We start from the raw sequence: 72089 nt of genomic DNA, 5'->3' as shown, positions 1-72089 counted from the left end.
TGTACTATTTCAGCTAACTTTTACCTTTATCTACAATACTTTCAGCAAAAAGTTTACAGTTTCAACAAATAAGCGAATTTTAAATAGACCCTTAGTCTATCGTGAAAAAATATTAAGTGTGTGTTGGACTCCAAATTAAAAAGCCAACTTATTTTATTATTCAACTTATTTTTACTACTATTCATGGCCTCACTTCACTTTTTGGTATTATTCATAAGTTATACTGTACTATTTCAGTTAACTTTTACCTTTTTTTACAGTACTTTTAGTAAAAATTTTATAATTTCAACAAAATAAACGCATTCTAAACAAACCCTAAGTCTCACACTCACACAATATATTTAAAGGCCAGTTGATCAATGGTCATATATTCTAATGAAATACTTTTTTTTCTTAAAAAGAGGAGGTATAAAGTTTGATTTATGATAGTTTATGAGATAAAGGAAGTCAAATTCTTCAATGGTTCCCATAGTTTTTATAAATAATAAAACAATTTATTTTTAAAAACCGTTAATGGTTTGTTAAATAAAATTGATACTTTGGAATTTGTTGGATTTATCTATTTAACGAGGGACCTAGAACCTTCTGATGAACCTTTTGTGTACCTAACCCAACTATTTTTTTTTAATAAATAGTATACTAATTTATGGCAATACCGGAGCCAATATACCATTAGCTTTCTTTGCCTGTAAAATGGCATGAAGAGTAGTGGAGATGGATATGACACCTAGACGAGAACAAAGTTTCTCTCCAAACTGATAATGAACCTTTTGTGAACCTAATTCAACTATTTTTAAAAAAAAAATAAATAGTATACTAATTTATGGCAATACTAGAGCCAATACCATTAGCTTTCTTTGCCTGTAAAATGGCATGAAGAGTAGTGGAGATGGATATGGCACCTAGACGAGAACAAAGTTTCTCTACAAACTCCTTATATATTTTTATATTGAGTGTGAATTTTGAAAATTTAATCGTTAGATTGCATGTTCTTATTATATTCTTCATGCATGCAAAATTTCAAGAAGATCAAAGATCAATTGCTATCTCATTAAACAAATGTTAAAATTTCAAATTTTTATGATCTAAAATTGTGTATAAAAAATAAGTTTATCGATCGAATAGTAAATAATATCCAATTTGAACGAAATTTGATATGCATGTTAAGAACATAAGGAACATGAAATTCAACTGTTAGATTTTCAAAATTCACATAAAAAAAAGATATATGAGAAGTTTGAAAAGTTTCTCTCCTACCTAGTTTGGAGAGAAACTTTGTTCCCTACACGATTACAAAAAGGAGTCCAAGTAGCAAGAGAACCAGTTAAACAGTGTGAAGGTCTAATCAATGCGAAAAAGAAACATATGAAAAAGATTTAGTAGCTACATTAATGTCCTCAATGATGTTTGATATCGACCAATGAGTTGCATGACATAATTTTGGATGGGGTGAGTAACATTAATGTCCTCAAAGCTGAGTTATGTGACTGAGTTTTGTAATCAAACAAAAGTTTTTAAGTTTTTGAGTGATAGTGGGGTCTGGGTTATGAGTTATGGGTTTTGAGTTTGAGTGATGAGTTTTGAGTATTGAGTTTTGAAAATTGAGTGATGACTAATCCAAACGAGCCCTAAGTCACTTTCAAAAATGATGTAGTCCAAACCAGCAGATATAATCCACTAGTAAACAACAAGAAGAACCGCTTTAGCTTCTGTCCAAAGAGGTTCACCTTTTACTTCATTCCCTGTCCAAGCACTTGTGATCTTATGATTCTTATCCAAATGGTTTCGACAAATAGGTTCAAGATACACATTATTTCGACAGGTAGCATCTCAAGCATGTTGGTATTCAGCCAAAAAAAGAAACTTGTTGGTGAAAAAGAAAATTTTTGGTTATTACACTTGAGAGCTTTGGGTATAAGGAAGATGGAAGAGAAACTCTGAAGCAATTTGTTTCTGTGCTTAACTAGTTTGTTTCTAAAAACCCGAGTACCCAAATGATTAAACCAGTTTGGGTATGAGCGGTGAGCCTAAGAAATTTGTACATCTTTCAACCTTCATATGAAGCCCACAACTTAGTCTTTGGACCCTACTCAATTTGAATATAACTGAGTTGGAGATATTACTTTGGGCTATTGACTAGTGTACAAATTCAGCAAAAAAGAAGAAGAAAAGTCTAGTGTGCAAGCTGAATTGTGGACACTGAGCTATGGGCTCACAAAGGCCCAGTCTTTATATAACCAACTTGGATATAGACATTAATTGATTAGTGGGTGGACCTTTCACTCAGGGAAAGGAAAGAACAACCCCACCAAACCCAAAAAACAGAACAAAACAAAAAAAGAACAATAAGAACGAAATAACATAATTATAAATTGGATGATTCATATTTGTTGTCAAAAAAACCTTCAGCTATGGTCGAACAAAGCATGTGGTGTTGTGATGACCCATATTGGGGGACAGAAAGGACTTGTGAAAAGTCTACACTGTTACTGTACTCCCATGTGTGGTCTAGGATTTTGGGGACTTAAGTTTGAATTTCAGCTCAAATGGCATCAATGAAGAATTCTATGGTATATTCCACTTGATTTTTAGCTAACACTTTGTTGGGTGCTGTAAGTTTTATCATTCTTTCTGTACTGGCCTCCATTCAATGTGCTGTTGCTTTAGGCCTCTAACAAAGCTAGGTCGCCTTTTGATCATTTTGTAATTTACGGTGCAGAATGATGATGGGATGAACCTTTGCTTTCGGAAATGACTACTTCTCGTTATTGCTATTCATAATGGAAAATTGAAATCAATGAATTATGCTATTCATAATGGAAAATTGGCATCAATGAAGTATACTATGGCATATTCCAAGGACCCTTGCATCAATCAGAAATGAGAGACTACCCAAAATTGAAATAGGTTTTGCCAAAAATAATAAATGAAATAACAAGATTTTTTTATCGTTGAAAAACAAACCATTTGTTTTATTGAGTTAACGGAAACTTCATAGTACAAGATGGGCAACATTATTAAGGATGTCCTCTAACCATATTTGTGAATCAGGAGAATATTTAACTAACTTAGCCAAATTATCAACCACTGCATTTCTCTTGCGTTTTATGTGAGAGAACAAATAGCAAGAAAATTAATTGTCAACTATTCAAGCAATTTTATGAGTGCGAAAAATGGCATAGAAATTATAAATGGTTTAAATTTGTTTATAGATGATTTTGCAATCACATGCGATTACGGGTTGTAACAAATTTAATAAACAAATTGATTCTTAAAGTTTTAATTTAGTCATATTAGAGCATCCATAGCAGATGTGTCAAATGCCAAATATTTGGCACATTTGACACACCAAACACAAAAAACTCCCTTTATCAAATGTGGTAAATGTGTCAAATTTTTGCAACATGTTACAGTACCCTCATAATTTGGCACGGTACGGAAAAACAATGGCAAAATATGTATTGTTATTTTATTCCCGTTTTCTCTCTCCTCATCATAGATATCTCTCTCTCCGTCTTCTCATCTCTGTCTTCTTTATTCGTCTTCCACAGCACGCCTATCACCAAAGGCCGCCACTCGACGCCGCCGACCATCTATCTTCTCTATTCCGCTTCGGGTTCTATTTTTTTTTTCCTGTTTTCTTTTTTCCGTTCACATTTTTTGGCTGTGGTTTGATGGGTGGGTTGGGCGATGGGTGGGTTCAGATGGGCAGATCGATGGTGGGTGGGTTCGGGTTGTGGGTTATGGCGGTAGGTGGGTTGAGTTTCATGGGTTATGGGTTATGGCGGTGGGTGGGTTGAGATGGTGATGGACGGATCAGTGGTGGTGGGTGGGTCGGCTGGTGATGGGCGAATTGGTGATGGCGTGGTGGTGGTGTTGATCTCTGTTCTGATTTGTTTTTGTTTTTGTTTTTTTGTTTTGGTGGTTGTGATTTGATGGTGGATTCAACAATAGTTGTGGGTTGATTTTGGTGGTTGTGTGTGTGTGTGTGTTTTTTTTTTCCTGGTAATTGTGGCTGCAACTGTTTTTCTGGTTGTTGTTGTAGTTGCTGTTGTTGGTGTTGTTGATGATGATGACAGGAGAGGAATTTAATATATTATTTAATGTGTTGTATATATTATTTTAATGTATAGGATTGAAGTATAAAACATCTGATAAATAGGATGTTGAAAATGATGTGATAAAATAATAAAGTAGGCTTTTGGTGTGTCAAAATGACATTTTTTTTTGCAATATCTACTACGAATGCTCTTAGTAAAGTTCACTGAAGGAAAAATGAGTTATGTGCATTACACATTTACACATAACCGAACACAAAATGTTCCTATCACTGGCTGGCAAACTTTGTCCTTCACTGAATCACAAGACAAAAATGTTGCCCTTATATAACAATTGGTAACAGCATTAAATACTTCATCATTATGGTGTCCATGCAAGAGCAAGACACATGCCCTTCGTAATATTGGAAGTGATTAGGAGAAGCATTTGGCATTGTTTAATTTGTGAGAAATCAAAAGCAGCGGAAGAAATTGACATACCCATGTCATTATTGTTCAAGTAATTTGCAAAGAATATTGACAGTTAAACGAAGAATTATAAGAAATTCTTATAGTTTAATCACCTTCTCCTTAGTAACGCTTTAATAAAGAACACATATTTTTTTCAATGCTTGACTATAGACCCCTTCATTTAAGATTAGTTCTTTATTTATACTCCTCCCACTAAGGAGTATGTCGGTTCTCCAAAAGAGGTCTATTTTACCAAATAATCTTATGTGACTTTTCATAGGACATGTAAAATTATATAATTATCAAATAAATAAAATTATATAAAATAAATCTAAATATATAATAATTAAATCATTCAAATAAATGCTATATGGACCACTTTAAGTCTCCTAATATTAATGGAGAAAATTTTACATAATTACAAACGTAGCGATAGACAAAGACAAAGATGGTATTTCTGTGTAACACATATATTCTCAAAGTCTTCTCCGTTGAGATAGTGAGAATAAAATGGACAAGAAAAGAATGGTCCACAATTTTTGAAATTATTTCCAAAATTTAGCCAAGCAAAGCAATTTGTTTGAGCACCAAAAGATACACGTGCACGAGCCAACGGAAAGTTCACTAGTTTTTGAACATATAATGTGATGGACCAAAATGTTGATTATTTTAAAAGCAACAATAGAATTCTAACTTAGGTGTCTGTTTAGTGATAGTTGTTTTTTATCATCAGGTCAAGACACTAATTAATTTTTCAATTGATTTTTTGTGCAAATGCGGTTCGAATTCCAAATTTCTTAACCCACGAAATACTAATTTCTTGTTAAACTATATAAGACTAATATGAGTTTGAACTTTCTTCAAAGACTAGTAATCATTTTTTCTTGGACCTCTTTTCCAACCACCAGAATATTTTTTAGACTTTAAACGTACGGAAAAGTCATTGAGTTTTCTCTAACATGCGTTACTTCCCACTTTTGACTTTTGCCAAAGGCCCAAAAATGAAAAACCATAGGAATTGTCCTAGGATTATGACATCTTCGTGGACCCAAATTCATGTTCTTTACATCCAAAAAGTTAGCGTTCCTTGAATTTTTGTTGATAAATGTCGCATAAAAAGTAATAAACAGAAGGAAGAAAATTTAGTGATCGGAGTATTTCAACATTGACAACTGACTTGTGACCTATACCAGCAACGACCTCCCCTTTCTTTTCACAAAATTCTTTTCGGAATATAAATTCTTTGTTCTATTATGAATATTCCATTTTATGAAATCTACCATATATTATTATTTTTCCTGTCAAGTAAAAAAAATTCAGATTCATGACATAATATACATTTAAAAAACTATATATTTAATATAAGAGAGAAATGAGAAGTGCTATGTTCCCAACATTTTCTCAACAAATCATAAGTAGTAAGTTGTTATTGGTTCTAATTTGAATCCACAACTTTTGCTTATCTGTAACAACCACTAACAACATGCCATTTAAAATTTGTTGTGAAAATATTGTGAATATAGTATTTCTCGAGAAGGAGAGATAAGAGTTAAGAGACTTTTTTTTCTAAAAATAATTTTTTGAATACAAGAGTTGGGAGAATCGATTGTGGCTATCTTCTATTTTGTTGCTAATACGATTGTGGCTATCTTATCTAAACATGACCATACTAACTTATTTATAGGGATGGAACTAGCATTTTAGTTTTGGGAGTCGAATGAAAAAACATTCTTTTAGAATTCATGAATGAAAAATATACTAAAATAATACTTGTATCCATTTAAAATTTAATGTTAAGATATAAATAAAACTATAACAATGAAAAAATATAAATAAAAGAAAAGGCATAAAATAATTTTGTCTTGATACATTTTAAATTCATAATTTATTAAATGGCATTCAAAATTCTTTGAAGTCCCCAAAATAATCAATGATTGATCTTATACTAAATTCGCAAGTCCCTTCTTCATTTTTATTGCGAAACCAAGTCTAGACAAATTTATAACTATAAATGTTTTTTCCTTCAGTTGTAGTAAAAAAATATGTTTCAAAAAAAAAGAAGAACTTATAAAGAAGTTTTAGTTTTTTTTTTGGGGGGGGGGGAACAAGTTGGTATGTTGTTAATCTTTTAATTCTTATTATCCACTTGGCACAATCAAAAAAGGAATAATAATAATAATAATAATTGTAAGGACGAAATTCGTGCCTAGGCCCAACAAGAAGAATGGTATAGGCCCAAAGAGCCTAAAACAATAAATTTATAGAGTGTAGGTCAAAAATCTTGATTCTAATAAGCTTCAGCGGTAACAGCAAGGGCCCAAGATTTCAAAAAAAATAAAGATAAACAAGTTTATGAGATGAAACCTATCCTCGGACTCAAGCCGAGGACCCAATGCCTCTATTTCTCTTCCCTTAAAGATTAATTAACAATATTCAGTTTTCTGTCTTTTTTTCCTCCTCTGCTTCTCCGGGGCCTCCTTCTTTCTTATACCCCTCTTCCCCTTCATTCTTGCTCCCCATGTGTAGATTCCTAATGCCCTCCTTGATACTTGTCCCATCAACTTCTTCTTGAAATTCTTAAGTAATAGCTGTAAGGCAAAAAATCACTATTCAGGTATTATTTTCTCATAAATGCGGTCAGAGACTTAGGTATAGAGCATTTAATGCGGTAGTAGCAGTTTTCTCTGAGATATTTTCTCAATCGCCCTTGCTCTCTGTGCCTTTTACATAACATATCTTTATTCCCAAGACCTTCCAAAATATCATTCTTGTTAACATGTCTTACCACCTGACTCCCATATCGCCTGGCCGAGGATGTATCCCTCCTCAGATAGCTTCCACTAGCCTCTTTTGCCATGATTAACTCTTGGGTCTCCAAATCTAACATCCTTATCATTACTAATTTGTTCTCGGACGGATAATGATCCTCGGACAAAGCCCATGGACCGAAAGTACCTTCTGGGCCTTTTATCCTCACAATAGCCTCTCAAAACTTCATTTTTCTCTCCCATCTGAGGAGAAACTTGGAGTTTTGACCCAATGTTACAACTTTTACACACTTCTGAAATTTTCATACATGAGAACGTCGTTTCCCACTTTTGAGACTGTTTTTGACGCTTTGAAACCCACGATGCCCCCATTAAATGCTATATGCAACGCCCTGTCTTCCACGTTCAACGGTGAGGTGTAAATCTAACGGTCAAAATTTCTCATTGAATTTTGAGCGGGATAACTCCCACTCAGCCTCGTCGCTCATATAAAATGGCTGGGAGGTCGCAATTCTTCCATTACTTCAAAAATCGGTTAGCCCTTAAGAATCCCTTATTTTCCTAATTCTCAATAAGCTCCTGAAGAGTCACCTATTCTTTTTCCAGTAAGTTTTCACGCTTCCAAGTTCTTTTTTTCTCTGCCATTCTTCTCGGCCCCATCAATTTTACCCCTTTTCTCCAAATCTTCATTTTTATTTCGTCCAAATGGGTAGATTCAAAGGTTTAGTAGACACTCCCGTCGGTATGGAGGGCTTTCGAGCCAAATACCATATTCTCCAAGGAGTGGGTTTGAGGTACTGTGCCCCAAACCAGATATATACCGATAGGAAAGAAGGGGAAGTTGCCATTCCCATAATCGCATTCATAGAAGGGGGAATGACACTTTCTATGGGGAACGTAACTCAAGACTACCTGTTAAACTATAGGTTATGTCCTTACCAATGTGCGCCAAATGTATTTAGAATTTTAGGTTGTGTCGACGCTCTCAATGAGCAGATGGGTTTGAGACTCACATGGCACGACGTTGTCCATATGTATGAGTGTCACTATCTCGAGGACTCAGGTTACTACCTCAAGTCTAGGTCTAGTGTTGTTAGACTCATATCGTGTCTTCCCAAGTCTAACAAAGGCATGAAAGACGATTACCTCATCGCCACTGGGGAGTGGAACAAAGACCTTTACTGCCCAGTTGAGGAGGGCAAACCAGGTGTGATTTCGTAGGATTAGGCTCTTTAGTGTGGGATTTAGCCATATTAACCTTATCATTCGTCTATTGTTTTATGTTCATTTCCTTTTGCTACTGGATTTTACTGTTCTGACCACGATCTGCTCCTTGGATATTTTTGCAGATAAACGACACGTGTCACCCTACTTAAGCTTAACAAACGTCCAAGACCTTAACAGAGTTTTAAGATTCGAGGTGTTTATGAGCGAGGACAGAAAGCTCAGGGCAGTTCATCTCATCCTGGTTTCGAGCCACTATCAACTACCTTCCAGGACGTAGGTAACGCCATAATAGCAGGCGACTGTAGGTGCCGAAGGATAGATGTCTCCAAATCAGGATTTCTTACCCAACAAGACTTGCCTAACGAATTTCCTGTCATTCTTTACGTACGCCCAATAGCAACAATTCCCCCTCTTGTACACCCTGAAGCAGCGGTTTCTCGAGAAGAGTCTACATCCTCACGCTTGTCCCTCAAGGAGGAAATAGACCGATTCCAACTTGAAGAAGTAGAGAAAATGCCAGAAGGCCCCATTGTTTACCTCTCCGACGAAGAAAGCGAATTAGACAAAAACTCAGATATCAGAGATTTTGTAGTTGCACGTGTGGATAGCAGCACCGAGGAAGAGGAAGAATGAATGTCTTTACAAACAACAAGAAAAGGTTTGAAGGCCATTCTTGTAGATAGAGGCAAGGGGCAAGCCACAAAAGGTGCTTCAGGGTCTTAAACCCTTGCCAGCCTCCCACTTCATCCTCATCCTCCTCCTGAAGGTAGTTTGCTACCTGTACCCAACCTCAAAAAGAAAAGACCAGATGAGGGTGAAGAAGGAGAGCTGGCTCGACAGAAAGGGACAAAAATACAGAAAACAGCTAAAGGCCAAACGCGAGCTTCTTCGGTGGAAAGTAAAGAGAGCCATGAAGTGGCCAAGGTGCGTCAGACCCAGTCCAATTGGGCATCTCGGCTGGAGTTGGATAGGGCCGCTATTCCCCGAAATTCCACCATAAGAGAATTTCAAAAAGGGCACGCCCATTACCTGGCTGAGGCCTTGGAACAGCCTATTCTTCTGCCTAAGGATATGGCTGGCCTAAGGAAAATGAGGCAGCAAGAGCTCTTCCTGTCCCTAAAAAGGGACTTAGCCTTGGTAAGATCAATCGCAATAGTCAATAACTCTTAACTTGAATATATTATTTATTATTATTATTATTATTATTCTTCTTGTTATGACGCACTGTTTATTAATCCTGTGTAGGCTATCCAAGAGGTATTCTTTGTCGAGGAATGGGTAAACGATGCTCGGAACAAGGCTAAGGCTGAGTTTAACCTCAGGTTCGAGACTGAAAAAGCCATGGGTTCGGCCGAGCAAGAGAAAAAGGAGCTTGCTGAAAAATTGGTAGAAGAAGGGAAGGGAAGAAGAAATGCTGAGGCTGGGCTTAAAACTGCTGAGACTCAGGCAGATGAGCAACATAAATAGCTCCATCATAAAGGGATAGAGCTAGCCACAGCCCAGCAGGAAATTCTGAACTTGAAGACTAAGGTAGCCCAGGCTAAGGAAGCGGCTCACACCATCAAAGAGATCGTAGAGGTCGCATCGCAGGCTTCTTATAACCGTGGGATAGAGGAAACAGATATTCGCCTGGCCGAGGAGCTGGCTGAGGTATGCAGGGATTATTGCCAACTGGTATGGGGGGAGGCCCTTAACGTGGCTGGAGTCCCTGCTACCTCAGAGTGGAGGAAGGCCGAAAACGTATGGTATCCCCAAGATATACGTGCGATTCCAGCCATCCCTCTACCTCCCACAGCCCCCAATCCACTCCTTTTGTGCAGCCCTTCATCTCCCAAGGCCCTCTTCCTCCTCCTAAATTATCCACAAGGCTCGGCCAAGCTGGTGATAAGGGTGAGAAGGTTGCCAAGGTCTGAGTGGGGATGTTGATCAGGGTGGTCCTCAGCCAGGAAAGAAGGATAAAGGGAAAGAAGTTGTAACTTTATCTGAAGCTAAGGTCCCAAATGCTCCCTTCCAGATCACAGAAGCAGCTCCTAGAACAAAAGAGGTTGATGCCAAATCTAGAGGAGCTGAAGACAAGACTAAGGAGACGACGGCCAAATCCAAAGAAGACCTTCCGCCAAAGACCATGGCATAGCCTAGGACTCTCTTCCTTTCTTGCTTAGTTTATGTTAGCCCATTTTGTTATATATTTGTTTTGTAGTTCTCTTTATGTTTTCATCCATAATGTAATTGTCCACCCATATGATGACTAGATCAAGACTCTTATCTTTTATTCCGTGGAAATTTCCATTTATTTGAGATGTTTACAATTAGCTAGTAATACTTTTTCTAAACTTTTAGTTTTAAAGCTATTCCTATACACAATGTTAATGACTAAATAGTAATGACTGAACAGTAATGACTAAATAGTAATGTCTAAATAGTAATTATGGCATTTTGAGTAGTGAGCTAAGGAAATGAACCAGTTTTTACAAGTATATTAACGAGCCTTTTATAATGATTAATACATTGTTTAAAGGATAAATCCTTGTTTTCATATGGTGATTAATACATTGAGATTACATTCTTTAAAGGATTAACAAGCATTGGCTAATAAACAAATATCAAAATATGACCATCCTCTCAAGGCATGTGGTTTAAGGATCCATTTAATACTTTGACAAATAATGAAAGATATCAATTTTTCCAAGGCATGTGGTCCAAGGAGTCAGGCATTACCAATGTTCTGTTTGATTCTTAAAGAAACAATGGAAGATATCAATTTTCCCAAGGCATGTGGTTCGAGGATCCAGATATAGCCAAGGTTCTGTTTGATGCTTAGAGAAACAATGGAAGATATCAATTTTCCCAAGGTATGTGATCTGAGGATCTAGGCATAGCCAAGGTTCTGTTTGATTCTTAGATAAATAATTGAGGATATCAATTTTCCAAGGTATGTGGTCTGAGGATCTAGGCATAGCCAAGGTTTTGTTTGATTCTTAGAGAAACAATGAAAGATATCAATTTTTCCAATATATGTGGTCCAAGGATCTAGGCATAACCAATGTTCTGTTTGATTCTTAGAGAAACAATAAAGGTAGCACATAAAATAATAAGCTATATGGAATTGGAAAATACTTCATTAATAATAATACTTTCGCAGGTTATTCACATTCTAGGGACGTGGTATAACCTTTTCATCTAGGTCTTCCAAATAATAAGCCCCTATTCCAGCTACTGAAGTGATACGGTACGGCCCTTCCCAATTTGGTCTCAATTTTTCCCACGTTGGATTTTTTGCAGTACCTAAAACCTTCCTTAACACCAAATCTCCTGGCGCCAGTGATCTTAGCTTCATGTTCGAGTCATAACCCTGTTTAAGCTTGTGCTGATAGTATGCTAACTAAATCATCGCATTTTCCCTTTGTTCCTTAACTAAGTCCAAACTCTTTTCTAGCAATCCATCATTGTTGCTCGGACTAAAAGAGCTAGTCCTTAGTGTTGGGAAACCTGTCTCAAGAGGAATTACCGCCTCGGCCCTATAGGTCATTGAAAAAGGAGTTTTCCCTGTGGACCTACGAGGTGTAGTCCTGTATGTCCAAAGGACATGTGGCAACTCTTCCACCCATCTTCCCTTAGCATCATCCAACCTCTTCTTAAGCCCATTGACTATTACCTTGTTAACAGCCTCGGCTTGTCCATTCCCTTGCGGATAAGCCGGAGTAGAATATCTATTTGTAATACCCAGATCGCAGCAATATCTTCTGAAGTTCTTACTATCAAATTGAACACCATTATCCGAGATAAGGGTATGAGGAATTCCGAACCGGGTAACTATGTTTTTCTAAATAAACATTCTCACGTCTAGATCCCTAATGTTTGATAATGGCTCGGCTTCAACCCATTTAGTGAAGTAGTCCGCGTCGACCAGCAAAAATCTCTTATTCCCTGCTGCCTTGGGGAAGGGTCCTACAATATCCAAACCCCACTGAGTGAAAGACCAAGGACTAGATAAAGGATTGAGGACTCTCTCTGGTTAATGAATGTTCGGAGCAAACCTATGGCATTGATCACATTTCTTCACGTATTCTAGCACCTCCTTCTACATATTAGGCCACCAATATATTTGAGTAAGAGCTCTATGGGACAAGGATCTTCCCCCTATATGACTTCCACAAATCCCTTCATGCAATTCTTCTAAAAGCAGCTCCATCGCTTCTAGGTGTACACACAGTAGGTATGGGCCAGAAAAAGAGCGCTTGTATAACTTCTGATCCTCGGACAGCCAAAACCAAGGAGCCTTCCTTCGTACTTTGTCGGCATCAGATTTTTCCCCAAGTAAAATATTCTCTTTAAGATACAGCACCACAAGGTCCATCCAACTAGGTCCCACTTTGATCTGGTGAACACGAACTACGCTTACACTTATCTTAGTTGGCGTACACAAATCTTCAACTAGAATAACCCGAGGTAAACTGTGTGCCGAGGATGTTGCCAAGGTGGCTAGAGAGTCGGCATGAGTATTCCTGTTTCTAGAGATTTGCACTAAAGTGAAAGATTCAAAATTTGATTGCAAACGTCTAACCTGACTCAGATATTCCTGCATTCTCGAGTGTCTAGCTTCTAACTCCCCTTCCACTTGGCCTACAACCAATCTTGAGTCCGAGAACACCTGCACGTTCTTCCCTTCCATTTTCTGAACCATATTCATCCCTATTAGCAGAGCTTCATACTCGGCTTCATTATTCGTGGCTGAAAAACCCATCCTCAAAGACTTTTCAATAACGATCTTATCTGGAGATATTATAACCAGCCTTACTCCAGATCTTTGATTTGCTGCACCATCTACGTACACCTTCCACGATAAAGATTCCTTCAGGGAGATCATGCCAACTGATTTTTCATCCATGTTCGATCTTTTCGTATGCTTTTCTAATGAGGGCTCAGCAAACTCGGTTGCCAAGTCAGCAAGAACCTAACCTTTCACAGAGGTATATGGCATGTACTTTATATCAAAAGCCCCTAGAATTGTTCCCCACTTGGCATTCCTTCCCTTATAATCAGCGCTCCGAAGTAAAGACCTAAGCGGGATTTGGGTTAGGACCACCACTGTATGAGATTGGAAGTAATGAGGAAGCTTTCGCGTGGCGTGCACCATTGCCAAAATGACTTTTTCCAACGGTAAGTAGCGAATCTCAGCTTCGTGCAATGATTTACTTACATAGTAGACCGGCCTCTAAACACCATTGTCGACCATTATCAACACCAAGTTGACAGCATGGGAAACCACAGCGATATAAGCAAACAGTACCTCATCTACCTTAAGTGCATTCTTCAGTCCATTCAAATCCTTTCTACTAATTCAGCAGTTGGAAAAAAGGCCTACATCTGTCCGCGGATCGAGAAATAAATCGATTTAAAGCAGCCATCATATTTGTCAACCGCTGAACTTCCTTAGGATTACAAGGTCGCTGCAAGCTGTTAATAGCCTTAACTTGATCAGGGTTAACTTCGATTCCATGATGTGTAACCATGAAACTCAGAAATTTACCAGACCCCACGCCAAAAGAGCACTTGGAAGCATTTAGGCGCAACTTATACTTCCTTAGTGTCTCAAAGACGTTTTCAAGATTCCCCACATGCTCAGACACCAATTTACTCTTTACCACCATGTCATCCACATAAACTTCAATGTTCTTTCCTAGCTGAGACTTGAACATCCTAGTCATCATCCTTTGATAAGCAGCCCCAGCATTCTTCAAACCAAAAGGCATTACCTTATAATGATAGTTTCCAGTAGGAGTAACGAAGGCTGTTTTCTCTTGATCATCCAAAGCCAAAGGTATTTTGTGATAACCTTGAAAAGCATCTAAGAAACTCGTCCGAGGATGCCCAGCTGTGGCATCCACCAATTGATCAATGTGAGGCATAGGGAAAGGATCCTTAGGACATGCCTTATTTAAGTTAGTAAAGTCTACGCAGACCCACCATTTGCCATTCTTCTTCTTAACTACCACAGTATTGGCCAACCAATCAAGATAGAATATCTCCTTGATAGCTCCTGCTTTTTTGAGCTTAATTACTTCTTCTTTGACAGCATTAGAATGTTCTTTAGATGATCGCCGAGGCGGCTGCTTCGTTGGTACCACAACGGGGTTGACATTCAAATGATGACAGATAAAACTCGGATCAACCCTCGAGGCCTCATAAGCATTCCAAGCAAAGACATCAAGGTTACCCTTAAGCAACTTCACCAATTCCTCATTCTCCTGAGGAGGCAGTTGGGCATCTATCTGAAAATACTTTTCTTTATCATCACTTATAGCAACTTGCTCTAAGGCTTCACACTCTGCTTCCACCGATAGATCCCCTAATAACCCCGACTCCTTTGATTACTACAAATCATGATTATCTGGTGCCGATGACCCAATTCTAGACTGATGTCTAACTGCAGTCACCACACACTGCCTCGCCGTAGATTGGCTTCCAATAAGCTCTTCAACCCAGTCCCTGGATGAATATTTCACCTTCAAATGCAAAGTGGAAGGGACAATCCCCATGGCATGAAGCCAGGGTCTTGCCACAATGGCTGTGTATGGAGAATATTCGTCCATCACTATGAAGTTGACTTCTACAACTTCTGACCCTGTTTGTAGTGGCAACCTGACTTGTCCCATTGGTATACCCATCTTCCCATCGAAACCTACCAGAGGTGAATCATTACTAGTCAAATCTTCTGGTTTTAATCCTAAGCCTTTATACAAGTCGGGATACATAATTTCCGCCCCACCACCCTGATCCACCATAACACGCCTCATGTCATACCCCCTATCCTGAGTGTGACCACCAGAGCATCATCATGTGGATGTATAGTACCAAACTTATCCTTCTCCGAGAAACTCAATGCCAATTATAGTGCAACCTTTGCTCTCTTCGGCCCATGATTAGAGTCCTCGGATAGTGGTCGAGCCACAGTCATTACCCAGGAGGGACACGAATCTGCCCTTCTAGGGGTTGCAAAGATGACATTAATGATGCCCAATGAAGGCCTTGAAGAGGTGTTTTCTTGAGTACCTGAACCTGTGTGACTGACTTGCCCATTGGGCTTATATAGGAACTGCTGCAACCTTCCCTTCTTAACCAATTGCTCCAAATGACACCACAAGTTTTTGTAATTCTCGGTGGTATGTCCATGCTTCTGGTGGTACTGACAATGAATGTTCTGATTACGTCTTGTGGGGTCTCCATTCATCTTGTTAGGCCATTTGAAGTATGGTTCATTCTTAATTTTCTCCAAAATTTGATGAATTGGCTCTCGAAATACCGTGTTAACGGTCTGTGGCACAATACTAGCCCCACTCTGCCTGGTGAAGTCTCGCCGAGGACGATTATCAGTGTATTTATCAAACCTAAAGTCCCTCCTATCCTGAGAGACCACCTTCGCCTTTCCTTTACCTAACTGTGGGGCCTCCTCAACTCGTTTATACTTATCAATCCGGTCCATAAGCTAGCACACATTACTAACTGGTTTTCCTGTTAATGACTTCCTCAACCCATACTTAGTTGGTAAGCTGATCTTGAAAGTTCTAATGGCCACATCGTTGAAATCCCCATCAATCTTATTGAACATCTCCCAATAAATATCTATGTATGTCTTTAAGGTTTCACCCTCTCGCATGGCCATGGACAACAAAGAATCCAAAGGCCGAGGGACCCTACTACACGTAATGAAGCGAGATCCAAACGCCCGAATAAATTCTTTAAAGGAAGTAATGGACCCTGATCCTAGGCCATCAAACCACCTCATTGCAACAGGCCCTAAGCTGGAGGGGAAAACCTTGCACATCAATGCTTCGTTCTTAGAGTGCACAGTCATCCTCTGGTTGAAATGTCTTACGTGTTCCACAGGGTCAGTTTGACCATTATACATGGTGATTGTTGGCTGAGCGAAACGCCGAGGAAGTTCCCCATTCAATATTCCTTGTGAAGGGAGACTTAGAAATTTGATTCAGTGCCCTACTCATAGCATCAGTTCCTAGATCCCTAGTGGACGAATTCTTAATCCTGCGATCATGGGGACCACTATTTTCATGCGAGTAAGACTCACTAGGGGGAGTTCTCGACCTTCGCCTATAGCTATCCCCCTCATTTTTATGGCCCTAGCCCTTTCTTCATGGGAGACTCTGCTTCCACCTAGTGACTGACTCCGGCTCGTATGGGTGGTATGTGCACTTCCCTCGTGGTCTCCACCTTGTTCAATACTGTGAACATCATCTTGACGCTGAGGCCCCCTAGACTCTACTTGATGTGGACCTAAATTTGCCATAAACAGACTTCAGACTCACTAAAACTCCTAGATTTTCCACAGACAGCACCAATTGTAAGGAAGAAATTCGTGCCTAGGCCGAACAAGAAGAAGGGTATAGGCCCAAATAGCCCAAAACAATAAATTTATAGAGTGTGGGTTAGAAATCTTGATTCTAATGAGCTACAACGGTAACAGCAAGGGCCCAAGATTACAAAACAATAAAGATGAACAAGTTTATGAGATGAAACTTATTCTCGGACTTAAGCCGAGGACCCAATGCCTCTATTTCTCTTCCCTTAAAGATTAATTAACAATATTCAGTTTTCTGTCTTTTTTCCCTCCTTTGCTTCTCTGGGGCCTCCTTCTTTCTTATACCCCTTTTCCCCTTCATTCTTGCTCCCCCACGTGTAGATTCCTAATGCCCTCCTTGATACTTGTCCCATCAACCTCTTCTTGAAATTCTTAAGTAATAGCTGTAAGGCAGAAAATCACTGTTCATGTATCACTTTCTCATAAATGCGGCCAAAGACTTAGGTATAGAGCATTCAATGCGATAGTAGCAGCTTTCTCTGAGATATTTTCTCAACCGCTCTTGCTCTCTGTGCCTTTTATATAACATATCTTCATTCCCAAGACCTTCCAAAATATCATTCTTGTTAACATGTCTTACCACCTGACTCGCATCTCGACTGGCCGAGGATGTATCCCTCCTCAAATAGCTTTTACTAGCCTCTTCTGCCACGATTAACTCTTAGGTCTCCAAATCTGACATCCTTATCATTACTAATCCGTTCTCAAACGGATAATGATCCTTGGACAAAGCCCATGGACAGAAAGTATCTTCTGGGCCTTTTATCCTCACAATAATAATAATAACTAGTCGCTAACCCGTGCGATGCACGAGAAAACTATTAAATATGATTTTTAAAAAATATTTTTATTAATTTGTTTTTGCTATTGACAATGTTTTCTATTGTAATAGTTTGAAAATTTATTATAGGACAAAGTTTAACATGACTACATATTTTGAAAATCTAATCGTTGATTGGAAGTTCTTTATGTTCTTAACACACATGTCAAATTTTATACTAATTGGATGTTATTTACTATTAAATCCATAAACTTATTTTTTATGCGTAATTTTAAACTATAAAAAAACTTGAAATCTAAACATTTAATTGATGATATAGTTGTTGATCTTTGATTTTCTGGAAATTTAGCCATTATTCATATTTTTGTACTTTTTGTTGATTCATGTGCACTAAGAAGGTATTTTTGTTATCCTTAAATTTTCATCAATAAAGTTCCATTACTTACCACAAAAAAAACAAAAACAAAAAACTCAAAGTTTATGAGCATATTCTAACATAAAAAGCAAACCAAAAATTACCCTTTAAGTTGTGGAAACTCATTTACCACAAACCAAAGCATTATACTTTTTCATCAAAAAGTCAACCTTTTATAATACTATATTAAAGATTCTCAAAGCATTTTCCCAAAAATGCCAATTTGATATAAGTCTAGCAAATAAAAAATTTGGATATCCTATTGCAAGTCTATCAAATAAAAAATTTGGATATTCTATTGCACTTCTACCAACCTTACCTAATATTGTAACTTCAAATCTCTGCATAAAGGTTTAATTTATGCCTTTTGATTTCTCAAGAATCTATAAATGCATTCATGTACCAACAATCACTATCACATATGCTTTGACACCAAATAGTTTTGATTAATTTGATTTCACTTCTCTACAAATTCAAACTTATATTCACCAAAGACCACAAAATATTTATATGAAAATCAGCAGTTATACTACTTTACACACATCATAACACTATAACTCTGAATTTTCGAAACTATTTTTTGTCAATAAAACGCGAGCAAAACCTTAGAAACCCAAAAATGCACAACCTACTAAATGAAACAAAATTGTTCCTGAATCAAATATAATATTCTTTTGTTTCTCACCTATTTTGAGCTCCAAAGTATAGACATCACAAATATTTTCTTTTAATGTGTGCTAAAATAAGAATTATAATGCAATAGTAACTGACATAGTATATTTCTCTAAATATTTAATCACTATTCAATAAATCATATTAATTTTTTTTTTTTAAAGCTCACTACAACAATATAGAAACATGCAGGGGAAATCTAAGAAAAAGGTTTATTTGATAAATAGTAGAAAAAAGTTTATTGATAATAAACGTGTCTTACAAGGTATTGCTAAGAATGGGAGGAAGTTCCCTTTGCCACATCTGTTTTGAGTAGAGTATGTATATGTTGCCATCTGTTTTGCTCCTTTGTTTTTGTTAAATTGATACAGCATGCCACCTCACATCTTAGAACTTGGAAATTACTTCTCTTGTCTCCTCCATTAGGTGTCCATAGGAAGTAAGCATGGGCGGAAGGAGAGAGTGGACACTTATGCATTAGGTTTAGGGTATGTGGAAGTATAATTCAGATTTTGTCGAATAGGGGAAAAAGAAAGAAATCCACGTTGGAGACGGGAGAATCCGGCTACAAAGTCCCCTTATGAATTTTATTTAGATGTTATAGAATTTTAGTTGAAGTAAAATTTTCGAGCTCTTAAACGTATATATCTAATAGAGTTTTACTTAAACTAAAAGAATAATAAATATATAATATATAAAACCTACAATAAAAAGAAAAAGAAAATAGTGCTGACATGGAAATTTGTGAGAGCTTCAAAGGTTTCGGTTTTATATATATATATATATATATATATATATATATATATATATATATAAATAATAGATAATAATAATAATAATGTACATTAGGTCTACTACCATCCCATAAAAATTTGAAGAGAAAAAAAAACACATATATGAACAATAATCTAACTTAGAATAAAAATAAAAAGTAATTTTCTTGAAGACCTTTCTCTTATTCATGATTTTTCCTTAATTCTCTACTAATTAAGATTTTTTTTCTTTTGTGGATTTTAGATGCATAAAACACCAAGAACATAGAAAATAAATTTTCAAAAATTTTTTATGTTAAAAAAAATTAATTAGAGGAAAACCACAAGTTATAGTCTAACGACCATTTATTGTCTTTGTTTTTTTAGACCTTATTTTGGAGTAATTGAATTTAGGAAGAAAATAGAGGGTTAAGGCCATGGCCCCTTGGTTCTAATGTCGGTTCATTTTCCTACTCCTTTACCTGTTGAAGAATCAATGAGGTTCAAATTAACAAGAGTTTTGTCAAGCAAGTTGCGTCATAGCTTAACCTTAGTCATACTCATAAAATTAGTAGTTTTAGGCCATTGGAGGTGGTAGAAGGATTAAGCTTAATTGAGGTAATGTGATTTAATCAAAAACTAATTATAAGAGAGTCCATATATTCATATTTTTTTACACAAATTCTTAAAATGATGTAAATGGTAAATTTATGTGAAGATGATTGTCTATAATTTATTAGATCAACAATTGGAAAAAAAAAATGGTACCATAACAAAATTGATCCAATAAAGGAAGAAAAGCATAGACAAAAATAGTTTTATTCCACAAAGTGAAGTGGACTTTTGCTGAACAAGAATTCCAGTCTTACACTTGCTCAAAAAAAAGAATTCCAGTCTTACACGTTTTGCTCTTGTGACATTTCTTTTTGGGCAACGTGTTGTGTTGTCACTTAATCTTTGTCCCCCCCGCGCCGAAAATAGTGCAAATATTCAATGTTCTCATGGCCTGTGTGGGTGGAACATGTTTCTTGCGCCAAATTTTTCATGATTATGTAGCCTTGTGTTGTGATGTGAAGTGATCTTACTGATTTGATCCTTTCATATAAGCAATACTATTTTAACCATAATTTGTCTTTTTCAGATCAAGGTGTGATAATAAATTATGTAGTTTGCCATTGCTTCAAACTAAATCAACTCTTTTAGATTAAATGATTCTCAAAAAAGGAAAAAAAAAAACTATTTTAGATTAATTTGAATTGGGTTAATAAATATGTTAAGGACACAAGTTGATGTGAATTATTATGAAATAATTTTATATATATATATATATATATATGCATGCACAGACATATTTAAATTGTGTACAAAACTACAAATATCAAGAAAAATACATGTAAGGTCGCAATTTGTACCTAAACCCAAGATTAAGATTGGGATAGGTCCAAAAAGCATAATACAATGAATTTGTAAAGAGTTGGCTTTAAACCTAGGTTTCAGTGATTCTACATAACAACGATGATGAGCTAAATTACAACATTATACGCATGAAGTAGTTTATATAACAGTAATCGTTCTCGGACTCAAGTCGAGAATACTAGATCTTATATTTCACTTTTCTCAAGTACTGATTACAACTATTGATCTTTAGTTCTACAGTGTTGTCTTCTCTTCTCTTTTTTCCAATCTCCTCTTTTTTCCGGGACCTCTCTCCTTTTTATACTCCCTCCTATTTTCCATTATTGCTTTTCACGTGTAGCTCTGGGTAGTTCCCCTGGATACTTGTCTTATCCGCACCTTCCTGTGGTTTTTAGGTAACAGTTGCAAGACCGACGATCACTGTTCAGATATTACTTCCTCATTAATGCGACCAGAGACTTAGGTACAGAGCATTCAATGCGGTGGTAGCAGCTTTCTTCAAGATATTTCCTATCCGTTCTTCCTCACTGTTCCCTTGTGAAACATATCTTCATCTACAAGACCTTCCAATATATCATTCTAGTCAACATGACGTTCCATCTGATTTTCACTTCACCTAGCCGAGGAGATACCCCTTCTCGGACTACTTCTACAAACCCATTACACAATAATCTGCTCATGGGCTCTTAAGCTTAACAGCCTTTCTACCATCAATCTGTCATTGGACAGGTAAGTATCCTCGGATCAAGCCCATGACCCAAAAATACGCTTTATGCCTTTTATCCTCACCATAACCCCTCAAAACTTCATTTTTCTCTCCCATTCGAGGAGAAAATTGGAGTTTTGACCCAATGCCACAACTTTTGCATGCTTCTCAAATTTCCACACGTGAGAACGTCACCTCTCACCTTTGAAACGGCTCCTGACGCTTTGAAACCCACGATTCCTCCATTAAATGCTACAGGTGGCACCTTGTCCTCCACGTCTAATGATGAGATGCAAATCTGACAGTCAGGATTTTCCCTTAAATTTTGAGCGGGATAATTCCTACTCAGTGCCGCACCTCATATAAAATGCCTGGAGGGTTGCAATTATTCCATTACTTCGAAAATCAATTAGCCCTTAAGAATTACCTATTTTCCAAACTCCTAAGAAGCTCCTGAAGAGTCACGTATTCTTTTTCCAGTAAGTTTTCACGATCCCAAGCTCTTTTCTTCTTGGCCGTTCTTCTCTGAACCATTAATTTTACCTCTTTTTTTCTAAATCATCATTTTTATTTCGTCCAAATGGGTAGATTCAAAAGTTTAGTAGATACTCTCGCCGGTATGAAGGGCTTTTGAGCTAAATACCACATTCCCCAGAGAGTGGGTTTGAGGTACTGTGCCCCAGACGCGATATACAACGATAGGAAAGAAGGGGAAGTTGTCATTTCCATAATCGCGTTTTTAGAAGGAGGAATGGCACTTCTTATGGGGAACGTAACCCGTGACTACCTGTATAATCATAGATTATGCCCAGACCAATGTACACCTAACATGTTTAGAATCTTAGGTTGTGTCGACGCTCTCAACAAGTAAATGGGTTTGAGACTCACATGGCACGACGTTGTCCATATGTATGAGTGTCACTCACTTAAGGACACGAGGTATTACCTCAAGTCTAGTTCTAACATCGTTAGACTCATATTATGCCTTCCTAAATCTAACAAAGGCATGAAGGACGACTACCTAATCGCCTCCAGGGAGTGGTACATCGGTCTTCATTGTCTAGTCAAGGAGGGAACACTAGGTGTGATTCCATAGAATTTAGGTCCCCTGGCATGGGGTTTAGTTCTTCTAATTTTATCATTCAAATTTACATTGCACTTTAATTTCTCCTTGGTTGGTGGCTGTTATTGGTCTAACCATGTTTGGCTTCTCGGATGTCTTTGCAGATAAGCAACACGTATCACCTCGTTTGAGCCTATCCAACATCGAGGACCTCAACAAAGTTCTAAGATCTGAGAGGGCAGCATATCTCATCCTGGGATACGAACCTCTATCGACTACCTTCCAAGAAATCGATAACGCAATTATCGCAGGTGACTGGAGACGTAAAAGAATAGACATCTCAAAAACGGGATTCCTTCCTTCACGAGATCTACCCGACGACCCTTTTGTCATCCTCTACGTACACCCAATAACAACAGTCCCCCCACCTGTACAACCTGAAGCAGCAACCTTCCGAGAAGAGTCCACATCTTCACACTTGTCCCTCGAGGAGGAAATAGACCAATTCCGACTTGAGGGAGTAGAGAAAACTTCAAAGGGACATATTCTTAACCTCCCGGACAAAGAAAACAAATCCGACGAGAGCTCTGGTATGAGAGGTTTCGTAGTTGCGTGTGTGGATAGCAGCGTCGAGGAAGAGGAAGAAGACATGTCTCTACAAAAAGGGAAAAGCTTGAAGACTCTACTTGCTGAAAGGGCTAAGTAGGCCACCACGAAGAGCGCTTTGAGATCTCAGCCTCCTGCCAATCTTCCACCCCCTCCTCCTCCTCCTCCAGGCACCCTTCTTCCAATGCCCAACCTCAAAAAGAAAAGAATAGATGAGGTTGAGGAAGGGGAGTTGGCATAGCAGAAAAAACAAAAACAACAAAAGACGGCAAAATGGCCAAACACGAGCCTGTTCCGTGGAGAGCAAAGAGAGCCATGATGTGGCCAAGGTGCGACAAAATCTGTCTAATTAGGCTCCCCGGCTAGAGTTGGATGGAGCTGCTATTCCCTGAAATTCTACCATAAGGGAATTTTAAAAAGGGCACGCCCATTATCTGGCGAAGGCCTTAGAGCAGCCTATACTTCTGCCTAAGGACATGGTCACCTTAAGAAAAATAAGGTAGCAAGAGCTCTTCCTGTCCCTAAAAAGGGACTTAGCTTTAGTAAGAGTAATTATTAGCGTCAACATCTCCTCTTACGTTGTTTTGTTATCATTCGTTTTCTATTAGTATTATTTTGTTATGATGCACTAGATCATTACTTTTATGCAGACTATCCAGGAGGTATTTGTTGCCGAGGAATGGGTAAACAACACTCGAAACGAGGCCAAAGCTGAGGCCAACCTCAGGGCCGAGATTGAAAAATTCCTTGGTTTGGCCGAGCAAGAGAAAAAAGAGCTTATTGACAAGCTGGCAGAAGAGGGGAAAGGAAGGAGGAGCGTTGAGGCTGGACTTAAGACTGCCGAGACTCAGCCAGAGGAGCAATGCAAACAGCTCCAGAACAAAGGAATAGAGCTAGCCACTGCCCAACAAGAAATTCTGGGCTTGAAGGGTGAGTTAGCTTAGGCCAAGGAAGTGGCTCGCACCATCAAGGAGATCGTGGATGCCGCATCATTATCTGGCTACAATCATGAGGTCAAAGAAACAGAGATTTGGCTGGCTGAAGAGCTCGTTGAAGTATGTAGGGACTACTGCCAGTAGGTATGGGCGGAAGCCCTCAATGTCGCAAGAGTCCCTGCTACCTCTGAGTGGAGGAAGGCCGAAAACGTATGGTATCCCCCAGATATCCGTGCGATTGAAGTCATCCCTCCTCTTCCAACTGCCCCTGAGACAGTGCTCCCTACACAACCTTCCACCATCCAAGGCTTTCTTCCGCCTCCTAAAGCATCTACAGGTCTTGACCAAGCTGTGGATCAAGGTGAGAAGACTGATAAGGGTTTGAGTAGGAAGGTTAGCCAGGGTGATCCTCGGCCAGGGGAGAAAGACAAGGGAAAAGAAGTTATGACCCTGTCTGAGGCCAAAGCTTCAAATACTCCCCTCATTATCAAAGAAGTGGCTCCCCAACCTAAAGAGGCTGAGACCAAATCAAAGGGGTCTGAAGATAAAACAAAAGAAACTGCAGCCAAGTCCAAGAAAGACCCTCTGCCGAAAACTAAGGCGTAGACCAGGATTCCCTTTTCTCCCTGCCCACATTTGTGATAACTCTAGCCTACCATATGCTTATTTTTGTGATTCTGCCTATGTTTTTATCTATAATGTAACTATGCAAATTTATAATGACAAGCTCACGATTTTTTATCTTTTATTCCATACCGATTTTATTTACTGGGGATGTTTAACTCTTTGTCTTAATGCGACTCATATACACAATATGAATGATTTGGTGTTCAATTGAATAGGGTAGGTCATAATACAAAATTTGGTAATATATGTAATTTGACAAGGAAATAATCTCATTTCAAGAATGGATGAATGAACTTTTAAAACCCTTGTATCATCAATCCGGATACACCCATGTTTTCATTTGATAACTTGTATATTAGGATTATATTCTTTCCAAGATTAACAAGCAGTAGCAAACAAATAAATACCAAAAAATGTGCATAAACCCAAAGCAAGAAAAATGTGGTCTAAGACTAGGATTTATGTAATACCTAGGCAAACAATGAAAGATATCAATTTCGCCAAGGTATGTGGTCCGAGGAGTCAGGCATAACCAAGGTTCTGTTTGATTATTAGAAAAATGAACTGAAGTGTTAATTTTCCCAAAGTAGATGGTCCGAGGACTAGACATAACTAAGGTTTTGTTTAATACTTAACAAAAATATCAATTTATTCAAGGTATGTGGTCCGAGGAGCCAAGCATAGCCAAGTTTCAATTTGATACTTAGAAAAAATGAACTGAAGTGTTAATTTTCCAAAGTAGATGGTCCGAGGACCAGATGTAACTAAGGTTCTATTTAACACTTAACAAAAATATCAATTTATTCAAGGTATGTGGTCTGAGGAGCTAGGCATAGCCAAGTTTCAGTTTGATACTTAGAAAAAATGAACTGAAGTGTTAATTTTCCCAAAATAGATGGTCCGAGGATCAGACATAACTAAGGCTCTGTTTAACACTTAACAAAAATATCAATTTATTCAAGGTATGTGGTCCGAGGAGTTAGGCATAGCCAAATTTTAGTTTGATACTTAGAAAAAATGAACTGAAGTGTTAATTTTCTCAAAGTAGATAGTCCGAGGATTAGACGTAACTAAGGTTCTGTTTAACACTTAACAAAAATATCAATTTATTCAAGGTATGCGGTCCGAGGAGTCAGGCATAGTCAAGTTTCAGTTTGATACTTATAAAAAATGAATTGAAGTGTTAATTTTCCCAAAGTAGATGGTCCGAGGACCAGACGTAACTAAGGTTCTATTTAACACTTAACAAAAATATCAATTTATTCAAGGTATGTGGTCCGAGGAGCCAGACATAGCCAAGTTTCAGTTTGATACTTAGAAAAAATGAACTGAAGTGTTAATTTTTCCAAAGTAAATGGTCCGAGGACCAGACGTAACTAAGGTTCTGTTTAACACTTAACAAAAATATCAATTTATTCAAGGTATGTGGTCCGAGGAGCCAGACATAGCCAAATTTCAGTTTGATACTTAGAAAAAATGAACTGAAGTGTTAATTTTTCCAAAGCAGATGGTCCGAGGACCAAACGTAACTAAGGTTCTGTTTAACACTTAATAAAAATATCAATTTATTCAAGGTATGTGGTCCAAGGAGCCAGGCATAGCCAAGTTTCAGTTTAATACTTAGAAAAATAGTAATCAACGTAACATAGTGTCAACAGAAATAAGATGGCAGAAATGCCTTTCATTAATAATAATACTTTCGTAGGTTATTTACATTCCAAGGACGTGGTATAACATGTCCATCTAGATCTTCAAGATAATATGCCCGTATGCCAACTACCGAAGTAATATGATAGGGTCCTTCCCAATTGGGTCCCAATTTTCCCCATGTTGGGTTCTTTGCAGTACACAAAACGTTACTCAATACCAAATCTCTAGGTGCAAGTGGCCGTAACTTCACATGGGAATCATACCCTTGCTTGGGTTTGTGCTGATAATAAACTAGCTGAACCATGACATTTTCTTGTCGTTCTTTAACTAGGTCTAAGCTTTTTTTCTTATAAATTGTCATTACTACTTGAGATGAAAGAGCTCGTCCTCAATGTTGGAAACCCAGTTTCCAGAGGAATTGCAGTCTCGGCTCCATAAGTCATAAAGAAGGGTGTCTCTTCAGTGGATCTTCGAGGTGTCGTTCGATACGTCCACAAAACATGTGGCAATTCTTCCACCCACCTTCCCTTAGCATCATCTAGTCTTTTCTTGAGCCCATTAACTATAACTTTATTGACCGCCTCGGCTTGCCCATTTCCTTGCGGATAAGCTGGAGTGGAATATCTATTCGTGATACTTGGATCACAACAATATCTTCTGAAGGCCTTACTATCAAATTGCAGGCCGTTATTCGAAATAAGAGTATAAGGGATTCCAAACCTGGTAATAATGTTTTTCAGACAAATTTCTTCGCATCCACATCCCTAATGTTTGACAATGGCTCAGCTTCAACCCATTTAGTGAAATAATATGTTCCAATAAGCAACCATCTCCTATTTCCTACTGCTTTTGGGAAAGGTCCTCCAATGTCCAAGCCCCATTGAGCAAAAGGCCAAGTACTAGACATGGGGTTAAGGACACCTCCTGGTTGATGGATGTTGGGAGCAAACCTCTGACACTGGTCACACTTTCATGTGTAATCTTGTGTCTCTCTCTGCATATTTGGCTACCAATACCCCTGTGTAAGAGCTCTATGAGACAAAGACCTTTCTTCTATGTGACTTTCGCAAATCCCTTTGTGTAACTCTTCCAAAAGTAATTCCGTTACTTTAGGGTGTATACACAACAAATATGGTCCTGAACAATAGTGTTTATACAACTTGTGATCCTCGGACAGCCAGAACCAAGGTGCTTTTCTGCGTACTTTATTTGCCACGGACTTCTCTTTAGGCAAGATATCAATCTCAAGGAATGACACTATAGGATCCATCCAACTAGGTCCTACCTTGATTTGATGAATCCGGATGGTGTCACTATTCATCCCAGTGGGTTTACACAGATCTGCAATAAGGATGACCCGAGGTAGGCTTTGTGCCGAGGATGTTACAAGGGTGGCTAGGGAGTTAGCATGGGTATTCCTGCTCCTAGAAATATGTAACAAGGTAAAAGATTCAAATTTTGATTGTAAATACCTGACTTAGGTTGAATACTCTTGCATTCTCAGATCTCTGGCCTCTAACTCTCATTCCACCTAGCCCACCACTAATTGTGAATCTGAGAATATTTGCATTGTTTTTCCACCCATCTTCTGAACCATAGCTATTCCTACCAATAAAGCTTCATACTCTACCCCGTTGTTGGTGGCCGAGAACCCCAGTCTCAAGGATTTCTCAAAAGTAATTCCCTCAGGAGACACCGAAACTAGCCCCACACCAGATCCTTTTTTGTTCGCTACGCCGTCAACGTACACTTTCCATATCAAAGGTTCCTTGCACGAAATCATGCCAATTGATTTTTTATCCATGTCCAAACTCTTGGCATTCTCTTTTAATGAGGGCTTAGCAAATTCTGCCACTAAATCAGCAAGGACTTGGCCCATTAAAAGCTAAAGCACACTACTCGGTCCATTCAAATCCCTTCCACTTATTCAATAACTGGAAGAAAGGCTTGCATCTATCTGCGAACAGAGAAATAAACCGGTTGAGGGTAGCAATCATCCCTGTCAACCTCTGAACCTCTTTAGGATTCCGAGGTGGCTGTAAACTGTGAATTGCCCTAACCTGCGTTGGATTAACTTCTATTCCGCGGTGGGTTACCATGTAACCTAGAAATTTATCTGATCCTACACCAAAAGAACACTTAGGAGCATTAAGGTGCAACTTATGTTTCCTCAGCATCTGGAAAGTGTCATCTAAATCTTTCACATGCACGGACACCACTTTACTTTTCATCACCATGTCATCTACATACACCTCAATAATCCTTCCCAATTACGGCTTAAACATCTGAGTCATCATCCTCTGATAAGTAGCCATAGCGTTCTTCAAACCAAAGGCCATTACTTTGTAATGATAATTTCCTGTTGGAGTGATAAAAGTCGTCTTCTCCTGATCGTCCAAAGCCAAAGGTATCTGGTGATAGCCTTGAAAAGCATCCTTGATCTATACGAGGCACGGGGAATGAATCCTTGGGACAAGCTCTGTACAAATCTGTAAAGTCTACACACACTCTCCACTTCTCATTTTTCTTTTTCACCACCACCGTATAAGCTAACAATTCAGGGTAAAAAACTTCCTTAATAGCATCGGCCTTTTTTAGCTTGATCACCTCTTCCTTAACGGATTCAGAATGCTCCCTGGATGAACACCAATGTGGTTGTTTCCTTGGCACTACGGTCGGATTAACGTTTAGATGATGACAAATGAAGCTAGGATCTACCCCAGGGGCTTCATAAGCATTCCACGCGAAGACGTCAATATTTTTCCTTAAGAACGTAATCAGCTCCTCCCTTTCTTGACGAGGCAACTGGGCTCCTACTTGAAAGAATCTTTTAGGGTCATCATCTATAATAACTTCCTCTAACTCTTCACATACAGGCTCTTCTACCGCTGCCTCACTGGCCATGGCCAGGGTTATTGATTGCTATGAACCATCCTCAGCAGAGGCCGAGGACTCCGACCCAGGCTGATGCAGAATTGCAGCCGCCATGCACTGTCTAGCCACAGATTGACTCCCAACCAGTTCCTCGATCTGATCCCCAGATGGAAACTTCACCTTGACATGTAGAGTTGAGAAAACAGCACCTAAAGCATGAAGTTAAGGTCTTGCCACAATGGCCGTGTAGGGAGAATAGACATCTACTACAATGAAATCCACTTCTACCACCTCGGAGCCTGATTGCATGGGTAATCTAATTTGCCCCTTTGGTATGACAACCTTCCCCTCAAAACTTATCAATGGTGAATCATAGGCTGTAAGATTCTCAAGCTTTAAGTTTAGCCCTTTGTACAAGTCAAGGTACATAATATCTACACCATTACCTTGATCGACCATCACCATTTTCACGTTGTAGCCCCCTATCCTTAATGTAACCACCAAAGCATTATTATGTGGCTGGATAGTCCTAATTTTGTCTTCTTTCGTGAATCCCAGTGTTGGTTGGATACTCCCCTTGGCCCTCTTTGGCTCAAAACTAGAATCTTTGGCAAGGGCCCGTGCTACCGACATCACCCTGGAAGGACGAGAACCAGTCCTCCTAGAAACAGTAAAAATAACATTGATCGTACCCAATGGAGGTCTCGAAGAGGTGTTTCCTTGATTTGACGAGCCTGAATGACCTCCCTGCCCATTGGGCTGATATAAAAACTGCTTTAACCTTCCTTCCTTAACCAACTGCTCCAAATGATTCCACAGGGTCCTACAATCCTCAGTGGTATGGCCCCTTTCATGATGATATTGGCAATGAAGATTTTGATTACGCCTCATGGGGTCCCCTACCATCTTGTTGGGCCATTTGAAATATGGTTCATTCTGGATTTTCTCCAACAGCTGATGCACTGGCTCCCAAAAGACATTATTAACCACCTGAGAAGTGGTAGAACTGGATTGCCCAGCAAAATCTCTTCGGGGCATGCTGTTGTTGTATCTGTTTGGCCTGAAATCCCTCATCTCTTGAGGGATAACCTTCGTTTTTCTCTTACCTTGCTGTTGATCCTCCTCAACCCGTTTATATTCATCAATACGGTCCATGAGTCGACGTACACTTCTCACAGGTTTTTTGGTCAAAGATTTCCTTAAGTTATGCTCGGTAGGCAAGCCAACCTTGAAAGTCCTTATCGCTACATTATCAAAATTTCCATCGATCTCATTGAACATCTCCCAGTACCTGTCCAAGTACGTTTTCAGGGTTTCCCCCTCTCACATGGCCATGGACAACAACGAATCCAAGGGCCGAGGAACTCTACTACACGTAATAAAACGAGACCCAAACGTCCGAGTAAGCTCCATGAAGGAATCAATAGAACCTGCCCTTAAGCCATTAAACCACCTCATTGCCACAGGTTCTAAGCTGGATGGGAAAACCTTGCACATTAAAGTTTCATTCTTGGAATACAATGCCATCCTTTGGTTAAATGACTCATATGCTCCACGGGATCTGTTCGGCCATTATAAATGGTGAATGTTGGCTGGGTGAACTGACGAGGAAGCTTACCTTTCTCCACTATGCGTGTGAAAAGTGACTTGGAGATTTGGTGCAACGCCCTACTCATAGCATCATTTCCCAAGCCTCAGGAGGAAGGCTTCCTGTCCTCACGATCGTGAAGATTGTCCTTTTCATAGGAGAAGGACTCATTTGGAGGAGTTCTTGACCTGGGCCTGTAACTACTATCCTTGGTGTCCTTAGAAGAAAGGTCTGAAAAAAAGGGAGTTCTTCTTCGCCTTTCATGGCGCAACTTCCTCTTTAGATGGTCAATCTCCTGCTACATGGCCTTAGAATTATCCTTATGAGGAATTTTGCTTTCACCTCTTAAGTGACTCCTCCCAGTGTGAGCCGTATGCATACTGCCTTCATGATCTCTTTCCTGCTCAAGGTGCCGAAAATGATCCTCACGCTGGGACCCCATCGACTTTACTTGGCGTGGACCTAAGCTCACTATGATACTACTTCCTAAAACACAAGATTTTCCACAGACGGCGCCAATTGTAAGGTCACAATTTGTACCTAAACCCAAGATTAAGATTGGGATAGACCCAAAAAGCCCAATACAATGAATTTGTAGAGAGTGAGCTTTAAAACTAGGTTCTAGTGATTCTATATAACAACGATGATGGACTAGATTACAATATCATACACATAAAGTAGTTTATATAACAATAATCGTTCTAAGACTCAAGCCGAGAATACTGGATCTTATATTTCACTTTTCTCAAGTACTGATTACAACTATTGATCTTTAGTTCTACAGTGTTGTCTTCTCTCTCTTTTTTCCGATCTCCTCTTTTTTCTGGGACCTCTCTCCTTTTTATATTCCCTCATTTTTTCCATTATTGCTTTCCACGTGTAGCTCTAGGCAGTTCCCTGGATACTTGTCCCATCCACACCTTCTTGTGGTTTTTAGGTAATAGTTGTAAGGCTGACGATCACTGTTCAGATATTACTTCCTCTTTAATATGGCCAGAGACTTAGCTATAGAGCATTCAATGCGGTGGTAGCAGCTTTCTTCCTCGTTGTTCCCTTATGAAACATATCTTCATCTACAAGACCTTCCAAGATATCATTCTAGTCAACATGACGTACCATCTGATCTTCACTTCACCTAGCCGAGGAGATACCTCTTCTCGGATTACTTCTGCAAACCCATTACACAATAATTTTCTCATGAGCTCTTAAGCTCAACAGCCTTTCTACCATTAATCTGTCCTCAGATAGGTAAGTATCCTCGAATCAAGCCCATGACCCAAAAATACGCTTTGGGCCTTTTATCCTCACAATGCATATTATACATGATACAACCATTATGAATAATTTTTTTCATGGGATTATGAATAATTTTTTAGTACTTCATGAGTAATCCCCCTTTTTTTTTTCATAAATAATATTCTCTTTTTTGATATATTAATTATATTGGACTCTAGTTAAATTCATGGCGTGAGAAGAGGTAACATCTCTCTCGGAATATCAAATAGTTTTTTCAATGGTATTTTATTTTTGAATACAAATCAATAGATTATAAACAAGCATAATTTTCTTTTCAGAATTTGTTAGAAATTATTTCTAAATAGATGCACTTAGAAATTAGGACACTTGTAAATAGATTTTTCTATATAATAATAGATTTTTCTATTCAATAAGTAATGAATATTAACAATGATATCATATGTCTTAATATTAGGAATGGTAACGCATCGGGTTTGCAGCAGGTTTCTGTATGCCTGAACTCGACCCACCACCCACCCCGTTAACTAAATAGGTTTTTTTTTTTTTTTTTTTTTTTTTTTAAACTCCCAAACCAGCCCTACCCTGCCCTGCCATGCCACTTTAGGGCCTAATCTAAAGCCCTTAATCTGTGGCCCAATCCATGACCCAATCTTTAAAATAAAATAAAAAAAAAATTCAATTTTATGTTTTCCTGATTTCTTAGATTTAGTATTTTCCCTTTTAAAATCATAAACACAAACACAAATCCTATCACAAACACAAAAATCACAAACACAAACTCACATTTAACAATGAAATAAATTTTAAATAATAAACATTCATTAATGAAATTTAAAATAAAAAAAAGTAAAACCTTGAGATTCACAGCTTTGAGAGAGGAAATGAACCAAAAAAAAAAATGGAGAACTATCGGCCTAAGCTCTATCTCTTTCTCCTACTCGACCTCTCTCTATCTTGGACCACCAAGGCTCTATCTCCCGATCACTATCGCCGCCATCAGCAGTGGTTTTAGCCATTAATCCCACCTCTAGGCCGAAGCCCAGGCTTGACCTCAACATGACCAAGAGCTCCTCCGATCATCACCAATGGGCCTTTCTACCTATCTCGGCCTAAACCTTGCACATTTCTCTCCAATCTAACCTTTGTGCTTCTTCGTGACAAACAACAACCATCATGCGATGAGAGTGAGGTAAGGGTGGGCTGGTGAGTGAATGAGAGTGAGGGTCAGGTTGATTGGCTGAAGGGCAGTCGATAGAGAAGAACTAAGAGATCATGAGAAAGTTAGGGTTAGAGTTTTGTTATAAGTGATATGTGTGTGTGTGTGTGTGTGTGTGTGTGTGTGTGTGTGTGAAAACTATACTCCTCACCAAATGTCCTTCCTTGGATTGGGGCAACACAACTATGAGTTGTTTGCCCCAGAACTCCGCCCCTTCGAGAGCAGGTTGCCGGCCAAGATGGAGCTGGAAGCCAACCTATGCTTTCCTGGGACTTGTCGTGCCTCAACATCTAAATAAAAGGCAGGCACCAAAAAGGAACCAGCCCAACCTCTGCAAGAAAGCTTTGCTTGGTAGGCGTTGTCTAAGATCCTCTCTTGAGAACTCGTGATAAGGGTTAGGTTGCCACTCTGGCTCTTGAGTCGGAGGTTGGCTGAGATCTCGATTAGCAGCAGCAAATAATCACGTTTTGACTGCTTTCTGCTCGTTAGCAACACCCTTTTTTCCTTTCCTCTTCTTTGCTTATACACACACACACACACACATACATATAGTTAATTTTTTTTTTTGTAATTTTACTTTCAGTCTACACAGGTCGGGTTCGTGTTCGAGGTGGGTATTACTAATACCTGCACCTAACCCGAACCCGCTTTGAGTTGGATAATTAAAACCCAAACTTGACCCTAATGTTTCATAGGTTGAGCAAAAAAAAAATTAAGGCAATATGTGTAAAAAAAAAAAAAATTAAACACACAGTTTAAACTTTAAAAAGATGTTCTAATTTTTTTTTGCAAAATTAATTCAACTACATCGAAGAAATTATTTGGATATTTTAATAATTTGGGTCTAACATGTTAAATAAATTGTTTGAAACATAGTATTCAGGAATTTTTTTTCGTCTTCTAGGAATATGTTTTAAAAAACTTGAGAAACTGGTTCAATAAAAGATACTTTAAAAAAGTCCTTTTGCCCATAGTCTTGTAATTTAGTGATATTGTTTGGATTTTTATTATTATTTTTTTATTTTATGAAAAGAATCAAGGTTTGAATCTTTCTCCCTAAATTGTTGTGATAGCTGAATTTTTATATAAAAAATGTCTATAATAAATTAACTTACACATTTTGTATATATCAAACCCATGGTTTTCAGTTTCACTATTCAGCCACCAACCAAAAAGATATGTTAGTTCCCATGAAAAAGAAGGGTTAGTTGGGTTTAAGGTTCACAGCTACAAATATATTGAACTATTGGTGAGAGGTGGGGGGGTGGGTTGGGGATTTCAAATTTAACCATGTGAATTCAAAACTTCATTAAATCTTGAAATTTAAGATTGTTAAATATTATAGTTTTGCTAGTTTCAAATTTTAAAAGTTTAACCATTGCACACCCTTAGTGCGATAGTCACTCCACAAATACTTATATTTGTGGAGTGTGGGGGACAAAAGTCGGGTTTAAGTCTCCAGGAGAGAACTTTACACACATATATATTTAGATTAGGTTAAAATAGAATTCTATCTTGTATCAAAATTTTTTTTTTTTAAAGTCTATGATTTTATTTGAAATTGTTAAATTGCAATTTACATGCTTAAAGTTTGAAGTAATTTTAATTTAATCTTTACAATTTATTATTTCGATCCATTCTCCTCACATCATGTACTGTTTTAATTTTCTCCACCCAAATTCGCCACTGAAACTACCCATCTACTGTTACTATTAGTCAACCCCACTCAAACCATACCTAGACCATAAACAAATTATAACCACATAGGAGCTACCCAAATCCTTCATTAAAACCACCAACGAACCACTACAACCTCTCCTTTGCCACTGCGGCCTCGATCGTTGATCTTCGGGACCCAAATGGACTCTAATCCTCGTATCAACACTTGGATCCCTTTAAACCCTCGCATGTCTCCCCCACCCCCCTTTGCCTCTCACTCTTTCCTAAATGATGTTGGGTTGGAGAATCCAATTTATGTGTCTCAACTAAATGACTTGACATGTTTTGATTGGACTAATTGTCAAATGCGAGAATTATATGTGACACTTAAAACTCTACTCCTGTTAAAATTCTATTACAATAAATTTCAAGAAATTTAAAATAAAATTTAATATTATATAATCGTCTACAATAATTTTGTATTTTTTTTTAATAAATGGAAAATTTTCTTTTAATATTCATACTATTATTTAAGGGGATTTTCCTATTTGAGATCCTCAATTTAAATGCTCAAAATACCCTCATATTTATCAGTTTCTAAGACTTAGTAGACATGTAAAATTAGTAATTTAAAAACTATTTTTCAATTTTTTTCAATTTTTTATAAAATATTTCTAAAAATGAATAGCTTAACCGGACCTATAATAAATAAATTCAAACTAAAAAATTACTTTAAACTAAAAAAAAAAAAAAAAGAGCCTTGTTGCTCGTGGGAAGTACGTGTGCGAGGCTAGTATGTATTAATGTAATTAATTTAGAATTTGAGTGGTTTAATAATTAGTTTTTTTAAAAACAGATATATATATTTTTTATCTATTACATAAAATTTTGGAATAAATCCCTTGAGCAATGATCACACTTAAAAAAATCAGGGATATGTACTATTTTAGCCTTTGGCTTCTAGATGTACCAAAAATTCCAAAGTCACAGCTGTTGACATGTTGTCTCAAAGACACACCCTCCTCTCTCAGCTCACTTTCTTCACCAAAAAACACACTTTCCCTGGAAAAAAAAGAAAAAAGAAAAAAACATAAAAATCAAAAGCAAGAGAATCAAAATCACAGTATCTCTCACTCCTCTTTCTTTCTATTTTTTTTTTTTTTTTCTCACTAAAAACACAAACTAACACGCACTCTGTACAAAACCTTGGTCTGTCTTTAGTCTTTACTTCTAAGAACAATGACTTGAAAGACGGTTTTTCACTTTTACGCTCTCAGAGTCAGAGTCAGAGACAGAGAGACTGAGAGACGATGGGGGCGTCGCTGTCGAACTTGGCGGACGGGTCGTCGGGTTTGGGTTCGGGTCCGGGTTTAGGGGACATACCGGAGAGTTGCGTGGCCTGCGTGTTTCTCAACCTGACTCCGCCGGAGATTTGCAACCTCGCGAGGCTGAACCGCGCGTTTCGCGGCGCCGCGTCGTCGGACTCGGTGTGGGAGTCGAAGTTGCCGGCGAACTACCAAGATCTGCTCGATTTGTTGCCGCCGGAGAGGTACAAGAGCTTGTCGAAGAAGGATATCTTCGCTCTGCTCTCTCGCCCTGTTCTATTCGACGATGGCACTAAGGTTTGCTACTATCGCATTTCCTTGCTCGAACTCGTGCTCAATTTTTAGGGTTTTTGAACTAATTTAGGGATTTTGACTTTGGGGGTTTACAGGAGGTGTGGCTGGACAGGGTTACAGGAAGGGTCTGCATGGCGATATCGGCGAGAGGATTGGCCATAACCGGAATCGAAGACCGGAGATACTGGAATTGGATTCCTACTGAAGAATCTAGGTTAGTTTTTTCAGTTTCTTTTTATAAATTTCTTAATTTAGGGTTTATTTGGGTTTTGATGGTGGTACATAGTGTTGTATTTGTAAGTGTTGAATTTTGACTTGGTTTGAGAATTAAGATAAAGTTTAAGATTTAATTAATTTTTAATTATGCTTGAAATGGAGTGCTATATTGCTCTATTAACTCTGTGGATTATGTTTAATAGTTTTGGAGGCTTGTGTTGGATATAATGATGAATTGTTAACTGTCCCTGTGGAAGCCTAATATGTTGCTTATTCCTTTAATTTGTTGAAGCAGTATAAGGATTTTAAGATAAATTATCCCAAGGGGAAGTACTTTGCGATTCATGAAGCGGGTTTAATCTCACCTTATTATATCTGTTGTTATTGGGTTATGTTAGAAATTCTTTATCTAATAAGCCTTGTGAATGCCAATCTTTCTTTTGAAGTTTTGGCAAGAATATGTTTACTCTCTATTCAGGAGGTGATGTGTTCACCTTTTTGGTTATTTTGGTAAGAGGGTTAGGATTGAATATTATGAGGATTTAATTAATAGGAATTACTATAAAATCTTTCCAAAGTAAGTAATTCTTCATTAAAACTTTGAAGGGATAAAATTCTTTGTATCTGATGATTTCCTAACATTCTCTCAAACAGTTAAAATGGATATGAAATCCCAGACAGACAAACAGTGTTTTATTTCTCTTCCTTTCTCTTTGTTTGATCTCTTAGCAGTTAGCACACATATCTGACAATACCAGCTAGGCTGTTTGGTCAGGTTCTATTCCAGTGTATCACTTATGTGCAATGATTGGGAGTTTTACAGAGAAAGAAGAAAAAGGTCCAGAGTGTTTTTAGGGAAACAAGAGGAGAGGAAAGGGTACAGATTTTCTCACCTATTGTTTTAGCGAAAACCTTTAAATTAATTGATTTATTGTTGCACCCTCTCTGAATTGTTTGAATAAGTCAACCTGAGTTGAACCTTGTCAATTGTCATTTTTAAAAATTTTGGGTTACCTATTTATTTTTGCTGATATAAGGCTTTCAACCAAGCCTAATTATGGCCTGGTCAGGATTCATCCATTGGCTCTCTTTGTTTCATTTATTTCTTTTTAATTTTCCCTCTTTTATTTTTCCTTTAGTGCATGAGATTTAATTATTTCACTTTTTTTCCTTAAATAATTATATTTTTTATAAAATAAAATAGCTTGGTTTCAAAAAAATTGTAGTCTATAGGTTGAGCCAAGAATATACCATATTGATCTTGATGAAGTGACTGATTAGAGCCCTATTCCACTGCAAAGAAATGTCGTACTTACACCAGTCTTTTTGTTTCTTTGTTTTTTGTCTTTTTTTGTGAGGGGTTGGGGAGGGGTTGACTTAAAGTTTCTTTAATTTTGTTTAAGCATGCACTTTTATTTAATTCAACTTTAACGATGAGATTGCAATGACATCGAACCTTGATCAATCTTCAGTTTGAAGTTGTTTCTATTGCTTGAGATGGTTTGGTCAAGTACAAAGGAGAGCAATAATGCACCAATGAGGAAGAGTGATTTGATTCAAGTTGAGGGAATAAAAAGAGGTAAAGGAAGACCTAAAGTAATACTTCTAAAAGTTGAAAAAAAAAATTTGGAGGTGATAGACAAATTGATTTGGATAGGATAGAGTAGCAGAGAAGAAAACAATGTGGCCGACATTAATTAGTCTGTTGAGGATGCATAGCCCCCAAAGTTTTGGGACTAGAGCTTTGTCGTTTTTTTTTTTTAAATTTATTAATTAGTACTCTTTGAGAGGGTCAGTTTTACTCTGAAAACGTTTTCTTTGTTGTATAATTAAAACCTCTCAGAGAATGGAAAATCTAGTCTGTCCTAAGATAGAATATGGCTATGTTTTGCCGTTGTGAGTGGTAATTTCTTCTTCAATAATGGCTAACTCTGTCACATAGGGATAAAAAAGGAATTTCTTATTGTGATGAGGTTTTATTCTAATATAAGTCATGGGCAACTTGATATGACTGGAAGATTGCCAGCTTAAGCTTTAAGCTATAAGCTATTGAGATGCTGGTGAAGTTGGTGCTGCTGCTTGGGGTGTCAAATGTACTCATTGGGGGTCCTAATTGTGAATTCATAAATATCAATATGTTAAGAAAGATTTGCTTGTGTTTCGAATATGATTTGAAAAGCCTAATATAGTTGTGAGGAGTGATTCATGTGATTGGGAACAGTTTTTTGGTTAATCTGCAATCTTTTTTGTTGAGGTCCTTGATTCCATGTTTTTGATTTTGAGCTTGAAGTTGAGACTATAGAATTTTGCATTTCATTAGCCTTTAACTTTGGACAGGTTGGTCGTTGTCTTATGGGTATGCATGTTTTGTGTAATGGTAACAGCATGGCAGGCGTCCTTTTCTCTTGGCCCTAACTCTTCTATCATGTGAATTATTGATTTTTCAAAGTAAGTGGGTGATAAAACCATATTTTCAAATGAAATTCTGAGTTAAGAAAATTTGTATTCTGCTTTTTAAATAGCTATCATATTCAGGACCAAGGCAATGATACTTATGCTCCTTTTTTGCATTCTTAATCGCTTTCTAAAAGTTCTCATGCAACTGTTGTCTTTTATGAACTTATACATAACATTGGAGAGTTGCAGATGGCTTTTCAGGATTTGGAAGGCACTTTCATCTTTTCTCTCTTTAACACTATTTTATTGTAACTCCACCTGAGCCTTACAAGTAGCATGAAGTTAGTACTCATGTTGATCAGTTATCGTTAATTTCTTAGCACAGATTTTTCATTCAAACTAGTTTGGAGAAAGGTTTCTCCAACTCACTATGTGGTGACTCAAATGAGTATCTATGTGTACTCTTAATCAAGTCATGTCACTTGTTTAGATGGACTCTACATGTGGATGGTCATTTGAACTGCCATGTAATGAGTCTTGGGGGGGGGGGGGGTCCTCTAACTGTTTTGGAGGAAAATTTGCCCAATTTCTTATATTTGATTATTTGCTGGATAGGCTGTGAATAATTTGAATATGCTTTAGTGGTTTTCCTAGCTTTTCTTGTCCTAATTGATGTTGTAATGTCTGATACAGTGTCACTCATGACCCCAACAGATTTATGTTGAAAATAATAATAATAATAATTCATCCTGGATTTTTCTGTTATTTGTACTGCCTCCTTAGGTAAAGAAAATTTGTGGGCTATAAATGTATATCAACCATTTCATATTCGAGAGTCTATAAATTTAGTCACTTTCTCTTGGTCCATGTGAAAATGGTCTTACACAAGTGGTGGATGGGCTTGCAATAACACATTGGCCATTGTTATTTTCTGCTCTTTGTGGAATACCTTCCTTATTCCTTCGGCTAAGTTCTTTGGGCAGGCCTGGTTCTACAAATGCGGGGCTATATGGCATTTTTTACTAATGAATACTGAGGCTATATGATGTAACAACCAACTTAGTCCTAAAATTTTGGGTTGGCTACTGAGGCTATTTGATATTTCTTTAGTTATCAGTTTTCATTTTCGCCCCTGGAACTCGTGTTAAAGACATCAAAAAATGGGCACATATATATTTAAGAAGAATCAGTTTATCATCTGCTGATAATTCATAGATTAAGTTTATTTTCTTCATGCCTGTTTCAACCATGATTGTGGTTGCTGAAAGTGTCTGGAGTTGGTACTTATTTTCAATCGCCACTTATGTCTGGTACTCTGGTTACCTTTTGTGTTATAATTTCTGCTCAATCTTGTGTAATATTATGCTCTTACACTTTGATGAACCTCTTTGTTTGCAGGTTCAATCTTGTGGCCTATTTGCAGCAAATATGGTGGTTTGAAGTAGATGGAGTGATAAAGTTCCCCTTTCCTGCTGATAGCTATACTCTGTCATTCAGGCTTCATCTTGGAAGGTTTTCCAAAAGGCTGGGACGGCGTGTGTGTAGTTTTGAGCATACCCATGGTTGGGGTATCAAGCCAGTACGATTTGAGTTATTTACTACGGATGGTCAGCAGGCATTATGTGAGTGCTGTTTAGACGACACTGAACATGATGAAATCAATGGCTATCATAAGCGTGGATGCTGGATAGATTACAAGGTTGGTGAATTCATTGTTACTGACTCAGATCCTGTGACTGAAGTCAGATTTTCCATGAAACAGATAGATTGCACACATTCTAAAGGCGGGCTTTGTGTAGATTCTGTATTTATTATCCCCAGTGATTTAAAAGACCGTAAAAGAGGAGGGGTTTTGAAGTAGCCGTATACTCAAAAATTGAAATTGTTTAGTGATGTCAGTGATCCTAGAGGACTTTAGATGTGATTTATTATACAGCTTATACTTCTGAAGGCATTTGTTTTGAGTAATGTCATCTTAGTAGGTTTTTGCAGTAGGTATGTGTCCTCTATGGTTATGTAATTCTAAGTTGTCTGTTCCAGTTTTGTCTACTTTCTATACCTTTGCATACAAGATTAAGCTCTTTCATTAAGCATTGTAACTAACTTATGATGCATCTGAGGGATATGCCTCCCTGAAGCTTCATTGAAGGCTGTGTTTTTGCTTTCATTATTTTACTTCTGCGTGAAATTCTGAAATCTGTGGAGGGGACTTGGGATAATGCTCTCCTCGAATGGATATATTCTCCATTTCACTTGGAATAGAGAGAATTCTATTTCTCCAACTACCGTGAAATTAGTTTTAAATATTTGCTCAATAGCAGCAATGACTATGAATGTTTATGCCTCTCATGCAAGGTTATCAAAATCGGGATCCTACGTAGGATCGTGGGAGGTAGGTACAATCGTAGATTGTAGAATCGGATCGTGGATCGTAAGATCTTACATTATTTGAGAAAAAAAATCAAAAAATACACATTGATATGTTAAATAATCACATAAATTATGCATTCATTGATATAATTATCATACATCAGTACATTTATTTGTAAACATCATTTAAAGAGGCCAAAAACTTTAAAATGTGACACTCTATTGGGATATTTTTTATTTTGGTCCAACTGACACTCTCTCTACATTAGAATGGAAAAACTTGGTCTATTGAGATTTTATTTTTCATTTAGGTCCGATTGAGTATTCTATCAAATTAAAGAAGATTATAAAAAATCAAAGTCGTTTGAGATTGTCAAAATCGCACGATCTTACTGATTTTGAACGATCGTAAAGATCCTTGAAAGATTCAGATTGTTTTGAGCAGGTGAGATCGTAAAATCGTAGGATCGTAGGATTCAGATTGAGATTTTAACAACCATGCTCTCATGAATATTGCTTAAGACTAAACCTTTTATGTAAAGGATTATAATGCATCTTGGGCTGTTCTTTTTATTTTTCTACCTATAGCTTAATGGACTTCCACATGGCAAATGGTATCAAAATATGTGTGCAACTGCCTAACCTGGAATTGATCCAACTCATTTAACTAGTGGGGTGACTTGGTTCAGTTCTATTAGAGGAGAGAGTGGACTAAATTCATTGTATAACCCACCATTATAGTTTTGTTACTTGAAATAGAAATAGAATAATTTATGATCTTTCCTGTTGGAACCAGAAGGGAGAAACATTGGTCAACTGATTTATAGTCTCACTTCGCAAGAGTACTACTATTTATATGTCTCTTTGGGTTTTCACAATGTTGCAATAGTTACTCTGGCTTGTGTCTTCTTCCTTCTCCTATCGTGATCTCCCATCTCTCTTCTTTACCTCTCACAACTCCTAGTTTTCAGGAACGTGTGCAAATTTATGTTGTGTTTCACCGCGTGGGAATCAAAGTCCATATTTTGAACTTTCTGTTGTTTACGAGGTTTTAGTTTAACAAGAAAGCCAAGTTATCTATATTTTATATATATTTGAAGGACAAAACTTAAGTACAATACTTTAAGTGCTGTTCTTTAGGTTCTCCTATTAAAATTCAGTTATGTGGCTACTTAACTAAAAAATATATTTTCATCTCATGAGAAAAAACTTACATGGTAGAATCTTAAAAGGGGAACCTAAGGAACAACACTTAAATACTGTATCTAAGTCTTGCTCATATCTAAAAGGTAAACTTTCTCTTGTTTATGAGGTTTTAGTTTAACAAGAAAGTCAAGTTATCTATATTCTATATATATCTAAAAGGTAAAGTAGCGTAATATTTATTGTTACTACGTTTTTGTTAGACCACATTAGCTGCCACATTATTCACTTATTTCCAACCTTCTTTTTCTTATTTTATACTATTTTTCTTCTTATTAATTTCTCAACTTATTATTATACTTTTTCCAACTTTTCTCCTCCCATTACCTTTTCATCTCCCACTACTATCTACTTTAATATCACTTTTCCTCTATCACTTTATCTTCTTTTATTTTTTGGCTTTTCTTATTCCCATCCTATTAATATAAATTTATAAAAAAGTTCTCTCTCTCTCTCTCTCTCTCTCTCTCTCAATTTTTTTTTTGTTTTCATTTTTTGGTGGATTTTTTTTATAATTATTTTTCTTGCATTTCTACTTTATGTTGATAAATTTTTGTATTATTTGGAACTCTACTTTGGGTTGATGTGATTAAGTTTTGTATTTTTAAGTTGTTATAATTTTTGTTATTTTTGATTTCATATTATCCTATTGCATTAAAGATGGTATATAAGTATATAATGTTATTTTATTACATAACATGACATGCTAATTTGGTGTTTATTACTATTTTTTTTAAACTTTTTTTCTTCTCATCTTATTTTTTATAAATTTCTCATTATTCTCTCTCACATTCTCTCTTGAAAAAGTTGTTATTCTCTCTCTTGATTTTTTATTCTTTCTTGTAATAGGTTGTTATTCTCACTATAATTTTTAAAACTCTATTTTGGGTTCATGCATTTTGGTGTTGTATTTTTTAGTCCTCCATCAAAAGTAGTTTTTTCTCTCTTATAGCTTTGGTTTAATTTTTTCTTGAATTAATATTTAATTATTTTGGAAGTAAGAATTTGAATTTATATCAAAACATAATATTGGCTATGCTAATTACAGATCAGTGTTCGGTCCAATTTGGTCTATTCGGTCCATTCAGTCTAATTTGGTTCATCCGGTTCAATTCAATCAAATTCGGTCTACTTCAGTTTGTTGACTCCAATTCGGTCCAATTTGGTTCATTCGGTCCAATTTGGTTCATTCGGTCCATTTAGGTTAAATTCAGTCTAATTCAGTCAATTCAGTCCAATTCGGTCTATTTGATCCAATTAAGTCCACTTTAGTCTATTCAGTCCACTTTGATATATTCAGTTCAATTTGGTCAATTCCTATCCACTTTGGTTTATTTCGGTCCATTTTGATTCACTTTAATGTACTTACTTAAGAATAGGAAAATACAAGTTTGGTTTGGGAGTACTATCAATTGTAATTATATGATAAGTTTTGGTTATCATAATAGTTTTTTAAGAGAATAAGAATTTAAATAATAACTTTGAAACTTAACAATTTTAGCTCTACCAAAAGAAATTAGGAAAATATAATGCATAATAACAATAGTTAGAAGAATATGAACCATTTAAAAAAAAAATATCAATCAAAAACATCAAAAATTATATATTTGTAAAAATAGGGTGATGGAAATTACTTTTTGAAATTGTTTAATTTTTAGGGAGAACAAATTTTCTAAAATAAAATTTAGAGAATAAATTATATATAGCATATTATAACATAATTTTGAAGAATATTAACCACCTTATAAAGGAATATTAATAATATCAATAAAACACACCCAAAATAATAGAAAAATGAAAAATAATTTTAGAAATTGTTTAATTTTTAGGGAGAATAAATTGTCTTCAACAAATTTTAATAATTATCTACCCTCATGCATCGCATGGTTCTGCAACTAGTTATTATTAAAGAAACTCAAGTTAATGTACTGTACAGTAGTTTATTTATTTGATCTGATGAATGGGATTAAAATAATTAAAAACATTAAATTTATAATTTAATTTGCTGCAGACTTGAGAATTAATCTCGTTAAGAATTTTGTTTGTGTCTGGTGCTTTAGGTAGGTCGATCTGGTTCATGCTCTAGTAAAATGGGAACTAATGAAGTAATTTAGTACCAGTTCAATACCAACCAGAACTGAATTGAGTTGCACCTTTTAGACACCAGTGGTACTGTGGTAGAGATTAGAAAGTTCAAATTCTAGGATCTAATGGACCACTTAGAATCAGTATTAACTCTTAAATAACTAAGCTTTGTGGTCATTGGTCAAAATTCAAATGACTGGAATGTGTTATTTCCATTGAATTCATGGCGTGATTAGTGTCTTAATTTCTGGTGGTTGGGAAAAATAAAAACCAGGTGTTTGCTGGCTAACGAAATACTCCTACTTGGTTTAGCAACTATCATCATTGGATTTCAATAAAAGTGGAACCTTTTGTTCTCTCTTCCCATGCACTCCTAACTCCATGACTGCTTTTAATTCATTAAGTTCTTGCAAGAGGTTTTCATTTACTAATTTGGTTAATCCTTTACTAATTATTTCTTCTTTAGGGATACCAAACATGGTTTAGTTCCATTGCTATAATGCAATGGAGTCGACATAACATAGATATGTGTCCATATCATGTCGACTTCAATGCACTAGAGCTAAGCCTTACCTCCCATTCAGCATCTTTATTTTGACTATATCATATCGGCTTCAATACATTGGATCTAAGTCTTACCCCCCATTTAGCGAATATATATTATATATTTTGACTAGTATCACTCTAAACATCAATGACTAGTTGCCATAAACTCCTATAGCGTTCTACAAACTACCTTGTTTTGAGAGCATTTTCGAATTATTTGTCTTCAACATTTCCCATTATATAAAAGTATAGTAAGTTTGTTATCTTTGCCGAGGTTAGCCACTTTATTTCAATTATTGTTTGTCTTTGGGTCCGTTTGGATACAGCTTATTTTGTTAAAAATTGAAAACTGAAAACACTGTAGCAAAATAATTTTTAAATTAGTGAATAGTGCTGTGAGACCCATTTTTAATATTTTTTCTGAATAAAGTGGTTATGGGTTTCATGAACAGTGCGTAAACAGTACGTGAACATTGTGAACAGTGTATGAACAATCACTTTGTCCCCTAAAGCTGAAACACGTGCAGGAAAAAAAAAAAAAACGCAGACGCAAGTTCATCCAGATCCAAACACATACTTAGTTTCCCAAAAATGATTTTAAGGTTGACTTACATACCTTATAGAAACAATTTAAAAAAAGATAGTAGCAGCTAACTATTCTCTACTATTCTTTCTTTTCCCAGAGTGAGAGGTTTCACTCTAAGATAATTTTTTATGGGTCATGCTAACAAGTGACTGGAATGTGTTATTTCCATTGAACCGATGATGTGATTAGTGTCTTAATTTCTGGTGGTTGGGAAAAATAAAAACCAGGTGTTTGCTGGCTAACGAAATACTCCTACTTGGTTTAGCAACTATCATCACTGGATTTAAATAAAAGTGGAATCTTTTGTTCTCTGTTCCCATGCACTCCTAACTCCATGACTGCTTTTAATTCATTAAGTTCTTGCAAGAGGTTTTCATTTACTAATTTGGTTAATCCCTTACTAATTATTATGTGTCCATATCATGTCGACTTCAATGCACTAGAGCTAAGCCTTACCTCCCATTCAACATCTTTATTTTGACTATATCATATCGGCTTCAATACATTGGAGCTAAGTCTTACCCCCCATTTAGCGAATATATATTATATATTTTGACTAGTATCACTCTAAACATCAATGACTAGTTGCCATAAACACCTATAGCATTCTACAAACTACCTTGTTTTGAGAGCATTTTCGAATTATTTGCCTTTAACATTTCCCATTATATAAAAGAACAGTAAGTTTGTTATCTTTGCCGAGGTTAGCCACTTTATTTCAATTATTGTCTGTCTTAGGTTATGCCCGGTAATAATTTTTGTTTTCTATTTTCAAATTTTTTTTTTTGAGAATATAAAGAAAAAACAATTTTCTTGTATTTTTGAAATAAAAAACATGTTTGGTTGGTTGAAATTAAAAAGATAGTTTTTTGAAGAAAAAATTAGAAAATACTAAAATATGTTATTATTAAGATTTGAACCCTAATTATAACTCATTCAATGAGTTAGATTCATTAAATTAAATGTGTATTTTTATTGACTTTTGAAAACATGCAAAATGTTATTTTCAGTTTTCTTCACAAATTAAGTTTTGAGAATAGTTTTTGTTTTCTGTTCGTTTTGAGTTGCCAAACAAGTTTTTTAGTTTTAACAATAGAAAATTGTTTTTGAAAACAGAAAATAAGAGGAAAAAGCAATTACCAAAAATGATTTTAAGGTTGACTTACCTACATAATAGAAACAGTTTAAAAAGTGCTAGTAGCAATTAACTATTCTACTATTCTTTCTTTTCCAAGGTTTCACTCTAGGGTAATTTTTTATTGTCAAAAATCAAAATGACCCTCGTGAATTGGGGAAGTACTTCTATTTCTCCCATTTAATATGTCAATTTATGTATCATAATGGTAAGGTGGAGGGAAAACATAAATTGCAGATCTTTGGTAATGTTACAACAGAACACGGTGCTGCATTGCTTCCTATCAATTACTGATTCATGAATATTTTCCGTACACACTGGTCCTGATTCGGCGCCGCTTGGTTGTATTCATGGCCTTCTCCTTTGTAGCCACCTTATGTGAACCAAGTTTATTAGGCTGTCAGTCAAGTTGTGCCTTGCTCTTAGATTCCATTGTCATTTACTCTTACTGAAACCATGTTCCTCTTAGATGCACACATTGGTTCAAATTTAAGAGTTTACCAACCTTCGCCACAACTGCTAAAAATTCCAAAAACTCATTGTATAACAAACGTTTTTTCTTTATAGGCTAAGCAGTGGCAACCTTATGTGCTTGATTGGTATCATGCATTAATCATTAGGTGGTTGAGAGTTATTTTTGACAACCAAATTAGGACCAGTATTAGTTACTAGTTTTAAATTTTCAACGCCCTAGAGCTTTTGTTATAGCTAGGGTAGTGGAGCTTTGCTAGCTACCTCTAGCACCTTCTCTGTTGACCTTTGGCACTGAAAAATTTATAGTCATCGGCTAGTCAAGTTGGGGCGTGTGTAACAGTGGCTTTGACCCCGCAACTCTTATCATGTAAACTAGGTCGTTATGGAAATGACCATGTTAGTATAATGCTCAGGTTATTTTGAAGCTTGGTCTTCACATTCACGGCTGGAATTAGATTCTTCACTTATGCAGCAAAACGTGGAGATTATCAGCAATACAATAATGTTCTTTTTCCCCCTAATAATTTGATGATTACAATGTGAGAGGTTACAAATTTTTGTTTGGAGAACCAAACTGTAACCTTAATTGAAAGAACACACACATTATACATACACACATACACAAAAAAAAAAAAAAATTTATAATATTCAATGAAAAATTAGAAAGTTCTTGAATCAAATTCTCTATTGAATTAGATATTATCTTTTTGAATAAGATTATATAATACTCAATGAAAAATTGTCATACACTATTAATCATTTTAAAGACTTAAATTTTATATTTATAAAAACGAATGTAAATTAATTATGTATGGGTCATGTTAATAGGTGTTCTTAGAAAAATTGTTAATGGAAACATTTATAAAAGTTTTAATATCACTTTTATGAGAAATACAAAAAAAATTATTTAAAAAATCAATTACTTTTTCTTTTTTTATAAAAAAGTATCTAATTAAAAATACTTTTTAATTCAATGCCCAGAAGCATTAGTTACCATTTTTCATTATATATTATATAGGCCACTTTGATTATTGCCTATTGGTATCTATTAGAGAAAGACCTCGAAATTATAATTTAATGATTAGCTATAATGAAAAATTAATTTTAAAAAATATATTATAGACAAATTATTTGTTCTCTTTTTCAAGCCAATAAGGACCAAAAATTGTGGACCACAAAAATCTAACCTAATTGAAATTCTTAATTATTATTATTATTATTTTAAACTTGTTGTTAGTGTGCTAAAACCATTAATGACAAATTTTCCATAATAATTCGATGTTTTGATTTTTGTAAACAAATCTAGCACATGATAGATTGTCAGCTTTAGTTATTCAATTTCATTTATGGCCATTCTCTCTCTCTCTCTCTCTCTCATCAAAATCATAATTTAGCTTTTCTTTACCATGCAACGCATTTCCCAAGGATTTTTTCTTTAAATTAAAAAAAATATAAATAGATTTTCATTTTTTGGGTTACGGTTGAACTGTGATATTGGATTTTTTGCCTAAAGTTAAGCTTAATTTGGTTGGCATGAATTTATCATGTTGTGTGTTAATAACATCTTTGTTTGGACAGGTAAATGATGTTGAGTGATATTTAATTATTAATTGGAGTCACAATAGTGACTATGATAAACTAGATTCTATTTTACTACTCTTTCAAATATATGTTATGCTTGTTACAATATTGTAATTTCATATTGTAAATTGTATTTACTTTATTTGTATATATTTTTTAATTATAAATTCTTGAAAAAGAAATTAATTTATATAAGAAAAAATTAATTGACTCTCAAATAGATCCATTGATAAAGTAATTATAAGGAAAAGAAAAATATAATAGAAAATTTATATGAATCTCACATATCAACTAGAAAGTCATTAAAATAATTTAGAATATGATGAAATAGTATAATAGAAAGATAATAATGAAGATAATCACGATGATGTTCAAACATGTAACATAATATATGCTTCTTGATTGTATAAAAAGACTAAATTATTTTTCAAATTGATGCATTTCTTACAAAATTTACTGAAAAAACTTATTACAATTATTTCTGCCCAAAAAATTTCATAAATTAAAATGATGAAATCCTACTTAAAAATAATTATGTCACAAAAATATTAAGTGGATTAATTATACTATTAATTGACAAATAGATGTTTATAAAAATAATTAATTAGTAATTATGCACATCTAAATGTAAGAATAATAGATTTTAAATATTGAAAAAAAAATCATGTTAAAATTGACGCCTAGACTTCAAATGATGTCAAGTCAACCTCGTATTTATATTTTTTTGTATAATATACTAATTAAAATGTTAATTATGTTGTTGGGAACTTGGGATAAATGCACCTGATCAACAATAAATGAGCTTTTTTTAAAAGCAGTAATTTCAAGCTAGCCTCCATGCATTAGAATTAAGTAACAACAATTAAACATACAAAGACTTTTATTGTTGGTAGTTTAGGAAATTAACATCTTTAATTAGTTTAGATTTAGACCTTTTTAAATTTTTTTTAGAATGAGTTTAGATTAAGACCTAAAATTGAGTTGATTTGAACAGTAGAATGATATTTTCTATTGGGATAAATTTGAAAACACTCAATGAGTTGTTGGGATAAATGCACCTCAACACTAGTCACTAGTCAGTACAATCAGCTTTTAAAAACACCTAGAATTAGAATGGGACAGTTTGGAATGGCACTATTCTATTTTAGATGGTCCAATTTGTCTTAGATGGTTTAAGCGATAGGTGGTCCTATTTGGCTCCTTTGTCCTGATTCAAAAATGCTTAGTTAGAGCTTTCCTGCGGACTCATACTCTTGTCTTGCCATGTTTGGGATTCAAGCATCTCCTACAGTAGTCATCTCTTGAACTTGAAGGGCATTCACACTTTTCAAGGACTTAAAGACTTTGAAAGTAAAATTAGAAAGGGAATCTTCTCACTTGATTTATTTGTCTGGATGGAAGATGTGTCACCAAATATTTCTCATGTAGTTCAAGCTGATTTGGCCTCATTGATTTTAATAAAAATTGACGTCTTTCTTCTAAAAAATAAATTAAAAATGAAAACTTTTTAATTTGTCCTAGAAGGTTGTTTGGATCAATGGAACATAAAATTAGAATAATATGACATAGTTGTTGAGTAATATGCAATATTTTAAGGCAATTATTCCGGCTACCATATAAATTATATACTTAAGATTTTAAAATTTATAATTCTTATTAGTTTTTAAATTACTGATTGTCCAAAAAGTTTAAGTTATTGGAATATGGTAAATTTAATAATATACTTCTAACACTTCCTCTCACATGTGTGCTCAAATTACCTTTTAATAGTTGAGACCTAAAACATGAGATTTTTAAATGCGAGATAAAGTGGAGGAGACACTGATCGAACTTAGAATTTCTTACTTTGATACTATATTATTACTTCTCCACCAAGCTTGGAACAAAGGAGAATCAAGATCTAATGGTTTTGCAATGGATCTTTCAACAAAGCCTAATGTGTTGGTCATTGATCTACTCCATGTTGGATAATTATTTTTAGAAAGCAATTGCGAGACCAAAATAGTTCCAGGATTTTCTCTACCGTTAAGAAAATAGGGACTAGAAGGCTGATCAGCAATTGATGAAGAAGAAGACCCAAATGGATTAAGAAGCTGACAATTCTCACTTGTCGCCATGGAAATCTCTTAAAATCAATTAAAGCTTGATAAGAAAGGAAATACAACGGACAAAGCAAAGAAAGAAAAATCACAAAGAATTGCTGTCATAGAAATGTGAAAAATGCTCTAATATCATGTCAATAATCACAGTTAGTTACATTTCTTCTTTCTCTCTAGTTTTCCTTTCCACCAAACACTGTGATTCTTGATATCAGTGAACATGGCAAGGTGGCACCCAAATAAGACAAATTGCTCACTCAATTCAAAGTGCAGATATTAGGATCATGCCAAAAACTACAGGTGAAAATTTGAAGGAAAACACTGGATGCTAGACCTAGAGCTACTTCTAATGAAGCATCCTCATGTATGGTACCACAGCCATTTTACACCTAAACTGCCACATGTGATTTTAATTAATTAATTTATTGTTGTGTTAAAAGAAAAAAAAGCTAAAGCACAATGGATAAACTATTAGTTACATAATGAAGTTTGCCAAGTATCATTTGATACAGAAACAAAAGAGAAGAAATTTAGCACAAAAGGAATACATAAATGATTGTTCAAGTTTTTTTTTTTTAATAACAAAATGATTGTTCAAGTTAAATACAATGAAATTCATTTTCCATAACAAAATGTTTGTGATGTTTCTTCGATAAATTTTGGTTCATAAAGTTTAGTCTACTAGCTAGAGAACTATAATTTCATTTTGCCTCTACTGTTTTTGACTTTGTTTTTTCCCTGTAATTCAGAGTCCTCCTACTTTTACCGTTGACTTGATTGTTCAATAATTCCAATTCTGATGTAAAGGGTTCAGAAAAACAATAAAATTAATGCACTACTTTGTGAGTTTTTTTGGGGGGTTGAGAAAGAATCAACTGCTCTGTTATGTTAATACTGAATTTTCAGCCATGGACCATTCATCATAATATTCCCGGAGTAGCAGAGGTAAACGATTAAATTAATAAATTGTAGGACTTAACAGATGCAGGAATTTATGTAGGAATTTTTAAAAGAATATAATGCTCAAACTTAAGGCTTAATCCCGTGTACAGGAGGTCAATTAAGTTCATGAATTAAATTAACCCCCTTAAAGAAAAATGATAGGTAACTAATTGAATAATTGGATGGCTATTTACTTATTAAAAAACCATTAATTATTACTGCTCTCCCTTTGATGTAATGGTTATTTTACAAATATAAGTTCGTGTAGAGTAAAAGTTAGAGTTCAAGTTTTTAGGAGGGATATTCACATACTTCAATTATGTTAGAGTAAAATTTCTATTTTAATTTTTTTTTTAATTATAAAAAAATATTGATTGGAGGGCAATAAGCAGTTATCATCAATATGCTACCCAAAAATTTTCACTCACATAATTAAGATGAAGTTACCCAAAAGTTAATTAAAATCATTCGGAAAATTAAGAACTTGCCATGCAAAAGGTTGAGTTATGATTGGAAAAGTTATAATTAAGTGATTTTTCTTTCTTTCTTTTTTAAAAGAAAGTTAATTTCTTTTTTCTTTTCTTTTTTTTAAAATAAGTGAAACCTAAAGCATTCATGTTTATAAAGAAGGTAAAAGCTTCACTTAAAGGTGCAGACAAGAGCAATGATTACGCAAAATCGGCCCACTACCACTATTTAGCAAAAAAATTAGCAATTTACCACTGTTTTGAAAATATGTAAGGATCTATTACTTTTTTGAAACTCAAGTTCCAAAAACTCAAATTCTTTGAAAAAATATAATCCGAAAAATTTTGAAAATTTTTCCATGGAAAATTCAATTTCACCAAACTCGAGTACTCAAAAAATAGTAGATACTTATATATTTCTGAAAATGTGCTATTTGACTATTTTTCCAACAATGATTATCTCATTATCTTAATGTCTACACTCCATACACACTGAACTAAAACAACCATTTACAAAGTGTGGACATGTCCACATTTTGTCACTGTGTGGAGACAATGCTTTGCTTAAAGACCACTTGTCGCTTTTATAAATGACAAGGAAAAACAAAACCACCCAAAAAACAAAAACATCAGCATCAACAGCAAACAAAGAACCAGCTAAAAAGAGTTCCCATACAAAGTGGTAGCAAAGTTTTTTTGCACTATTCCTAAGTTATACACTGGTTTCTGAGTATTTTTTTTTATTTTTTATTTTTTAAAGCACTTGGTCTCAAATCAAGTTCATTGTGCTCTCGCTATTATAATTAATTGTGAGGAGTAGTTATCATGAAATCAGAAAACACTTTTTAATTAATACGCAAGAACACAACGATTCATACCCTCATCCATCTCTTTCACCATTTTGTTCGCAATACTTTCTCTAATTCCATTAACAATTCAAGTTTTTTTGTTTTGTTTTGGAAAGATACCCTGAAGTTTTGAACATAGTACACAAAGACTTAGCTAGACCTGAACACCCATGTCTCTCTCTCTTTCTCTCTGTGGTCTCATTCAATTGCAATTAAAAAAACAAGCCCAGCCCAAAGAGATAGAGATAGGGGGAGGGGGGTACAGCTTTCTTCGGTGCTAGGCTGCCAACTTTTAATAAGGTGGAGTAGTACTAGTGAAAGAGTAGTAGGATACTAGGATGAGCCCAAAGTTTCTTTTTCTCTATTCTATAGCTCACCCTTTTATCTGTCTTTTTTTATTGGTACTACAGAAGTGTGGCAGGTGTGCGTAGTAGTACCACTTCTGATTGAATGCCACCCTCTTATGACGTCCCACTCCCCTCACGGCTATTCCTACCCTGCATTTTGGCTCGGTCCCCTCAATCTATCTACAATTTTTTTTTTGAAAATTCTAGGATCACGAGTCTATTTTCATAATTATCTAATGTGGTTGGGTAGGAAAAAAAAAAAAAAAAAAAAAGAAACAAATTCATGTGAAAATGATAGATAACTAGTTCAATCTGTTACAAAGAATAGTTGTGATTCTTATGAATAAGAGTGAAATTAATTGTAATCATAAATAACTCTTCTTTAAAATAAAAAATGCTAAATTTTTTTTTCTTCTTTTTCAAATTCTCATGACAACGAATGTAAAACACAATTCTAGAATGGTGATTTACTATTTTATATGGGTGACACATCAGTTTATAAATGTTATCTAATAAAATTTGTAGTACTACTATAAACACTTTTTTTTTTAGAACCCAGTCAATGAGTGTTGAAATACATTGATTAATGTTGAATTTTTATTACAATCAATCGGCTCTTTTTTGGGAAGTCGCCTAACATTTCATTAAATGTGTTTGTTTATAATGCAGCGAAAGTCTGAAGAAAACAAACACGATATTCTTTTGATGGAGCAGAAACTAAACTATTAACTTCTGGTAGTAAATTTCGAATCTACAAGGAGCTTCCCAAATCCACAAGGAGATAAATTCGAATTCACCAGAGTAAGAATTTGACAAAAGTTTGTATTTTTATTGATAATAATCTGTTTTGTTTTTTACAGCTACAAAATATATAAATACTAAGAAAGTAAAACCTTAGGATGATTAGGAAACGTCTAAAACCCTAATTCGCACTAATTATGTGATTGGGTGACAAAATACAAAATTTTACCAAAAATGGCAAAATTGAGTTAAATACAAAATCATAACTATTGACTTTAAGGGTCGTCTCAAAATAGACGAGACCTTATTTTGACTTTTAAACTAAAATTTATTAAGGAAAAACAAATATTACTATTAATAGTAAAAACACTATTTTCGGGGCCTTAACGAAAGAATTTGTCTAAATTTAGGCAACGCTTGAGATAATTGACTTAAGTTTGGATCAGAATGCCATTTACCTTCAACTTACTAAATTTTAGGCAATTCCAACACTGTCGCCCTGATGGCCTCTATTGGCACCCCCCTTGATTTTGTGTTGTGACTTCCAACACCCCTATTGCTTTAGGAAGGCATGTGCTGCCTATTCTACATCAGTCAATGTCACCCCAATGACCTTTACTAGCACCCCCCATTGATCTTGCGTTGTAATTTTCGGCACCCCTGCTGTTCCAAGAAGGCATATGTTGTCTATTTTACATTAATTTATTAGCTTCTGCTATTTCTTTATGTATTGGGTCAGTTTGATTCCTCCTTAACGAGCTCAATGAACTTAAGTACCATTAACAAATTCATTTTGAGTAATGTTTATTACACACAAATTGTTCATACACACTCCCAAAAGAAATTGAAATCGTGACTACTATAATATTTCAGTTGCTTTTTGGAGTGTGTAAAATTGTGTAATATAGATGTATGCAACAAGATTAACCCATTCCTCTTTATATATATATATATATATATATGTGTGTGTGTGTGTGTGTGTGTGTAGGAGAATGTTAACCAGCACCGCTTGGTGCTAGTTAAGTGCAGAAGACAAAAAAAATTTGTTAGAAAAGTATAAAAAAAAATCTCAAATAGTACATACAAAACTGAAAAAATAATATAAATTGCAAAAAAATATAAAAATTATGTCAAAAAAAAGTAAAAAAATTTGTAGTTAACGGACACCATGTGGTGCCGTTAACACAACCCATATATATATATATATATATATAGAGAGAGAGAGAGAGAGAGAGAGAGAGAGAGAGAGAGAGTTTTGTCGGTTGGATATTGATATAAATGCATGAATAGGTAAGGGTGGGATCAAAGGTCTCAATCTGGTCCCAATAGTCCTGCTCCTATGGAACTGACATATGTGTTCCTTTCTCACGCCTCCTGACTTCTTTCTAGTATCAAAACCTCTCTCTCCTTCTTTGTTTCCTTCTTTTTCACTATAAAATTGAACATATAACTTTGTTGCACCCCAAAAGTGTGGCTGCAAGAACCTCATAGAGAGTCACAGAATTCTCTCTCTCTCTCTCTCTCTCTCTCACTACGTATTCACTCGCTCTCTTTTTGGCACCCTAAAAGAGGAAGAATAGAAACTTACAACACTCGTGTCACGCCTCTCGAACTCAATTTCATCCTCGACTTATCTTTCTCTTTGTGGTCCAACACTCCAACACACTCAACCCCATTTCCATATCACATTGGATCAAGTTCTGGTTGATTTTGATTTTTGAAGGAGGAGACAAAGAAAGTGGAGGCCAATATGGACTGGACTGGGAGCTTAAGACCCTTTGTTCCTCGACCAGAACCTTCTTTAAACTTCCTCTACAACTATAACTACGACCCATATCAAGGTACACTCAGTCTTCTCACTATGTATATTGAGTTTATTCTCAAATATCGATTTGTATTTCTTTGATTTTTCTATGCTGGGAACTTGAAAGAGTACCTTCAGGTGGTGCAATTCGTTTTTATTACCACACTTGGTCTTATATATAATTCCACCATGGACTAAATTCTAACTCCCTTATATTCTACTTCAGTAACTTCACATTAAAAGTTGCTTAATCTGTCTCATCGAGTCCTCTCCTCCTTTTAATTTTATGTCTTTTTTTTATAATAATAATAATAATAATAATAACCTAGGTTTGACCAACTCACTGTGCTTTCTTGGAGAAGAAGTCCAGGACTCAAGGGTGGTAGTAATTGGAGCTCACAAACATGCTTTAACTACTACACTAGGAAATGCATTGACAGATTTACATGAGTCTTATAGTCAATAACATTACTTAGCTTACTTTATAAGAAAGATCATAATACAAATTCCCTTACTCATTCACTCACTTTTTTTTATATAATTTAAATAAACTTGTTGTAATAATTAAATTTAAAAAATAAATAAATAAAAACATGTTTGGGAGTATACAATATAAAACTAAAAATGGGAATCAAGCAAGAGGAAAAGTATCTGATCCATTAAGATAGATTTATTTTAAGGTTTAAAATATTATAAATTTAAAGGTGTATTCATGGGAGAAACTTCATTTCTTAGCCTAAGATAACACTAAATGTGCTTCCTTTACGTACAGGAATGGAGGTGAAGCATCCGGGAATGGTGGACTCGGGGCACGGGATGTTGCCAGCAATGGAGAAGAACAACTTTGGCAGCTGCCAGGAGAAGAAGAAGCGATTAACGAGTGATCAGCTAGATTCTCTTGAGAGAAGCTTCCAGGAGGAGATAAAGCTAGACCCTGATAGAAAGATCAAGCTGTCCAAGGAGCTCGGGCTGCAGCCTCGCCAAATTGCTGTTTGGTTCCAAAACAGGCGGGCTAGGTGGAAGAATAAGCAGCTCGAGCACCTATATGATGCGCTTAAGCAAGAGTATGATGCCATCTCTAGGGAGAAGCAGACACTTCAAGAAGAGGTTAGCCTTCTTCTCTAATATTATTTTGCAGTTTTGCACTGGTGAACACTCTTACTATTAGCCATGCAATCTTGAACCTATAGAGATAGTATATTAGTATTCTATCTTTTTTTTTTTATTACCAATGTAATTTTGCTTCTTCCTCTCACATTCAAAAAAAATTTACTCATTAAATTTATGATAGAGCACACCATATATATATATATATATATAAAAGAAAAAATAATATCATTTTACTATATTTTCGGACTTAAGAATTTTCCATATACACCATGCAATGCTTGCTTGGAAACTCATTTGTATTGGAGGTACCTTTCTCCTAATTGCGCTCGCATGTGATACAAAACCTGTGGGACACATCTAGGACATTTGTCGTACATCACGTTTGTATTGCTTTGAATTAAAATTAAAAATTTTAATGTTAAGTACATATATGTTTTTGTCTCCTCTCGCAATTTCACAACGTTATTAGACAAAAATTTTAATGTCTAGTAACGTTGTTTGTATTGTTTTGAAATATTTGTGGATAAAAAAGTGTGTAAAAATACGTATAATATTGTTTAAAAACTGAAAATATGTGTTTAAACTCTTATACCAAACAGCCTCTTAATTTTACAAATCTTTTAGAATGAAAAAAAAAAAAAAAAAAAGGGAGGGTGTTGGGATTAACATTTTTTTTTTTTTACTTTTTAATTTTAGAAATTTTACAAGGTTCTTATTATGTCAAATACATTTTAGTAATGCTTTCAAGTTATTATACAAAGGTGAGTTTTTTTACCCCTTTAAAAAACTAGTAGAAATGTTATTTGAATAATCAACATTTTTTGACTAAGAACATTTTAAGCTAAAAGTTTTGTTGTTCTTATGAGAAGAATTAGGATTCAAATTCTGCATTGTTCTAACTATCAAATTATTTATAAAAAATAAAATAAAATCAAAGAGAAATAAAAGCTTCAAGATTGATCACATCCTTAAGTATGTTGATGAACTAGTCAACTAGGTATTGAATACACTATCCTTGCATCTTAATTGTAAGTGTATATTTATTGAATACAAATGTATATTATATCAAAATGTGTGTATAAAGTGGGTTCCAGTTAGCTCAACCGGTAAAGTCTTTGATGGTTGTATAAGAGATTTGGGGTTCAATCTCCGCCTATACCAAAAACTGATTGATGTCTTGGTCTAATGATAAAGACCTATCATCATGAATGGACACCATAGATTGAAACTCTCTTAAAAAAAATTATGTATGTGTAAATATATGTCTCTATATAGAAGCACATGCACAAATACTGTGTGTAAATTTTGTCAGTTTCCAGTGCTAGTCGTCGCTGCTACAAGCCGCCTATTTTTTGTCCATTTTAAATAAGGATTCGATCAGATTTGTTACATATGTTCGTAAAAGTAAAAAGATTGATGAGATTTTGATATAAATGTACATGTTTGTTCCAACATATACCATTTAAGTTGGGTTGGTGGTGTAGGTTATGAAATTGAAAGCAATGCTGCAGAGAGAGCAAGCCGCGAGGAAACAAGTCTCAACGGGCTACACAGAAATCTCTGGGGAAGAGACAGTTGAGAGCACCTCTGTGGCCATTAATGGCTGCAATAACAAACCACGTGGACCCGGCCACCATCAAATTACGGACTGCAACTTTCTCTTCAGCGTCGAAGAGTATAACCCTGTAGCATCATCACCAGCTTACTGGGCTGGTCTGACTTCTTATCCCTCGTAAGGAGGCTCTCTTATTTGGGGCGGTGTTTTTTACACATAGTGTGTGGATCCACACATTGGCCAAAATGAACTGAACTCGAGACTTTTATAAGTCATGATTTCGACTTATAGTCACCAGTTCAATTCATTTTAACAGTATGTGCATCCACACGTGTGTAACAGGTTTTTCTTAGTTGTCCATATAATTTGTGTCAGAGTGAGAGTTTAGCTTAGTAAAGTATCAGAGTGAGTACTTAGTTTCCCTACTGAGAGCATTGCAGAGTCGAAGAAACTAAAGAGACTATGTCGTCTCCAGAACAATCAATAACTTATTTACTTTTATGATATGCTCTAATTGTTATGGTTACTCTTATTCTTCTGATGGTTTTCAGTTTCTTTTTTGTTTTATTTTTTTAATTATATGGCATGCTTTTATTGCTATAAATTACCAAATTAGTTATACTTTAAAGGTACCTAAATTACGAGTGTTAGATCATGTTTAAAATTAGATAACTTGGGTTATAAGTTATAACTCATTTTAATATTTAATCTGAACCATAAAATAAATATCCTAACACCTTTGGGAACATATTTATGGTCCGTTTAGATACAGTTGAAAACTGAAAACTGAAAATACTGTAGTAAAATAAATTTTAAATGTGTGAATAGTACTACGAAACCTATTTTTAATAAAAAATTGCTAAAAAAATGTGTGAACAGTGCACACACAGTATGCATAGAGTGCGCGCACAGTATGCACACAGTGCGCGCTGTGCATGTTGTCCCCTGCTTTTGCGGCAGAAAAAAAAAAAAAAAAAAAAAAAAAAAAAAAAGGGCTGAAAACGCTGAACGCTGGAGCGTTCAGCTGTATCCAAACCAAGCCTTAGCCCAACTTATTCATTGGTTTAGTGAAGCCTCTAGTGAAATAAGGTAACACAGTTATTGCAAAACTAATATGGATCACAGACAACTACAAAATAAGGTAGAGATATTCATAGAGCATCGGTGTGATGTTGGTTTTGGGCTCTCCGATGCTGAAGTTAAAGAGGGTTATCTCCATCTTTTTTTAAACTCAAGTTTTAGAGAATTATATTTGCAAAATATGAGCATATATACCTACTACCTGATGTAGAGCCCTCTTTACAAATGGTTGAACTTGAATGAGACCTCGAGTTAGATTTTCTACTAAAAATCTTCCTTTTAATTTACTTGCGGAACACATCAAGAATTCTTGTAGATCAAGGTTATTATTGTTTGCTAACCACATTGTTTCCCTCTTTAGAGTAACTTGAATAACCGAGCTGGTTGACTGGACTCTTAATTAATTGATTACCTTACTCAACTATATAAATTTCGTGCAGTTAGTCGAGCTTACATATGATCAGGTTAGATGTCCTACTAGGCTTAATACTCTCTAATTAGCCATGCTACTTAGTAACACTGCATATATATTAAGGGTTGATTGTGATAAACTTAGAATTAGTGGTCTCCTAGCTCAGAGTGGGTGGACTATGGTATTAAAACAAGAAGAATAATTTGTTAGGGATGGTCAAGCTATGCATCACACAAATTATAAATGAGTGTCTATAACAAATTATTCTTCTTGTTTTAATACCATAGTCCACCCACTCTGAGCTAAGGAGACCACTAATTCTAAGTTTATCACAATCAACCCTTAATATATATTCAGTGTTACTAAGTCCATTGAGCTCTAAGCCCACTTTTGATTTCTTCTACTGTACACATACACGTACAGCAGATACTCTGCCTCCATATATATTTTTTTCTTAAACCCCTAACCTTGTACTTTTAAATGTGCCAGTTTAATGGCTTTAATCCCCATGTTTTTTTAGAGTTATGTCTATTTTACACACTTACTTACACACTCACCCACCCACTTTGGCACAAAAATCATGGCTTCAAATACGATTTTCAACTTGGAAATCATGACTTTAAGTCACAATTTTTGTTCAAAAAACTAAATGTATGTACTGTTTGAGTGAGCAAGTGTGTGCAACATAAATTTCCCTTTTTTTCTTATTGTATCAACAAAACTATACTTGTATGTGTGTACATTATTATAAGGACAAAACTTAAGTATAGTATTTTAGGTGTTGTTCCTTAAGTTTCCCTCTTAAAATTCAGCTATATAGCTACTTAATTAAAAAATACACTACCATCTTATGAGAAAATATTTACATGGCAAAATTTTAAAATGAAAACCTAAGGAACAACACATAAATACTGTACCTAAGTTTGCCCTTACTATAAATGAGTGTCTATAATAGAAATTTGCCTTTTTCTTATTGTGTCAACCAAAACTACACCACTTCATTAGTTGGATGGAACTATAACACAATAAAAATGCATATATAGCAACATGATTTCCAATTGATCTAAGAAAGAAAAACAGATCAAGTCATTAACCACCACCATTTTTTTGAAACATCTCATTTGAGAGAGAGAGAGAGAGAGAGAGAGAACAAAAATGCCAAAAACTATAGTGTAAAAAAAATTCCTTTAATTCAAATAGCCCAAAACACGACAAACAGGGGCTTTGACACCTTGTTTATTAGTAGTCCCAGACTCGCAGTGATATAACTGATTAGCAATTGCATACGTTGTGGGGTATACGGTATACCCGCATTTAGGAACAGGATGGTGATTGGTGGACATGCAGAACCAAAGATAGAGTGTAAAAATCCTTCACAAAGCTAACCCTTCGAAAAGTTGCCCTAGCTCTTCATTAATCTTTGACCACTCCGAGTCTGAGAGAGCGGGCATATATGTCTCTCTGACTCCCCTCGCTGTAGTTTCCAATGTTGAACTCCTCAATACTACAATCTTGAATATTTCTGCTACAAACTCCACTATTTTCCACCTAATTGAGGTTTGAAGTTTCCAAAAAAAAACCAAAGTGTACAGAGGCTGCAACTTGCAATACACTGTAGTCCAATTCAATTCTTCAGATTCACATAAAAGCATTGTCCTCACCTGACTAGAGTATTCACTACTCACTAAGCCTCTGACTTTGTGAAGTTTTTCCAGAGCTGGTGGTAATGGCAATGTACAAAACATATATAAAAGCATTGTCCTCAATTTAAATGATGAAACAAGGGTTCATCATATCCCCTACGAGGACCTGATTTAACACAGTGAAATTATGATGGGTGCTCTATAATTTTCTAAAACAAACTATTTAAGGGGTCCACTATTTTTTATTAAACTTGAATGCACATCCTTGAGTAAAAAAAAGTTCAGTCAATTAAAGAACCAAGCAAGATGAATATGATAATGTTAAAGAACTATGTGATGAGGGATAACAAGCCATCCAAAGTTTCTCTTTGTAGCATTTACATGTAAATGTACATGTCTGGCTTACACAAATTAATTAACACTTGACATGCATAAGTTTAACACAGATGGATGACATGACACATCTCCTATGTATATATGGATGGTCTTCTCTTTATATTGGGCATAATTTACTGAAAATTAGTGCTTCTTAATGATATAAATGCTTCCTTCAAGATGTATCAACCACTTCTGATCCATTTACAGTCCAAGTTCTACAAACTGAAATTTTGTCTTGTGGACCACCAAACCACTTCTGAAAACGCCAGTGTTGCACAGTAGTCTGCCATCATGTGATTTGGCCTACTTGTCCACATATAGAAAAACTGTATCGGCAAGGGCAAAGGACCATTCATCATGTTACCCCTTTTGTCATTGATGGTTATTTTTTGCATCAAATATGTACGTACGTATCATCTCTTAGGGTAGGTAAATTTTATAATTGCGCTGAATCCACGTCCTGTTGGAGAAATGATACATATATCTATGCATGACATACTTTTTCCTTTCTCATATTAAAAGCCAACAAAGATAAATCATCTCCTGACATCCTCTTCGAAGGAATTTACTCTCTAAAGTTTGGAGAGTCACCCCTGCAATTGTGTTTCCAACAGATTAGCCATTAAAGAACTTTTCTTTTTTCCCCTCAAGCTGCAGTGGTTCCCAGGGAGGGAACTACTAATATAGTCTTAAGGGAACCATGCCCTTCCAAGTCTTTATTTATTTTTTATTTTTAAGAAAATATTATATATAGATATTAGATACATATATTTTAAATTTTAAGTCAAAAAGTTATACTTCGCACCCCAAATTAAACATTAATCTACATAACCCTAAAAATAAATTGGTCACCCTACCAATTTCTGTGGCTAGTGGCGCCTCCCCAAAACAAAATTCTACTTTTAATAAGAAATCCCCAAGTACTACTAGTATCAATTTGTTTGGCTTAAAAAAATCAAATGATTGTGTTGACTTTTTTTGGGGGCTCAAATTCGAATGATAATGTGACACTTAGGCTGTTTTCTACTTGGGAATCAAAAGTTAAAAGTTTGAAATTTTATTTGAATGTTTCTACCTTTACCTAAACGTTTGGATATTTCTTCTTAATAAACAACACGCTAGAAGATTATTAGACATGTTAGAGTATAATATAATATTGAGCAACTGAGTTAATGTGGTTCGAACTTTTGTTTGTGTTTGAGTTTTATATATATAAATATATATATATATATATATATTTAATTTGAAAATAATAGTTATATTTTTATATTATACATTATATTTATTTGATCTATAAACTATGATTCAACTATAATATATATATATATATATATATATTTGATAACATAAAGAATTTTTATAAAGAAAAGCCCTTCTAACTCGCTTTTAACTAATAAAATCTACGAATAACTGACCTCACTTGTTAGATTCAGTTGGCAAGTAATCTAGAGACATTCATACCAAACAAGCTAAGTGAGGATATTCGACAATAATATTTTACTTTTTGAGTTATGAATATTGTCAAAACTAGATTTCACAACAAATTGGAATGATTTTCTAATAGAAACTTTCATTTTGTATATTAAACGAATATTATTATAAAATTTGTAAAACCAATTATAATGGTTTTAGAGGAATTTAAAAAAGAAAATCTAAATCTAATTTGACATATGGTTAAATGCAAATTATTATTATTAATATATATATATATTTGAATATATAGTAATTTAGTTTTTAATTTTAGTATATTTTTAATTTTGAATGATAAAAATATTTATTTGGTTTACGCTTTGACCTGAAATGTAAAATCCTAGCTTTCTCTATGGTATTTGTAGAATTATTGCCTGTATATTGTAAGCTATAGCTAACCATTTATTTGAATAAAATAATGAGATCTTTCTTATAAGGTGGTATCTCCTACTTTCGTCACATAATAGTGAGCCTTTCACAACATGAGAGCCCCCACCACCATATACAACTCACCAACTCACATGTTGTGAAAGCCCATTTGAGGTCATTTTTCCTCTCTAGACATGCTCTGAGATATCATTTTTCTAACCCACCCCCCTCCCTCACACACACGGCCACGAGAAGGTGTGGGAGATGTGCGTTACATATGTATACGATACTTTTTTCCTCAGACAAACCCAAGTTCACCCGCTTGAGAGCTCACTATTTATAGGGTACGGACCAGCCTGGAGCCTCGTGGCATGGACAAGATGATCACTGCCTCCAAGGATGTAATCAACAAGATGGATGTCCTACACAGCCACTACACACCCCCATTTTTCCATTATTTTACTTTATTTCCTCTACCACTCTCTCAAATGGTTCGACCGAAAATGGAATAGGGGGACAACTTTGGTTGCCTTTTGTTATGAATTGGTTTTGGTTTTGTTCTTTGGGTTTAAATTTGGTTTGGATTTTGATCTGTGTATGATTTAAATTGAGATATCTAGTATCAATTGGTAGCGGCAAAATCTGACACGACCCGCGAACCCGATGCGACTAATTTATTTATAAACAGATTCGTTAAACGGATTTGAATTGACACAATTAACTCGTTTAATAAACGGGTTGAATTTGTGTTTAACAGCGAACTCGTCTGACCTGTTTAGCTTATTAAGTTATAAGTTTTTTTTATATATATATTATTGCTTAAGTTATAGTTGTTTTTATATGTTTATTACTATATTTATAGTTGTAATTGTATTTTAATTTTAGACATGAAATTTGATAAAAATTATATAGATTAAGTATGACCTATTAATCAAATAGTTTATTAAACGAGTTTTTTATATTGATTTTTACATGACTTGTAAATTAAACAGGTTAAATGTGTCGAGTATGAATTAACCCATATACCCGAATACTCATGACTTGACACAACACTAACCCAAACCCGCAAACACAAATTGCCACCCTGTTTCTTCTATCTATTCTTGAGGGTGACGGTTACTGGGTTTAGATATCGGTTTAGGTGTTAATTATGGCGGTTCTAGCTGGTATAATGCTGAGTGAGTGTATATTTAAATGAAAATAGTATAAATAAATAGTATTTAAATAAAACTGAAAAAGAATATAGAGCCTTTTTTTCTTGTTGATAATTTGCAATTTTATTCCAAAACAACCCCAGAGGGCTACACAGAAGAGCCTAGAACAAAGGCTTGCTCGGAGCTAAATACCTCAGAAAGAACAGCGGGGGCTGAGCCCAAAACAAAACAATTGGCTAGTCTATTATTAAGAGACCAGGAAGCCAGTACATGGGCTGCCATGTTAGCTTCTCTTAGGGTCCACTTGAATTCTAAAGAATGAACCATGGGAGCTAAAGACAGAGTATCAGCAGTTATCACCTCAATTCTCCATCGAGGCCTAGAGCTTGAATCTAAAATATGGCTTCAACTAGAGATTTCTTGAAGTCAAAAAAGTGATCAACTGGAGATAATGAGTGTTTAGTTAGAGGAAAAAAAGAAATTGGCCAAACTACTGAAGATGGTCTTTACATAAAATTCCCAGCAACCATTCAAAAAGCCCAATATGGGTAGCAGCCTAGCACTTGGTGCACAGTAGTAAAACACACAATTCTTTGCAATAATAAACACCTCTGTGGAATCTTTCATTACAAGCTTATTATAACTACTAAAAAAAAACAGCCAACAATTCCTTGAATATGTATTGCATACCAAACTGCTTTGCTTCCAAGGGCTACAGTTTTATTCAGAATAACATTAGATTTCGAAAAGCTCATATAAGTTTAGCAAGAGCACACTAGCACCTAGCGGTTACTTCTGGGCAAATGCTAAAGCTAAGTTTCACACATTCACCTCAACCCACCCACCATGAATAATGTGCAAGTACTCAGATGTCATAAGACTCATAACAGCAACAATTGCAAATTCACACGGTAGTAATATCCTCCCCCCGAAGAAAAACAAAACAGCAATCAGCAGGTTTCAATTTTGTGTAAAAACGGTTAAACGCCAAAATTGACTAAATAACTTAACATCTTCAACAACCAGGTGCCAGGCATACAATAAAAAGACAGGGAAAGATGATTGCAACAAGATCAAACAATTCTTACACAGCATTCAAAAATGAAAGATTCTACTGACTGTTACTCCATGAAAAGAAAATACGAACAAAACAGTGGCTCAGCGCTTTCCACCACCACCTCCAAGCTTAGGACCCTTTGGTGCAGCTCCCTTGGGATTGCTACCCTTACCCTGAGACTTCTGTGTTTTGGCAACTACTTCTGCCTTCTTTGCCTTCTTTTCATCCTTTGTTTTCTTGATCCTTTCCTTAATTTCACTGCAAAATACATTCAATCAGTATGTCAAAATCTCCTTGTAATCCATATATAATAGTCAGCAAACAAATCCTACATATACAAAACTTTGTGGGTAAGGAAACACTAAAAGAACAATTAGGATGTTCACAAGATTTAACACGAATCACATAACAATAGAAAATATATCATAAAATGAAAAAACTGTCAATCCATCAGTAGAAAATACAAGAAAACACACCGGAGAGCAGCTTCCCTAGCAGCATCACGAACTTCTGGCTTCTCAGCTCTCCTCTTCTGGATAATCTCTAAGGTGGCACCAACGATGGACCTAGAGTAGGGCTTCTTGGCAGCACGTCGCCTCTTCTTCACAGCCTCTTGAGCAATATCCTAAGTGTGTCAAGACCATGGGCACAGTCAATCAATTTGGGCAAATATATCATAAGGTTGTCAACAATTTGGAATACGAAGCAATATATATTATCTCGCTTAGAAGCAATAGCGGTGCAAGAGTTCTCAAGCAATAGCGGTACACATCTCATTAAAGCTAAGTTATTGGAAACGGGCAAAACTTGTCCAATCCAACCAATTAATTTCAACATTGTGGTTGCATTCACCAATAAAGCACAAAATGTATTATCATCTCTCAAGGACAACTAAATTCAACCATATGGTGCACCTAAGCAATTATGGGTGTGTTTGTATAAGCCATTGGAAAACTATGTTTTGAGTTTAAAATGTGCGTTTGTTAAAATAAAAAAAAAAAACTATGAGAAATTGTGGTTGCAAAACAAGTTTTGGGTTTTAATAATGCTCTTTTAATCTCCCAAAACGCCTAACCAAAAGGACCCTACACCTAAGTTTTGGCCATAAGCAAATACCGACCAAAGTGCAAGACATAATCTTCAAATCATATACAAAATTCAAAAAGGTTTCACACCTTCTTATGTTGCTTTCTGTACATGGCGGTCCAGGTAAGCTTCGATGGCTTCAATTTGTTGTGGAAGTACCTCTTGCATTTTGAATTGAGAAACAGAAACACCTAATGAAAAATTTGAAAGACAGAACAAAAAAAACCCACCACATTGTCAACATATCAATAAATGATAAATAAATAAATAAACCCCCAAATCAACTCTCTTCAAAAACGAGAGACAGAACCTTAAATCATTAAAATACCTGAGAATCAGAGCGGATAAACCTAATGCCTCTACCAGGGTATATCTTGGATCCACTGAAACGACACAGTTCCGTCCTGATATTCATTTTTCCAAAAATCGTCGTATATATTAATCGTTAGATTTGAACAGCGTATCAAAACAACAACTTTAAACATTATTATCTTTGATTCAGAGAAACACGAGCTTTATTCTATGTTTGGATTAAGATTAATAAGCATGAACAAAATGAAAAAAAAGTCATTTCGACTTTGAGATCCTAGTTTTGATTTAGCTAGAGAGAGAGAGAGAAAGAGAGGAACGTACTTGAGAACCATGGCTGCTGGTTTGGTTGCTTAGCTGCGCGCCTTACCTTTGATTGCAGAGAATGAGAAAGAGAAAGAGAGAGAGAAACCCTAGAAAGCTGAATTGATGAAAACGCGGTATATGTATATCAGGAAAGGATAATAAATAGCCCTTCTATTTAAAAATAACTACGAAAATGCCACTTTGATGAGGGGCTCTATTGCTAGGCCCAACTTTAGCCCAAAATTCAGATCAATATAGTTAAAGCCCGTTTCGAGTTCTCAGCCAATCAGCTCGTCCTTTGTTTTGGATGGATCCTATTGCTCAACCCAATTTGTCGCATGGAGGATAGTGTTGCAAAGAAACCCTAAAATATTTTAAGTGCCTTTTTTTTTTGGGCTTTACGTTTGATGTTTGTGATGGTTACTCACCCATGATGGATGGGGTTACCCGTTAACCGACACAGGCCAAGTCACATTTGTGTAATCTCACCTTAGCAATTCTCACATAGATCCAATCATTTTAATATTTCACTTGATGACAAGCTTATGTTAACTAGCTCGATATTCCTTTCAAGAAAAAAAAAAAAAAAAAAAACCTAGCTCGATATTTTTAGTACTTCATGTAAAATATAAAGCTTGTCCATGCATTTGGATTATTTTTTTCAATGTAATTTAAACAAGCTCTATAACCAATTCCAAGAGGTATCCAATTCATTCGAAGACCATGTCTTATAAAGCAAAGATTATTAATTCGAACCTTTTCTTCCCACTACTTGTATTAGTGCTATTAATTTTATTTTATTGTTATTGATTTTTGTTGATGGTCATTTTCGTGACAAAATTTCTACAAGCCTGATTCGGCTAAGCCCAACTTTCTTGTGGGCCCAATTTATGTATTATAATTTATTTCATTATTTTTATCCTAACCTAAGTCATTTCATTATTTTAATCTTGACCCAAGCCCATGTGACATAAGGAGAATTTGAGAGAGTGTGCTTTCGAGAGTATGAGTCAGGAATGGAGCTAGAATTTGGAGTTAAGGGAGATAGTTATGTTGTTGGCTCTAACCTCTGACTCTTTTGCTACTTAGTAGCTAAGGTTTTTTTTTTGTTTGGTCTTTGATGAGCACGTCTACTAATGGGCGAGAACAAAATTATTTTGTTTAACATTTTTTAAAGATCCAGATTGTTTGTTTTTGGTGAAATTAGTTGATTAGGATTAATTATTTTTAGTTTTGCTATTAGTAATTTTTGTTGTTGGACTAATTTTTGTGGGCTTTGTATATTTTGTTTTAGAATTTAGATCTATAAAATTTTGTATTGCCTTTAAAAGGAAGAAGATACTTGAGCTACAAACTTTTTTACAAATTGCTAATATAGTGAGTGGTTATTAGTAAGTGAACAAAAAATGTAAATGGTGGGTCTAGATACGACTAGTAAGAATTTTTTACCTCAATGGTTTGTAAAAACGTTGTAGAAAAGTTTAGGGCTATAACATTACTCTTAAAATAACCAATGATATTTGTTAAGAGGGGCAAATAATAATTTTATATAACAAAATTGCTAAAATTAGTACCCCTCTCTCTCTCTCTATATGTGTGTGTGTGTGTGTGTGAATTTTTTAATTAAAAAAAAATTTTGAGGAGGACATTGCTCCCCAAAGTCCAAGAGTGTCTTCGTCCCTATTATGAGTAGATTTTTCTTTAGGCCTTTTGCATCAACCCATGTCGCGCGTGTTATAAAAGTGGGATGGAGATACGTACAACACCTAAGGCTTATGGAAAAAGTTTGATACTTGAAATTTTCACCCAATTAGATGCTTCTAGCTCCTATTGTATATGGCTAAACATTCTAACCAACCCATTTTAGCCCCTAAAGCTTAGCTGATCTTGCATGCTAGACATCACTAAGAACAACTACCCAATGCTCTAAATTAGCTATGAAAGAGAAACCAATGACCCTAGGTCAAAATTTTTCCCAAATTATGCTAAAAGGCATTTTGCTTTGTCCAAACAAAAGTCAATTGAAAATTACTCTTTACCTAGCATTTTAGGGGTCCAAAGCCTCTTTTATTGCTCAACATCAATCACTAAGAGCACTTAAAGCTCAATATGCTCCTCATTCATATCAAATAAGGTCAATCACGTTTCGCCCTTAAAACCTTAACTTCATAACAAAAGCCCATTCAGGCATCAATGAGTCGCATGATTATGAGGGATAAGGGATGAAATTAGTGATAACAAGGAGTCTTTTCTCTTTCCCTCATCACCTCTTTCAAATTGTATGTGAGAGGCAGTTCAAGATTAATGAATTTTGCATATTCTTCCACCTTTTGTTGTTTAATACTTTGATTTCATTCTTGTGATACACCATTAACCTCTATTCACTAAATATTAAAATACTGGGTTTGACTCTCTCAAATTAATTTCACTTTGAATAACCTAAGGAGAGTTTTAGGCTCGTGCTATTATTTTAACCTTGTCACAAAAATGTTCCTAACAATTTCACAATATAACTAATCTAGTGATAATTTAAAAATTGCATACTATAACTTATTCATAATGAAATTGAATTGTAAAATGTTAGGTTAAGTTTACTTAGTTAACATCCTTTTTTAATATATATATATATATATATATATATATATATATATATATATGTTAATGTAACAAATTGTTTATAGATACAAAAGAATTTCACAGTTGTCAATGTAACAAATTGTTTATAGGTACAAAAGAATTTCACAGTTGTCAATGTAACAAATTGTTAATGATAATTAAAAAAAATGACATTAGTAGTAGGCCAAATAAAAACTAATATCTCATTAAAAAAAAATTGTGAATTTTTTGGTGTGTATAATAATATTAAGCAGGCAAATAAATGATTACACAGCTATACGGATCTATCAAATCAATCAATTGAGTGGAAACTAGAAAAACATATTCCTTTCCCCACAAATGGGTTGAAAGTGGAAGAAAGTCTTCACTTTTCAAAAAAAAAAAAAAAAAAACTATTTAAAAAACAAAAAAAAAAAATGTTAAGAGACTTTTTCGGTCATTTATTAATAAATTATTTTAAAAAAGTTTTAATATCATGATAAATATAAAAAGTTGTAAAAATATTAATCAATTTTTTGTCTAATTTTTTCATAATAAGGTACTAAAAACATTTTATAATTCACAACATTTAAATTTTTTTTTTTTAAAAAAAGGCAGACTAAAAAGTTTGTGGCAATGTGTAAGTAGTAGACTAAGTTAGTTGTGCTCATTGACACTGAGGATGATGATGACACCTCACTAATCAAAAAGATTTAATTGTGTTTCAACCAAAAAAAAAAAACAGACAGGACAGGATCCACAACAATCCACATCCATTCCCTTCTGCACAAACTAAGAGAAAATCAAAATCTCTCTCTCTCTTTCTCTTCAAAAACTTCACGTTCATCCAAAAATCTAAACCAAAAATCACTCTTTCTTTTTGAAGATTTTTGGGCCAAACACCACAAAATCAAACCCTAGTGCAGAGAAATTTTTTGGAATGGATGAGAAGAATCAGAAGCAGAAGCAGCAAAAGCAATAGTAGCAGCAACATCAATCACTAAGAGA

At 35.3% G+C, this 72089-nt stretch overlaps 4 protein-coding genes across 6 annotated transcripts; 2 read left to right on the top strand and 2 right to left on the bottom strand.

The window, feature by feature from the left end:
- Positions 1-12584: 12584 nt before the first annotated feature.
- On the bottom strand, positions 12585-13391 carry LOC142608708 (uncharacterized). Its single transcript, XM_075780400.1, has one exon. It carries the CDS (start codon positions 13389-13391, stop codon positions 12585-12587), a length of 807 nt encoding a protein of 268 aa, XP_075636515.1.
- A 22711-nt stretch (positions 13392-36102) lies between these two features.
- On the top strand, positions 36103-41504 carry LOC142610857 (F-box protein PP2-A15). 2 transcript variants are annotated; one of them, XM_075782813.1, is made up of 4 exons: positions 36103-36719; positions 36812-36930; positions 37708-37809; positions 40728-41504. In XM_075782813.1, the coding sequence occupies exons 1-4, from the start codon at positions 36408-36410 to the stop codon at positions 41188-41190; spliced, it is 996 nt and encodes a 331-aa protein (XP_075638928.1). In that variant the 5' UTR covers positions 36103-36407; the 3' UTR covers positions 41191-41504. The 2 variants fall into 2 exon arrangements, with proteins under 2 accessions (XP_075638928.1, XP_075638929.1); XM_075782814.1 differs by lacking the exon at positions 37708-37809.
- Positions 41505-56188: 14684 nt separating this feature from the next.
- LOC142610021 (homeobox-leucine zipper protein ATHB-22-like) lies at positions 56189-59757 on the top strand. The gene is made up of 3 exons (XM_075781738.1): positions 56189-56594; positions 57330-57664; positions 59152-59757. Exons 1-3 carry the CDS (start codon positions 56504-56506, stop codon positions 59401-59403), a joined length of 678 nt encoding a protein of 225 aa, XP_075637853.1. The 5' UTR covers positions 56189-56503; the 3' UTR covers positions 59404-59757.
- Positions 59758-66692: 6935 nt separating this feature from the next.
- On the bottom strand, positions 66693-68619 carry LOC142610672 (large ribosomal subunit protein eL24-like). Of its 2 annotated transcripts, XM_075782554.1 has the most exons (5): positions 68505-68619; positions 68200-68275; positions 67961-68062; positions 67262-67410; positions 66693-67043 (listed from the first exon to the last, which is right to left on the bottom strand). In XM_075782554.1, the coding sequence occupies exons 1-5, from the start codon at positions 68513-68515 to the stop codon at positions 66887-66889; spliced, it is 495 nt and encodes a 164-aa protein (XP_075638669.1). In that variant the 5' UTR covers positions 68516-68619; the 3' UTR covers positions 66693-66886. The 2 variants fall into 2 exon arrangements, with proteins under 2 accessions (XP_075638669.1, XP_075638670.1); XM_075782555.1 differs by lacking the exon at positions 68505-68619 and having other exon boundaries at positions 68200-68286.
- Between the last annotated feature and the right edge of the window lie 3470 nt (positions 68620-72089).

The sequence above is a fragment of the Castanea sativa genome, chromosome 9 (assembly GCF_040712315.1).
Source record: "Castanea sativa cultivar Marrone di Chiusa Pesio chromosome 9, ASM4071231v1".
Taxonomy (NCBI): domain Eukaryota; kingdom Viridiplantae; phylum Streptophyta; class Magnoliopsida; order Fagales; family Fagaceae; genus Castanea; species Castanea sativa.
This window is presented reverse-complemented; position numbering and strand designations above follow the sequence as displayed.

Bases quoted from the DNA above. Each gene is read 5' to 3' on its own strand.
- LOC142608708 (XM_075780400.1), bottom strand. From the start codon at position 13,391: ATGGATGAAAAATCAGTTGGCATGATCTCCCTGAAGGAATCTTTATCG.
- LOC142610857 (XM_075782813.1), top strand. From the start codon at position 36,408: ATGGGGGCGTCGCTGTCGAACTTGGCGGACGGGTCGTCGGGTTTGGGT. The intron at 36,931-37,707 runs GTTAGTTTTTTC...CTGTTTGGTCAG, and splicing joins ATTCCTACTGAAGAATCTAG to GTTCTATTCCAGTGTATCAC. The intron at 37,810-40,727 runs GTACAGATTTTC...CTTTGTTTGCAG, and splicing joins AAACAAGAGGAGAGGAAAGG to GTTCAATCTTGTGGCCTATT.
- LOC142610021 (XM_075781738.1), top strand. From the start codon at position 56,504: ATGGACTGGACTGGGAGCTTAAGACCCTTTGTTCCTCGACCAGAACCT. The intron at 56,595-57,329 runs GTACACTCAGTC...CTTTACGTACAG, and splicing joins TAACTACGACCCATATCAAG to GAATGGAGGTGAAGCATCCG. The intron at 57,665-59,151 runs GTTAGCCTTCTT...TTGGTGGTGTAG, and splicing joins AGCAGACACTTCAAGAAGAG to GTTATGAAATTGAAAGCAAT.
- LOC142610672 (XM_075782554.1), bottom strand. The intron at 67,411-67,960 runs GTGTGAAACCTT...TGACACACTTAG, and splicing joins ACAGAAAGCAACATAAGAAG to GATATTGCTCAAGAGGCTGT. The intron at 67,044-67,261 runs GTGTGTTTTCTT...TGTATTTTGCAG, and splicing joins GCTAGGGAAGCTGCTCTCCG to TGAAATTAAGGAAAGGATCA.